General features: G+C 42.0%; 4 protein-coding genes, 1 long non-coding RNA gene and 1 pseudogene across 5 annotated transcripts; 5 read left to right on the top strand and 1 right to left on the bottom strand.

The window, feature by feature from the left end:
• On the bottom strand, positions 14,174-19,465 carry LOC8070491 (long-chain-alcohol oxidase FAO1). The gene is made up of 3 exons (XM_002464449.2): positions 18,894-19,465; positions 17,939-18,214; positions 14,174-16,155 (listed from the first exon to the last, which is right to left on the bottom strand). Exons 1-3 carry the CDS (start codon positions 19,209-19,211, stop codon positions 14,398-14,400), a joined length of 2,352 nt encoding a protein of 783 aa, XP_002464494.2. The 5' UTR covers positions 19,212-19,465; the 3' UTR covers positions 14,174-14,397.
• Positions 29,768-32,639, top strand: LOC8067430 (annotated as a pseudogene).
• On the top strand, positions 34,867-36,910 carry LOC8067429 (polyubiquitin). The gene is made up of 2 exons (XM_021450825.1): positions 34,867-34,905; positions 35,990-36,910. Exons 1-2 carry the CDS (start codon positions 34,867-34,869, stop codon positions 36,908-36,910), a joined length of 960 nt encoding a protein of 319 aa, XP_021306500.1.
• Positions 43,978-44,517, top strand: LOC8067428. Its single transcript, XR_002452337.1, has 3 exons — positions 43,978-44,002; positions 44,089-44,283; positions 44,376-44,517. It is a non-coding gene; the product is annotated as an uncharacterized LOC8067428 (long non-coding RNA).
• Positions 53,958-56,974, top strand: LOC8067427 (uncharacterized protein At1g03900). Its single transcript, XM_021451293.1, has 4 exons — positions 53,958-54,128; positions 54,211-54,752; positions 55,867-56,148; positions 56,548-56,974. The coding sequence occupies exons 2-4, from the start codon at positions 54,249-54,251 to the stop codon at positions 56,614-56,616; spliced, it is 855 nt and encodes a 284-aa protein (XP_021306968.1). The 5' UTR covers positions 53,958-54,128; positions 54,211-54,248; the 3' UTR covers positions 56,617-56,974.
• Positions 57,114-61,225, top strand: LOC8067426 (serine/threonine-protein kinase tricorner). The gene is made up of 13 exons (XM_021451292.1): positions 57,114-57,814; positions 58,239-58,413; positions 58,511-58,594; positions 58,680-58,921; positions 58,999-59,224; positions 59,363-59,442; positions 59,534-59,618; positions 59,780-59,911; positions 60,001-60,114; positions 60,206-60,253; positions 60,331-60,415; positions 60,592-60,645; positions 60,735-61,225. Exons 1-13 carry the CDS (start codon positions 57,612-57,614, stop codon positions 60,857-60,859), a joined length of 1,653 nt encoding a protein of 550 aa, XP_021306967.1. The 5' UTR covers positions 57,114-57,611; the 3' UTR covers positions 60,860-61,225.

Raw genomic sequence — 72,089 nt, 5'->3', positions numbered from 1 at the left:
CATCCTAAAAGTCAGTTTTAGAGTCTCCCCATTGTCACACCCTGGCTTTTAAAATAAGACCAGAGTCGTCATATGTGTGCCCAGGAAGTCCACACATACAACAAAGAATAGAAATATCATAAACAATGTTATATATAGCGAAAAACATATTTATAATAACACTTACAAAACATCAGAGTACGCGGAAACAGTAGCTAGAACTTCTTAGGCTCCATTCTTCTCAGGGACGGTTGACTGGGGGCTCCATACGCCAAGCACTTCTGATAAGCTTCTAGAAAACCCTATAGCATCTTTGTTCTTCTTCTGAGCAGCACTTTACTACACACTGGGGGTGTGGGGGGAGAATAGCAAGGGTGAGTTCATATCGAACTCAACAAGCACAGACGGAAAGTAATGACATGCAAGGCTTAACAAGGTAAAGCTGACTTGGTTTGACTGCGTTAGCATTTTAGTTGATCACTTTTAAATATGACTATTATTAGAACAACCTATTACTAATTATGAGTAGCATAAACCCAACCCTTAATTAGTGTAAGTAGTAATTAGCATCTTTTAAATGACTATCCTAATAATTATAGTAGTCCAGGGATTAACCCCAAGTATTAACACAGGACAGCAATCCTGCCAACACGGAATAGCCATTCCGCTAAAACACGAGGTAGCAACCTCGCCAAGTTCCATCTCCAAGTATCCAGTGAATCCATTTTGCTCATCAAGTGAGGGTCTGGGCCGCTCGTGACCGTGAGCACGGCTGATATATCAGTTTTACACTCTGCAGAGGTGTGCACGTTCACTCCAAGTCGTGATTCCCATTTGCCCGGGGTCATGACTCCCCAAAACACTGCCAAGGTGAGCAGGCAGGGTCTCACTACGAGACCTTTCACAGGGTCCAACTAATAGGATGCCACTCGCAAGTTTTCGCCGGGGCGCTCGACAGTCGATACCCATAGCCATGGCGTACCAATCAACCGACAACTTAATATTCATTACCCAAGTTACTTCCTCACGCCTACCCGGAAAGTAACACCCTACTAGTGGAGGTCCTGCTAATTAGTCAAGCCAGAGCCATATAGCTTGGAGCTGCACTGTATGTCCCAGGGGGCCGCTCCCTGACTAAGTCCTTACGGAGAGCAGAGACGGGTACGCCCGGCAAACCGGACCACCAACAGTACCCGCTCCCCCTGTCACCACCATCATCACGATGCTCGTAAGCATCCAACATCGCCATCACCGCAGTGACCAAAGATTCAGCACAGTTTAAGCATCAAGTTGAGTAGAGATTATTACTTGTTTAAGCATGTGTATAAGATGAGTAGAGCAGCTAAGCAAACCTAGTATAGCCTAGACTATCCATATACATAACCCCAGGTGAACAAGAAATGGTAAGTAAAGCTAGTTATGTCCTTAGGGTTTGCATTAATTGGACACATGCATGTAAAGTAAATGACATTAATGAGTAGGTTCAAAATGATCACACGGTGTCTGCACTTGCCTTTATTCCCAGTGTATATCTGCTCAGAATTCTTTGGCTTCTTTCTTCTGATCTCCAACTTCTGCTTCGACTGTCGGTCCTTAGCTCCTGGTCTTCACTGCTGACGAACCACGCTTCTTCTACTCATAGCAAACAAGCAACACAAACAGACAAACAAAAAATCACGACTAAGAACAAGCATCAATCAAAAGAAAAGCTTTAGAAAGAGCGCACTAAACGACACGGCTTGATGCTACGATCGAGACAACGCGAGAACGATTGAGAACGGAGTTATGATTAATTGGACACGACTTTCGAGGCTTGCAACATAACGGAGAAGATAAACTATACACCTATTGTATTTTATTTGATGAAACAAAATGATAGAAATTTCAGAAAACCATTCTAAAGTTGGATTAACCAATTTATATTAGATTATAAAAGCCAGAGTTAATCTTTAGTTATATTTTAATTGTAGATGGTTATATATCATTTAAGCCATTTACGCCTTTGTAATTTTAGAAAACATAAAGCAAGTAAGAGCAGCTAATCAAATCCTAACATGCGTCGCATTTATATTAAACAAGTTATAACTAATAAAGAACCATTTAAGTTGATATTAATAATGTTAATATTTATTTATTTATAAAAGATCTAAATTATAAACATAGGTTACTTTTAATCCAAAAAGACATTAAATAAATATTAAACAAATTAATTATATACTTTATGTCTAACTAAAAGAATTATAATTAATAAATATTTAAGTTAACTTCAATCAAGTTAATATTAGATTAAAAAAATAGCGAAGTGTAAACCTAAATTGTTTTTTTGGTTAATTAAAAATGACATTCCAAAAAATATTAATTAAACTAATTATATTTATAAACATGGGACATGGAAAACAGTATCGCTAATAAGTCATTTACGTTGCCATGGTCATAAAACAATAGAAAACATGATTATAACTCTATATTGCTTTTAATTATAAAATTAGGTGCATATATTAATTAATCTAATATTCGATTAAATATGGAAAAAAACATATGACATAATAAAGGTTAACACTACTGCGTAGAACGCGACGTTACGAAACTAACGCAACTGAAACGGAACAAAACGGAGTTAAAACGAATAAACTATTACTATTTTTATTCAGTGGCAAACTTGTAAATACCCTTTCTCCTACCTCTGTTCACGTTCGTCACGAACGCAACCACCAGGCTGAGTTGCTGCAAGGCGTAGGGAAGAGGAGAGGCTCCAGCAGGGGCCTAGGCGTCCGGTTGAGTGGCACGGGGCTGTGCAGCGCAAGGGCCACGCGGGCTGGGGCAGGGGAGGCTCGACGTCTACTACCATGGCTGAGCAGCGACAGACGGCGGCGGCGTTGCTGCTTGCAGCGTGACGCGTGGGACGAGTGGCGAGACGTGGGGCCATGGGCACAGGGCGGCTTCACGGGGCTAGCTGCAGGCGCAGGGTTGCCGGTGGTAGCGCACAAGGTTACGGTGGCCGGAAACGAAGAAGATGGTTGCGTCCATGGAGCTTTTCACCGGAAAAGAGAAAGAAGAGATTAGGGAAACGAACGGATACGGATTCACGAAAGGAACGGCGTGCCGGTGTAGAGAAGATCGAGGCGAACCTCAGGGTGGTGACGGTTTTCGCAGGGGACGACGGAGACGGCCGTAAAAGCTCGCCGAACTTTTACCGGAGAAGTTCGCCGGAAGTGAGATCTAAAACTTCGGCGATGGATCTACGGGGCTACGAATGGCGGCTCGAGAAAGCGATCGTACTTCTGGAATCAGCGCGTCGAGGGCTACGCCGGCATATATATAGGTCTAGGGTTTGGAAAAGTATTGGAATTTCTTAATTTCGGGATTTTAAATAAATCATTTTCAGTTCCAAAATAATTCCAGAAAAAGCTGAAATCATTTTAAATCTCTGAAAAATATTTTCAAAATTCTAAAAATTAAAAGAAAACTTTTAGAGATATATTGAGAGTTGATCAATCCAAATAAAGTTTTTTTTGTGTCTATGAAAAAGAATTTTAGAGCATATAAAAAATAGATTCTGTTCTAGGAAAAATGGGAAAAAGCTCGAAAAAGTCCAGAAAATTCTTGGAAAGGATCGGACGGCGTCTAAACGTATTTGTAAAATCTTAGCATGCACAAAAACAACAAACCCAAGTAAAGACTAGAGCACAAAGCACACAATAACAAAACAAAACACCCTTCACTTTTCTTTACAAAAATTTTAGAATTTCACATTTTTCTCATTTTATAATAAAAATAATTAATAAAAAAAATCTTGTAATATTTTAGAAAAATTTTAAATCCTTATTTAATTTAGTGTTTTCTAATAACAATCCAAAATTAAAAATTTTGGAGTGTTATAGATCTATCCTACTTAACATAAATCTCGTCCCGAGATTTAAAGAAACTAGAGAGAACGATAAAGTGGATCATCAAAGTTGTTTTGAGACATTCAAGACGTGATCAAAGGATTAAAGATAGACATAAAGGGTAAAGAGTACGGTAAAGATTGATGACAAAGAATGATAGACATATGAGATAGAAATTGATCTTTGGATCCTGTATTATGATAAAGTGCAAGGGCAAGAAGCCAATATTAACAAGAGATGATACATAGGAGATAAAGATAGATATTATAGTGCTCATAATTTCTTTGATTCAAGATTTATGAGATAGAAGATGAATGGATAAAGAATTAGCAAAACTTGACAAGGACTGAGATTTATTTAAGTCTTCACGTTTAATCATTTGTAGTCCTATGAGACGTAGGATCAAAGATCGCAGGTTGGCAAAAATGATAAGGGTTCGTCACAAGAATGATAAGGATCAATTTATAGTTCTCCACGTCTTTCTAATTAGAGATTTTCGAGAGTGATGATCGTAGCAGACGCTACCCCACTTAAACCAAGTGTTAGCTTATCTTCCAAAATCCTATATAAGAACAGTCGTTTGTCAATGTAGTCTTCAAAGTTTTCTTTCGGAGGTTACCAGTTTGACAACACGCTGCACATCTGGAGATTCCGAGGAATAGGGAGGGAATCAACATAATGATTGGAAAGGATAGATTAAGAATAACCTTAGTTATCTCAGTAAAAGTGTGAGACTTAAGCTAAAAGTCATTAAGGTTATCTAGTAGAAGGTTCTTGAACAGTATCCAGAAAAGCAACCCAAGGGGTCTGTTAAGATTGACCATATATCGGTATTGTTTTCATCTGACTTTCAGGTTCTGCATTTTATCACGTGATAGTCCATCAAGGAGTCTAGGGTGAAAAAAAATAAATCTTATCTTGAGATCTTGATTTCTTATGCCTTGCTTTAATAGGTCAACAGACATCACACTTTCTATGATACTTGGTGCTCCTTTTTTTGTCTCCATAGATGAATTCTAAGCAGATTTCTCATACCACTTGCAGTGTTGGGGAAAATAGAGAGAGAACAACACAAAGGTTGTCAACTCCTTCTGCATGGAATGTTTAAGATCGCTTCACAGGTAAGCACTACCACTCGATGTTGGGACAACACTAGGTGCTTTGCTTAAGATTCCTTCAGTAAACATCTTGTCAAACAACTCATAACTCGTATTAGGAGCTTAAGAATGATAAGGTCTGATGAAATAGATGTCTCACTTTACAAAGGAGATTACAAGCGTCTTGAATGAAAACCTCATTAGCTAAAAGGCACCGCTAACTCCATATATTGCCAGAAGTGTTGCATACTTCCTTGACTGGTTCAAATTGATATAGATCTCCTAATACAATCTACTCCACATGTGATGTTGAGAATACATTGCCTCTGTAAAGGTCCACATTTTTTTTCTATCTGCCTCATGATCGGTACAATCATTCCATTAGTCCTTTAAACCTTGGGGTGAGGTTGAGTGCCTTCATACACAAACCTGTCTCCTGATGGGGTGGTTAGGGATACTGAGTGTTGGGTACAATCAATCTTTCCATGACAAGCGGTTAACCATCCTCTTCCAAGAACGACATCAATCTCCATTGATTCCAAAACTACAAGATTCACCTCAAAATTTGCACCTTTTAGGTCAAGACTAACTGTTGGGCACATACGAGTTGCTTTTATCTTCCCTCTTGGTGATTTGACCAGTATGGGTTTCTTCATTTCCAACTTAAGCATCTTATGATCGGCAACACATTTATTTGAGATGAAAGAATGTGAAGAACTTGAGTCAAACAAAACAATGGCAGAAGTTGAGTTGACTAGAATTGATCCAAACACCACATTTTGTGCTTCGCGAGCAGTACGCAGATCCACATGGTTCAATCTACCATTAACATAGTCACGAACTGGGTACTTCTTTAGACAATGCTTCTTGTGATGTCCCTCTTTGTGACACTGGTAACAAGCATTGCTAACAGTTTTACCGTAGGTGCTATCCTGATGTTGAGCTCCTTGAATTGATGTGTCGGGAGTAAGTAAAGTGCTACTAACTTGTTGGTTCTGAGGGTTCACCTTTAATGGAGTCTCTTCACTTATTTGCTTCTTAGCTTGATTACTCTTTCGAGGCTGAAACTCTGTATAGGTGATGGTCCATCCATCTAGACATATCTTTGGCATAGCAAGAGTAGCTGAAGGGGCATCTAACTCTTCAAGATATGAATGTGTCTGATGAGAGTTTGGAGCTAAATCTAACTGTGATGTAGAACTCAAATTTGACTCGACACTTAACAGTGGCTCTAGGGAGATTGCCTTCCTTTTCTTGTTACCTTCAGTCTGTTGATCCTGGGGTACTTCTACCTTTCCTTCGCTTGACTTGTTTTGAAGACAGGGTAAACCATAATGTCTGCAGCAGTTACACGGCTCTTGAATCCCAAGTGCCTCATTAATACCATCTTTCTTAGCTTTCATGTTCTTCCAGGCTTCCACTACTTGTCGCTTCATTGCTTCTTCCTGAGTTTCAGTCATATTCTTCTCTAAATATATCTGAGAATCTTTTTGGGGTCCCACTGCACTTAGTACTTGATCCTGTGTAAACGAGGGCTTCTCCTTGTTTACCAGAGACAAGGGTAGCATGGTTGGGTCTTCCTGACATTTGATGTAAGCTTCTTCAATGTCACATTGGAGAAGTAGAGATTGTACTATCAAAAGTTTCTGGAGTCTAGTCATATGATCAGCTGCCATCTCTAGGATCTGAGTTTGCCAGGCTATCAGTTGTTCACTACTTAGTTGTGTTGTAGAAGGCATTTGTTGACTCTGATGACTGGTATTAATTCCTTTGACGTCATCACGGGTGTCGGCCATCTAACATTAGGCAACAGTAGAATGATCTAGAGTAGTATGGACAAAGAGCATGATATGAAGTGAGAGAAAATAGGTGGAGAGGATCAAGATTGACAATAGATAGATAGGATAAGAGAGATCACTACCCCACTTAACAAAGATCGAGCTAATCCCCAAACGACTTCTTCTAGACTCCTTCAAGACACTAGAACAGAGACAACACACAAAACATCAAACCAAACAAAACAAGCACACATCACATCAACGATACTATACGTACTTCTTCAATAGTGGTGGTCATCCTAAAAGGTAAGTCTGAGATGATAAAGGGCCATCGAATTTAGAAATAAAGCAAGGTTTTGTAAATTTTAGTAAAACAACTAAATAAGAGCCAAGGAGATAAATAGAAATAGCTCAAAGGAAGCTATTCAAGGAGGGGATACAACAAGACAAGGATGAAGAAATAGTCAGAATCAAAGAGCCAAGGGATGAGAAAATAGTTTTATATTAAAATAAGCTTTAGAAATCGACCAGTGCTATCTAGGCATACGTCCTACAGTCAACATTGCTCTGATACCATTCCTGTCACACCCTGGCTTTTAAAATAAGACCAGAGTCATCATATGTGTGCCCAGGAAGTCCACACATACAACAAAGAATAGAAATATCATAAACAATGTTATATATAGCGAAAAACATATTTATAATAACACTTACAAAACATCAGAGTACGCGGAAACAGTAGCTAGAACTTCTTAGGCTCCATTCTTCTCAGGGACGGTTGACTGGGGGCTCCATACGCCAAGCACTTCTGATAAGCTTCTAGAAAACCCTATAGCATCTTTGTTCTTCTTCTGAGCAGCACTTTACTACACACTGGGGGTGTGGGGGGAGAATAGCAAGGGTGAGTTCATATCGAACTCAACAAGCACAGATGGAAAGTAATGACATGCAAGGCTTAACAAGGTAAAGCTGACTTGGTTTGACTGCGTTAGCATTTTAGTTGATCACTTTTAAATATGACTATTATTAGAACAACCTATTACTAATTATGAGTAGCATAAACCCAACCCTTAATTAGTGTAAGTAGTAATTAGCATCTTTTAAATGACTATCCTAATAATTATAGTAGTCCAGGGATTAACCCCAAGTATTAACACAGGACAGCAATCCTGCCAACACGGAATAGTCATTCCGCTAAAACACGAGGTAGAAACCTCGCCAAGTTCCATCTCCAAGTATCCAGTGAATCCATTTTGCTCATCAAGTGAGGGTCTGGGCCGCTCGTGACCGTGAGCACGGCTGATATATCAGTTTTACACTCTGCAAAGGTGTGCACGTTCACTCCAAGTCGTGATTCCCATTTGCCCGGGGTCATGACTCCCCAAAACACTGCCAAGGTGAGCAGGCAGGGTCTCACTACGAGACCTTTCACAGGGTCTAACTAATAGGATGCCACTCACAAGTTTTCGCCGGGGCGCTCGACAGTCGATACCCATAGCCATGGCGTACCAATCAACCGACAACTTAATATTCATTACCCAAGTTACTTCCTCACGCCTACCCGGAAAGTAACACCCTACTAGTAGAGGTCCTGCTAATTAGTCAAGCCAGAGCCATATAGCTTGGAGCTGCACTGTATGTCCCAGGGGGCCGCTCCCTGACTAAGTCCTTACGGAGAGCAGAGACGGGTACGCCCGGCAAACCGGACCACCAACAGTACCCGCTCCCCCTGTCACCACCATCATCACGATGCTCGTAAGCATCCAACATCGCCATCACCGCAGTGACCAAAGATTCAGCACAGTTTAAGCATCAAGTTGAGTAGAGATTATTACTTGTTTAAGCATGTGTATAAGATGAGTAGAGCAGCTAAGCAAACCTAGTATAGCCTAGACTATCCATATACATAACCCCAGGTGAACAAGGAATGGTAAGTAAAGCTAGTTATGTCCTTAGGGTTTGCATTCATTGGACATATGCATGTAAAGTAAATGACATTAATGAGTAGGTTCAAAATGATCAAACGGTGTCTGCACTTGCCTTTATTCCTAGTGTATATCTGCTCAGAATTATTTGGCTTCTTTCTTCTGATCTCCAACTTCTGCTTCGACTGTCGGTCCTTAGCTCCTGGTCTTCACTGCTGACGAACCACGCTTCTTCTACTCATAGCAAACAAGCAACACAAACAGACAAACAAACAATCACGACTAAGAACAAGCATCAATCAAAAGAAAAGCTTTAGAAAGAGCGCACTAAACGACACGGCTTGATGCTACGATCGAGACAACGCGAGAACGATTGAGAACGGAGTTATGATTAATTGGACACGACTTTCGAGGCTTGCAACATAACGGAGAAGATAAACTATACACCTATTGTATTTTATTTGATGAAACAAAATGATAGAAATTTCAGAAAACCATTCTAAAGTTGGATTAACCAATTTATATTGGATTATAAAAGCCGGAGTTAATCTTTAGTTATATTTTAATTGTAGATGGTTATATATCATTTAAGCCATTTACGCCTTTGTAATTTTAGAAAACATAAAGCAAGTAAGAGCAGCTAATCAAATCCTAACATGCGTCGCATTTATATTAAACAAGTTATAACTAATAAAGAACCATTTAAGTTGATATTAATAATGTTAATATTTATTTATTTATAAAAGATCTAAATTATAAACATAGGTTACTTTTAATCCAAAAAGACATTAAATAAATATTAAACAAATTAATTATATACTTTATGTCTAACTAAAAGAATTATAATTAATAAATATTTAAGTTAACTTCAATCAAGTTAATATTAGATTAAAAAAATAGCGAAGTGTAAACCTAAATTGTTTTTTTGGTTAATTAAAAATGACATTCCAAAAAATATTAATTAAACTAATTATATTTATAAACATGGGACATGGAAAACAGTATCGCTAATAAGTCATTTACGTTGCCATGGTCATAAAACAATAGAAAACATGATTATAACTCTATATTGCTTTTAATTATAAAATTAGGTGCATATATTAATTAATCTAATATTCGATTAAATATGGAAAAAACATATGACATAATAAAGGTTAACACTACTGCGTAGAACGCGACGTTACGAAACTAACGCAACTGAAACGGAACAAAACGGAGTTAAAACGAATAAACTATTGCTATTTTTATTCAGTGGCAAACTTGTAAATACCCTTTCTCCTACCTCTGTTCATGTTCGTCACGAACGCAACCACCAGGCTGAGTTGCTGCAAGGCGCAGGGAAGAGGAGAGGCTCCAGCAGGGGTCTAGGCGTCCGGTTGAGTGGCACGGGGCTGTGCAGCGCAAGGGCCACGCGGGCTGGGGCAGGGGAGGCTCGACGTCTACTACCATGGCTGAGCAGCGACAGACGGCGGCGGCGTTGCTGCTTGCAGCGTGACGCGTGGGACGAGTGGCGAGACGTGGGGCCATGGGCACAGGGCGGCTTCACGGGGCTAGCTGCAGGCGCAGGGTTGCCGGTGGTAGCGCACAAGGTTACGGTGGCCGGAAACGAAGAAGATGGTTGCGTCCATGGAGCTTTTCACCGGAAAAGAGAAAGAAGAGATTAGGGAAACGAACGGATACGGATTCACGAAAGGAACGGCGTGCCGGTGTAGAGAAGATCGAGACGAACCTCAGGGTGGTGACGGTTTTCGCAGGGGACGACGGAGACGGCCGGAAAAGCTCGCCGAACTTTCACCGGAGAAGTTCGCCGGAAGTGAGATCCAAAACTTCGGCGATGGATCTGCGGGGCTACGAATGGCGGCTCGAGAAAGCGATCGTACTTCTGGAATCAGCGCGTCGAGGGCTACGCCGGCATATATATAGGTCTAGGGTTTGGAAAAGTTTTGGAATTTCTTAATTTCGGGATTTTAAATAAATCATTTTCAGTTCCAAAATAATTCCAGAAAAAGCTGAAATCATTTTAAATCTCTGAAAAATATTTTCAAAATTCTAAAAATTAAAAGAAAACTTTTAGAGATATATTGAGAGTTGATCAATCCAAATAAAGTTTTTTTTGTGTCTATGAAAAAGAATTTTAGAGCATATAAAAAATAGATTCTGTTCTAGGAAAAATGGGAAAAAGCTCGAAAAAGTCCAGAAAATTCTCGGAAAGGATCGGACGGCGTCTAAACGTATTTGTAAAATCTTAGCATGCACAAAAACAACAAACCTAAGTAAAGACTAGAGCACAAAGCACACAATAACAAAACAAAACACCCTTCACTTTTCTTTACAAAAATTTTAGAATTTCACATTTTTCTCATTTTATAATGAAAATAATTAATAAAAAATCTTGTAATATTTTAGAAAAATTTTAAATCCTTATTTAATTTAGTGTTTTCTAATAACAATCCAAAATTAAAAATTTTTGAGTGTTATACCCATCCTAGAGTTTAGAGACGGTTTTGTTAACATCATTAGCATCAATGTTTTTAGGGCTCACTTGGGAACTCCCCCACCTATTTTTTTGTATAAAAATGATTGTAACAGACTTATAGGTGCACAAGATGTGCAACAAAAAGGGGGAGCTTGCAAAGCTTAAAAAGAAAAAGGAAACAAACTCTAAGGCGGATTCTCTAGCTAGATGTTGATGCAACCTATAAGGTTGGGTTTTACCTTGATAGAAACCAAGCCAATTTCCTTTTTGAAGCCTTCTTTCCATTTGTCAAGGGAGCAAGCAGTGATAAAAATTTCCCTAAAGTAACTTGCATCGAAGGCTGTTCTGTCTTGTATAGTCATATCAAGGGGTGACATATCTAGATTTCATTGTATGTCGATTTAGTTCCAGCAATCAGTGTTGAAAGAGCATTAAAGAACAAGTGCAAACATGTTTATTCCACACCATCTACATATGGCACAATTATAGTCTTCTAAAAATGTTTTTCTTTTCAACAATTTCTTATGTTGAGCCGGTCTTTAAGAAGAAGCCAAAAGAAGAACTTATGCTTTCCTAAATTACTAGAAGATCAAAGTCATGGGAAAAGAGGAGATGCTTCCTAGGTACCTTAGAGGTACTTATAGGCTCTTTTGGAACTGAAACTTCTAGAATTTCAATTATTCATCCAATTATCCGCAATCCCTTGATTCCAAGTTCTATCATCAAGTAGCTGTTGAAGGGCTTCAAGTTCTTCAGAATCTTGAACTAATAGGGGTAATGTAAAGATATTATCAACATGGTCCATAAAGTAGCTGAGAGTACTTATCTGTTTCTTAGCAAAGGAAAATAGATGTTAAATTTTAATCTAAGAATTGGATCAGTCCAACTATCAGACCAGAATAAGGCAGAATTTCCTTGGTTGGCATTGCATTTATTTAGTCATGGAGCTAAACTTAGGATAGAGTTTGAGAACATCCTTCCACCAAAAGGATCCAACTTGACTTCTTAGTGGTGTGTTGGTGTTAAAATAAAGCTTTGACCAAGTTAGTCATACCCAAGAAATATCACCCTAGTTATACAACTTATCCATAGACTTCAACGGCTTTGTTCAAGGTCTTTAAGTTAATAATGCCAAGGCCACCTTTGGCTTTGGATTTGTACGCTAGTTACCAAGCTGCTAGACAAAATCATTCCTTCTTGATGTCCCCAAGCATCAATGTAGATAGGCCAAAACTGGATGGTTATACTAGAGTTACCAAACCAACAATCTTTCCCAAAATATATTTTCTACCATCTCCTACTATCCACTTGTAACCTAACTTAGCAGTAGATAACCCATTTCCAAAAAGGGGTCACTTTAGAATCACATCAGCCGAAAATATTCAGGTTAATGTCATATTCCTCATCAACTACTTTAACCCACAGAGAGTTATCGCTCAAGTGATTTCTAGCAACCTAGGAGGCGAGCAAGCACATATTGAGGCAACTAAGATTTGTTATGTTTACCCCTGATATTATTGATTTTAGACTATCAATTGCCAACTTGCTAAATGATATTTGTGACCATTGTATTAATTATTCCAGAAAAAGTGACTCATATGAGAGATGAGAGTTTATAGCTTATGTTGCCCACTTGGAAAACTTAATGGTGCACATCAAGTAAATCAGAATACTAGGCAGACAAGACTTGAGTAAGGATAGCTTCCCCATATAGAGGAGCCTATGCCTGCAACCATTAATTCTTTTAACTATCCTATCTATTATTGGTTGTATGTCCTCTCTTTTGAGCTTAGCAAAAATGAAGGAGGGCTTCTAGATATTTAAAAGGGAAGGCACGTCTTTTACAGAATTACAGTAGAAAAGCCTAGAGAAGCCATTTGCTTCCTCCACCTCAATATCAATAGTCAATGAGTCACATTTATCATAATTGATTCTCATGCTTAATAATCTTTCAACGGAAGCTAAGAGACACTTTAGATCCCTAGCCTTGACTATGTCATTTTCTAAGAAGAGTATAGTATCATCAGCATATTGCAAGGATACTATACCTCCTTGATAGACATTTAGCATAAAAATTAAGCCATTATTTGCTACATTGTTGAGGATTTTGGTAAAAGGGGTGCACGGGGACCCCTTGCCTAAGCCCCTCTGTAGGTTAAAAATAACAATTGTTTTCATCATTAACTCTAACACAAATAGAACCATCTTTAACTATCATCCTAATCTAGGACATGATTGTTTTCATCTTTAACACAAATTGATGCTTCAAAAAAATATTTATCTCAAAGAAAATGGGAAAAATATTCATAAAAATCTAGAAAATTCCCAAACTCTATAATTGATATATAAATGCCTACTGAAACTTTTTGCAACAAAAAAATATGCAACCAATATGAATACATAAATGCATTTAGCATTAATGTATGTCACATTCATGTTGGTTATATCTCTTATTTTTGTCATGCAAAGTGTTTAAAACATGTTTATACATTGATTAGAATGTTGAGAACTTTCTAGTTTTTTTGGATAATTTTTCCATCTAGATGTAAACCTATTTTTGAAGTTTTAAAGATGTTTTTACGAGCTCTAAATATTTTTATTTGGATTTTTTTCGTATCTTAACGTATATCTAGCATTTTTTTAGAATTTCTAAAGCTTAGAGACATTTTCTATTGTTGAAAAAACTGATCAAGTATTTATCAATTTTATTCACTAAAAAAACAAAAACGACTTCAAAATTATTCCAAACTAGGATAGAGAGGTAATTTACGGTTTTGAGAGTTCAAAGGTAATATGTTTAGTTTTGAGATTCAAGAAAAAAATAAATTACAGCAATAGTTGGACGAGACGGCCCATCCATGCGTTTTGCGACCTGGCCATCTGGGCATGTTCCCTGGCACGAGCGCGAGGATGCACGTGCGGCCGCCCAATTTGGGCCTACCCCATGGACGATGCAGTTGCCGGCCCAATTTATTAGAAGCTGATCAAACGGCGGCAGCAAGAAAGGTGATACACCTAAGTCACAAAAAAAAAGTGATACACCTTTTTTTCGAATTAGGTGATACACGTTACATTGGACAATCGTACGCATAATAATAGACAATCTTCACCAGGAAACAGGCTGTATTGTGATTCACGAACCATTTGCACAATGTACTAGTATATAGACGCTATCGCCACACTCGATTAACGAGAGAACGCATACATGTTGCACACAAGAATTAACTCATCGCCCGGCGCGTCTCGATCATAGGCCTACTGTCCCTTGCCCTGCGCCATGGTCTCGGCGATGCCCTTGGAGAGGCAGAAGGCGATGGACTGAATGGTGATCATGGGGTTGACGCCCACTGCCGTCGGCAGCAGGCTGCCGTCGCACACGTACAGCCCCTCCGCCTCCCAGCTCTCTCCGCGGCCATCCACGGCGCCGTCTTTAGGGCTGGACCCCATCCGGCAGCTGCCCATCTGGTGCGCCGAGCAATGGAGCGCCCACTTGTCGGTCCTCGAGTGCATGGGCCCCTTCTCGATGGTCACCTCGTCCAGGAACGCCTCGAGGTCCTCGTCGCGGAGGCCCTTGCACCGCAGCCGGAGCCCGTCACTGCGGTGGGTGCCGACCTCGACGGCCCCCGCCGCCACCAGGATGCGCAGCGTGCGGCGTAGGCCGTTGCGGAGCTCCTCGATGTCCTCCCGGCTCGGGGTGAAGCGCACGCGCCCTTCGCCGTCCACGTACCCGACGCCGCGGTCGCGCACCAGCGCAAAGGCGTGCGCTGTGCGGGAGTACCGGCGCATGCGCTCCTTCATGTCGCGGCCGGACTCCCACGGCACCATGGCGGCGAAGGCGCCCGGCCCCAGCGCCGGCGTCTCGATGATGGTGCGCTCCGTGACGCGGTGCATGCTGGTGATGATGCCGCCCTCGAAGCACTTGCCAGGGAGCGGGGGATCCTGCTTGTTCTCCGGGAAGTAACCCCACGCCATGGACACCGGGTGGAGGTGGAGGTTGCTGCCGATGTGCCGGTTCTTGAGCCCGCTGTTGCGCAGCAGCGGCGGCGTCATCAGCGCCCCGCACGCCGCGATCGAGACCTTGGCCTCGATGCGCAGCTTCTTGGTGACGCCGTTGCTCGCGCACGTCGCCACCAGGCCCACGCACTTCTTGCCCCGCCCGCTCACACCGCTGCGGTTCTTCTCGAAGACGAAGTGCTCAGCCTTGCAGCCGGTCAGGATGACCGCGCCGCGGGCGACGGCGTCCACGAGCCACGTCGTGTCGGTGCCGCGCTTGTCTCCAGTCGGGCAACCGAAGTTGCAGCTCCCGCAGAAGTGGCCATCCGACGAGTTGCGCGGCACGGCGTCGGCGCACAGCCCGAGAGCCTCACACCCGCGGCGGACCACCTTGTTCTGGAACCCCTCCTCCCGGCACCCGTCGGTCACGGCGAGCCGGGCGCACACCGCGTCCATGGCCTGCACGTACCCGGGGCTCGCGAACACCGGGAGCCCGTGCTCGCGCGCCCACTCCTGGGTCACCTCCTCCGGCGTGCGGATGCACGCCGACCAGTTCACCGCCGAGCCGCCGCCGACCGTGGCGCCCGTGAAGATCATCGTGGTCACGTTGGACGTGCAGAAGATGCCGCCCCGCTCGAAGAGGCGCTCCATGGACGGGCCCTCGATCGAGCTGTAGTCGTCGGCGGTAAAGTAGTCGCCTTTCTCGACGACCACCACCTTGTACCCCGCGGACGCGAGCACGGCCGCGGCCACGCCACCGCCACAGCCTGACCCTACGATGACGGCGTCGCATTGCACCGTATGGTGGTTCGCGTCTGACGCCGCCGGCTTCACCGTGAGGCCCCTCCCCACGAGCGATCTGAGCAGCGCGTTGTCGTTCAGCAGCCTGGTCTCCACGACGCCGACGTCGAGAGGCCGGGATGGCGACGGTGTCGCCTCTGTCCGAGTCACATCCTCTCGTGGCTCGTACACGCTGTATCCAATCGCTTTCCAGTAGGGATTCTCAGAGTTCTCGTTCACCTGCATGTTAAGAGGAGTTGAAGAACAGAAATTTTTGCGCTGACATGTTTATTTGCCTATATGATCTTTGGAGATGAAAAGTGATGATTGTGATAAACATGGTATGAACTAAAGGGGAAAAAACATTCCATAGCATCAATGGTTTGCCAGAAAATATAAGGCCACAAATTTCTTTTGTTTTGGTGTGCAACAAATGGATGAATTTTCGGCATGCTTGTGGCTATGGTTGCTGACCTTGATGATACACGTTCTATTGTTAAACAAGCTTCCTTGATTACATCAGTTCTCCAATCAAGTTAGTAATTGTTATAGCACTATCAACAAAGACATTTTTATGGTCCCTTCTCATGGACTGAGACGCCTTAAATTAGTACAGTACTAGACACTACTTGTGTGTTATACTATCTCCCATGACACTTGAAATTCAAAAACTTGCATGGCCAAGTACACTGATCCTGGATAGAATCGACTAGTGCCAAAACCAAGTTGCATTCAGATAAGCAGTCATTTTCAGTTTTCAGAACTGAATTAAGTGGTCCAAAGCAAGACTCTTTAGTTTGGTATTCATAAAAAAAAATTTAAATGCTGACAGTTGATCGGAGGATCGATTGGCCTGTCAAGAAAGTGAATATACTAGTTAGAATTGACAGGCGCCAAAACCAACTCGCATTCAGATAAGCACAGCGATTTTCAGTCTTCACAACTGAAATTGAGTGGACCGAACAAGATTTTATAGCTTGGTGTTCTGATGAAAATTTAAATGCTGACGGTTGATAGGAGGATCAGTTAGTCTTTCAAGAAACTGTATGTATGATGGTCCTGTACTACACATTCAAGAAACTGTATGTATGATGGTCCTGTACTACACATACAGTGGCTGGAATTGCAGCGGGTAACCAACCACCCGAGAAAACAAAATCGATCATAATCACGGGTTTCAATCAGGAAGCAAGATAAATATCCTAGCTTCAGAAATCAATAGACTTCCTGATTCGTGTAAGCGTGAAAGTATTTATTTATATTTTACCTTGGAGCGGCCCCTCTCGCAGAGACAAAGCTGTCCTATAATTAGGGCTTGTTTAGATGCAAAAAGTTTTTGGATTTTGACACTATAGCATTTTCGTTTTTATTTGACAAACATTGTCTAATTATGGAGTAACTAGGCTTCAAAGATTCGTCTCGTGATTTACAGGTAAACTGTGCAATTAGTTATTCCTTTTATCTATATTTACTACTTCATGTATGTGCCGCAAGATTCGATGTGACAGAGAATCTTGTAAAGTTTTGGGTTTTTGGGTGTATCTAAACAGGGCCTTATTATGTAGTTCTAAAGCATCCAACGAGCCTGAACAGATAACCTGAACGAGCAGCACTGCAGCAGCAAGCTACTACCGTATAAACGATTGTTTCAGATCTGTGCAGTGACACTTAATGCCATGTTCCTGATCCTCACGTTCTTGGTGTTCCCGTTTGCCGATCATACTAAAAGCGAATAACTCGGCATCGCCAGGGACCTGGGTGGCTGGACCATGATTCCTTATTGCTGTATATTCAGATTTTAGAGAACTGATGACTGCCAAGTTGGCCTAGTGTCATACTATTGCGTTCATATTTTCAGAATAGTGTGGAAAGTTGCTCGTTCCTAATTGAGGTTCCAGAACCTAATCTCCTAGTACGGAGTACTTACCAATTTTTACTAGTACTAGCTGCTAAATTTTTATTGCGGTCAACATGGCATGTGAGAGAAGACGCGGACGTGTAAGCAGAGTTTACGGGCGCGTACCATGGCGTAGAAGACGTAGTGGCAGAGGATCTTGACGATGGCGAAGGCGATCCGGAGCGGGAAGAGCCAGCGCACCCGGTTCCACCGCTGCAGCGCCGCCTCCCGGCGCTCCGGCGGCATGTCGGCGAACTTGCAGACGTAGGGGAAGCCGCCGGCGGCGAGGCACAGGCGGCCGCACAGCAGCAGCGTGCCCACCCGCGTGCTGAGCACCCACAGCATCACCCACGCCAGCGCCACCGCCTCGCGGATGCACCGCGTCACCATCAGCTCCGCGACCTTTTGTTTGTTTGTTTGGCGTAGCAATACGAAAAAAACAAACAAAAAAATGTCATATTATTGTGATTCATTTAGATATACTTGAAAACTTCTTTTTTTTTCCCTTCTTCCTATGTATAAATCATGCAGAAACCAGTGACGGAAGCTTTTAATCTAAACTGCCCTACGTCTTTGTCAAGTATAGTGAGTGATAGATACAGGTCATAGTACGAGGTGTAACGTAAGTCGATACCACAGTAGTTGTTGGCACTATTTCTAGGCAGGAATTGATCACTAGGTGCGGCGTAACTCTTGTCGAAAAAAGACAGCAGGTGCACCGCTACTTTCCCGTGCATCAGAGGGGATGTCTTGCCTATTTCAGTGCCAGAGACCGGGACATGTACCGGTACGCTGCGTGCAATATGCAGGGAACGGCAGAGCCTAGAGCATTTAGCCTCACCTAACTTTCAGAGCACCCAGATGAATATGTTTTTTTTTTTTGTTTTGTTTCTTGCATCACGTACACAGGGGAAAAAATCACTGAGATAATTAATTAATTTGACTAAGCACAAGAGGCAAGGAAAAAAAACTGGGAGATGGACGGAGAAGATCGATGCTAGCAGTAAACCAACCAAGAGGGAACAGTACGCATGCATGTGTGGTTGTTGAGTTTGATCGTGGGTTCGTTCGGTGTGGTCACCTCGTCGGGGATGGTGGAGTCGGCGGCGGAGGCGAGGTAGAAGCGCTCGAGGTCCTTGCCGCCGGGCGGGTCCCCGCGTCCGGCGTCGGCGTCCGCGGGCAGCGACGGGATGAGCGCGCCGCACATGGCGCGGAGCGCCTCCATCTGCGCCGGGTGCATCCCGTGCGTGTACCTCTCGCGCTTCCACCCACCGCGCAGGAGCGCGTGGCCCCTCGTCGTCCTCCTGCCACCACCACCACCGCCGCCGCCGCCGGACATCGCCGTCGCCTGGGCGGCAATCACCTTCTCCCTCTCCTCGCCGCCTTCTCGCACCGCCATTATATTGCGCGCGCGGCGAGGTGTGTGAGTGTGAAGGCACTACTACTAGCGCGGCAGGGTTCGTCTTCGGCTCGGGTAAGGCTGCTGCTGCTGCCTGCTGGCTTCTTGTGGCGGGCGACCCTGTGCTGTGATGAGCTGGGCTTGGCCCGCGTGTTTATATAGAACTCCGATCCATCGGCCTTTGGCTTGGCCGCTTGGGGGATCGGAGGAGGGAATAATTCAGGCAGGCAGCTAGCGAGAGAGAGAGAGAGGACGAAGAAGATAGGGACGTGCATCTTTCTCCGCATTCAATACGGCTCACCAACTAAAACCCGGAGGAGAGGGAGAAGAGGCCACGGACTCTCACGGACGCCGTCGCCGTGGTGTGTTTGCCCATGCGTATGCATGCGCGGCGCGATCGGCGGCTTGAGAATGTCTGACGAGATCTTTTTTTTTTCTATTTCCTTACCTTTTGTAACGACGAACTATACGAGAGTTTACCAAGGGCGAAGGAGATAGAGGCGGTGAGGCGCGTATTTTGATCAATGAAAATATCAAATAAATGATTTGACTCTCCAAATTTTTTACAATGACTTATAAATTAGAATGGAGAGAGTAATTGTTTAATTTGTCTTACTATATATTGTCATTTACTAAAGGATCAAATATTAACTTAGATGAAGTTAGTCTCGCAAAAGAAAATTAGATGAAGTTTGTATATTGATACAAGTTTCATTGTTATTACGGGTTGTATATAATTTAAATAATTGTTGATCGAAGTATGTACAAATCGGCTTCTCCTTATATAAAAATATGATTATCATTTCGAAACAGGGAGAGTAGGAGGGTGGTCGATCGAAGGCCAATATCATGAATTTCACATAAAAATATATTAATTGGATTATATTAGCCAATATGTTAGTGAATTGTAATAGAAAAATCATCTACAATAAATCAATTTTTAAACTTGTCTTAAGTCAAACTTTTTATGTTTGACCGAATTTATAGAATAAAAAGGAGAGTTATGACACAATAAACTATATTTTCATAATGTTTTATTTGGTGTGTACTTTTTTCTATGAGTTCAGTTAAATATAGAAAAGTTTAACTTAAAACGACTATATAAATTGATTTATTTAGGAAAAAAGTGGATAACACTTAATGATGTGCCAAAACTGTGTGCTACCTCAGATCAAGACTAGAATGGAGCTGGTATTATGTCTACTGTTCTGTCACAAAATAAACTGGAAGTGTAGGATCAGGAGGAGATACCAATACAGGATGGCAAATGACATAAACTACCTCAATGATCTGACGTACTGTCATCAGAAATCAGGACGTCTATGCGTGAGGAAGGGTATACAGACTTTTTTTTTTATTTTCTTTACTTGTGTTGTGGTTTGACTTTGTAAAAGAAAATTTTTGAATGTCACATCGGATATGTCAATATATTTAAAGTATTAAACATAGATTAATAAAAAAATAAATTGCATAACTCTCTTGAAAACCGCGAGACGAATTTATTAAGACTAATTAAGTCATCATTAACACATGTGGGTTACTGTAGTTGTTATGGCTAATCATAGACTAATTAGGTTTAAAAGATTCATCTCGTGATTTACAACTAAATTATGTAATTAGCTTTTCCATCTATATTTAATGCTTCATGTATGTATCAAAGATTCGATACGATGGGTAAAAAGTTTTTTAAGTAGCTAACTAAACGGGCCTTGTACGGTTCATGTAGTACATGATTCTTTAGGATTGGGCCCCACATGATCCGATGGCCCACCTAGTTATTATTGTTAGTACTAGTAGTACCAATATGTGTAGTTCTTCTCGGACAAAATTCAAATTCTACAGTTACTCTTTTTCGGTTTCGATAGTCTGGAGATGTGTGTCTAAGGGCCCGTTTAGATCATTTTTTTTAATTTGGATACTGTAGCATTTTCGTTTGTATTTGATAATTATTATTTAACTATAGATTAACTAGACCTAAAAGATTTTTGTCTTAAAAATTATAGGCGAATTATGCAGTTAGTTATTTTTTATCTATATTTAATGCTTCATGTATGCGTCCAAATATTCGATGTGACGGAAAATCTTGTAAACTTTTGAAAATTTGAAGGCATCTAAACAGGCCCTAAGGTTGAAAATAAGCTACCACATTGATTATACATACATTAAAATATATTTTGTCTCATAATATATTTTTATTTATAGATAATGTCAGTTAAGGTGTTAGTGTCCATTAGGGTGTTTTTTGTAGGGATTCTAGCTGGTCCGGACACAAACACTGTATAGGTAAGGAATCTATTTTCTCTCTCTTCTGCCTCTCTCACTGACCTGTGAGAGTGAGAGGAAAGAGAGAGTTTTGGCTCTAATGAACAGTACACTATAATGTTCTTGGCAGGTGGAGCTGGAGCCATCCGAATCCATACCAAACGGGGCAGTCCCGAAGTAACGCACTGTATCCTACTCCGTACTAGACACCACGTCGCTATTCCCCCTGGCAAAGCAATACACGCTCGCGTCGCTTGTTCAGAAACCAGAACGGTCCATCCAATAGCCGCTACACGGTGCATGATTCGAAGGAAGAGACGCTTCTATGGCGGAAGTACTACTGACTTGCAAGGCAAAGACGAAGATGGGTTACTAAGTCTCGTGGTTGAAGAGATACTGTTATACGCTTGCGTCGATGCCATTTACGATCCGTGTCAATGTGTAATGAACCCGCGCAAGACGCGAGACTTTTGGTAGAGTCGTCACGTTTAACGCGACAAAGCTACCCGACAATCGCCTTGCAAGCAGGCACTACAAGGAAGGAAGTGGGAGACTAAGAGCTCTATTCTCGTGAAACTGGTATCACATCTTTCTTTATAAATACAGTACCACGTTAGCATATTTAATGTTTATAAAATTTTAACAAAATTTTATTAAAACTTAGTAAGCTATAGATGAAAATCGAAATTCTAATTATCCAATCCACTGAAACGTCAATGTTAATACCCTAAGGGAAAATGTCGAGAGGAGATAAGAAGAAGAAATAGGAGGATAGTAAAAAAGAGAGAGAGAGAATGATATTTTGGTCTTTTAATTTTGTTCTTCTATCCACTATGAGGATTTGTTTGACAAACACTTTATTAAAACATCGAACTGTTCGTGAAGCTTAAAGCAAAAAAAAAAAAAAGAAAACTGATCGAAACGTGGCCTAAATGAATATATGTGAATACCTTTTTCACTATCCATGAAGAACAAAGTTTCCGATGCAAAAATTGATACCCATGACAATTACTAATGTAAATGATATTGATTTTAGTATTATAAAAGTATGCATCATATTACTAAAAGTTACCTATATAGCTAATGACATTATATTAATTTTCAATATTATCTGATGACATATAAAATGTCAGGTTTAATGATTGCTAGACGACAACTTTATTTATTTATTTATTTACGAGTGAATGAAATTATTTTCTATATATTTTAATTTATTTATACATATAAAAATATTTATTTATAGTTTTACTAAATATTAAAGGGTGTGTTTTTCTACTTCTGAGAATAATTATTTCCATCTTCAATAAACCATCTCAAATATTAAGATATTTATTAATGACTATATTACTTTCAGCAATTGTTGTATCTACTGTTATATACTCATATTTTAAGCCTCTATACATGTATGTTGATTTTATATTCTATTAGAGGAATCAATAAAGCAAATTGATACTTGTCTTCAAAATCAAGTAGATATCCAAATACGATTCTGAATCAAAATGCGTGTTACTCCCTCTATTATAAACTATAAAATATTTTAGGTTTCTAGTCCATAGTTATTGCTATGTATTTAGATATATACTATGTTTAAATTAGATATATAATAAAAAGCAATATAATTAAAAAACAAAATGTCTTACAATTTAGAATGGAGGATATTTAATATAGATTCATAATATAAATATTCATATATAAACTCGAATTAAAATGTGATACATAGTGCTATTTAGATTTGATTCCATTCATAATTGATCCGAATCCGTCCCTAAGGACCGTGGCAGCGGGTGCTGTGCGCCTGTGCCCGGTGTGAGGGCACGTATCCTCGACCATACGATTCACAGTGAGATTTATACCCAGCACTATGTACGGATTTTCTGTGCGATTCCTGTGGTTACATTTTAAACAATGATATCACTGGCGCGCGTGCATTGCGTCGGCGTTGAGTATACTGCCCGCCGCGTGGCCCGTCTGCGTCGGCGGTGACTGTGAGCACGGGCACGGCTCCTGACGCAGACGCAGGAGCGAGGTGCACGGGCACGGCGTGGCGAGATCGCATTCTGATCTGCAGGGGTCCCGGCGGCATAGCGCGGCCTGGAAGTGGCAACCGTTCCAGGGTACGCGTTGCCTTCAGGATTCTTGGCTTTCGAAGGGAGCTCCTCAAGCTGGCTTCCATCGATGCAACGGTTTCGGCTAGACAGGCCTTGGATCGAGCGCGCGCCGGCCTGTCTTCTTGGCTCGTTCTGTCATGGACTCGTGGTCGTGGGCCATGCATGGCCACACCAGTCCTGCATCGTTCTCGTGAAAAATACAAGTACAATACTGATCCCGTCAACGTCAGCAGATATTCACTATTTGGAGAGACCAAGGTCTTGTTTAGATGCGAAAACTTTTTAAATTTCGCTATTGTAATATTTTTGTTTGTTTGTGACAAATATTATCCTATCATGGACTAACTAGGATCAAAAGATTTATCTTGTGATTTACAGTTAAACTGTGTAATTAATTTTTATTTTCGCCTATATTTAATGCTTCATGCATGTGCCGCAAGATTCGATGTGAACTAAGAAGGCCCAAAATAACAAATGAAGAGGTGAAAAAAAAATCACCATTTGATCGATGACATTTATTAATCTCACTATTTGATTTCTGTTAATTTTTTGCCAATTCGATGGCAGGACTACAAACAAAATTGTTTCTCTAGTTTTATGGGATTATGTATTGCTTAGTTTTTATGTGAAATGTACAATTATGTTTTCACATAACTAAGAAATAATTTTCTAAAAAGGAAAGAAAATGTTTGATTGTTTGAAAAACAATTTTCTGTATCTCAAATAATAAAAAAAAAGAGTTACGTCAAGAAAATAGAGGAAACATATATTCACTGCCACATAAATTATTTGCTCATGTAATCACGTGGAAAAGTGTGTAGCAACTCTTGCAAGCTACAACGACACTTTTTCCCTCTCTTATTTTTTCTCCTACATGACTTCTTGTAGAGAGCGCTAAATATACCATTGCAAGTGCGGAAAAGTGCCCTAATAAGAGTTAATAGATGAGTTTGAGTTTGGAAAGAAAAAGCATCTATCCGTTTGAAACACTAGCAGAACGTCTTACAATTTAGAATGAAGAGGGTAAGCAATTGTTTTCTCTTGTCTAGAAAGTAGAAAGACATCCATCCGTTTTTGTTTTGTTTACGGATTATATGGCATTGCAGACGTACCGCACCGACCGTGCTTGCATCAGTTCATGAATCACGACCGGCAGGAGTTGCTAACTTGCTATCTGGCCGTGGCCGTCCAAGGCACGAATTTTCGGGAGATATTTAATTTGGAGGAAATGGTTTTCTTTTTCAGGATAATAGTGTTAGAGTTATGACAACGTTGTTCAGCTAAAGAGGTGTCGTAGCTCATTTATTTATGGTTAAAAGAACGCGTTAATAGTCCTTCGTAAAACCCTCAGTTAAGTCTAGATAAAGCATAGATTTAACAATAATAAAGCTAAATAAATCTATAACTAAGTTATACGTGATTTAATGAGTATGAAGTTTTTACTATAGTTTAAGCATACAATAATGAGCTCACCATAAAAATTTTACCACAATTGGACCATAGAACTACATATATGAATTATTTAAATTAATTACCAAAAAACATACATTTTAAAGCTATAGAAAAAAAACTTTATACTAAAATATACCATATTATATATTCACGGTGTAGAAAAAAACTTTATACTAAAATATACCATAAATCTACTCATCAGGAGTTCAACAAAATTGAATTTTTTATTTTATGATTTTTCTATGATTTATTATATTTTTTCAAAGATTCAGTAAAAATAAATAAAAAAAGAGAAAAAGACAAAACCACCATCTAAAACCACTCTGGGGGGTTATTTGACCGGTTTTGAAAGGTCAAAGGCTAGAATGTCCAGTTTTATAGTTTGAGAGGTGAAGTATTTCAGCCTAGATAGTTTGGGGGTTATGTAGACTTTTTCCAAATATTAATCCGGGTATAATCAAAGAAGTATCTTGTGCCAGTTTGTGGGTACCGTATTCTGGTGCTCGTAGTTATTGTACTTTTTAATGCTACGTATTTTCTGTATTTGGGGAAGTCAGGTTCGAGAAAACCGGGCTCTCTGTAACTCTTGTAGTCTTGTGTACGCAAGGCTTTATGTACCTACCCACACACACACGAACACAAAGAAAGATGGTTTGAGGAAGGAAAACTATACACAGGCCTTGTTTAGTTTCCAAAAAATTTTGCAAAATTTTTCAGATTCCCTGTCACATCGAATCTTTAGAGTTATGCATGAAGTATTAAATATAGACGCAAATAAAAACTAATTACATAGTTTGGTCGAAATTGACGAGACGAATCTTTTGAGCCTAGTTAGGTCATGATTGGACAATATTTGTAAAATACAAACGAAATTGATACTATTTATATTTTGCCAAAAATTTTGGAAGCCACAGATTCTAGAAGCCAGCGTTTCCGCTCATCAGCAAGGAATCTACAGTGCCACTGGGGCACTCGGAGGGAGCATCCGCGGTACATACTCGCCTTCAGTTTTGAATGAAGGGCTCTTAGATGGCTGAGATCTGACCCTGCAGTTTTTTGGTCCTACATAAGCCTTGTTTAGTTCCCAACAAATTTTAGAAAATTTTTTATATTCTTCGTTGTATCGAATCTTGCGGCATATGCATAAAACATTAAATATAAATAAAAAAATCTAACTGCATAATTTATCTGTAATTTGCGAGACGAATTTTTTGAGTCTTGTTAGTCTATGATTGAATAATATTTGTTAAATAGAAACAAAAGTGTGTTATAGTGTATATTTTACAAAAAAAATTACAAAATGGACAATGTAACACTTTCATTTGTATTTGACAAATATTGTCTAATCATAGACTAACTAGGCTCAAAAAATTCGTCTCGTAAATTACAGGAGCGCAATTAGTTTTTGTTTTCGTCTATATTTAATGCTCCATGCATGTGCCGAAAGATTTGGTATGACGAAAAATCTGAAAAATTTTATAATTTTTTTTTAAACTAAACAAGGCCTAAACAAGGCCATACGGAAATGAAGTTTTTGCCAAACAAAACCCATCTCCCGGTTGCAAACAGAGCGGGACATTATAATTACCGCCTGGCTCATCATCAGTCGTGGCCTCACCGTAACCGTACGAGCACGAAGAATTGGCTGCGACCTTGTATAAATACTGTTTTCTAATTTATTGTAAAAGAAAAATATTATTAAATATTTGATAGATCCGGCAAGCCAAGCCAAGCCACCGGCATGTCCGTTTCCTCTGCTTCCCAACCCAAGAGAGCTCGATGAGATCGACAGGGCTGGTAGGTAGGCGCATGCGGCATGATCACGATCGGTCCCGTCCTTGGAATGGAAATAAATGCTTGGGTTTGGAGTTAATCCCGTACGTACTCGCGTCCATCTGGATCGCGGTCACTGTGCCGAGGCATGTTCTGAACCTGCCGCTGCGTTAATCCGCTGCTTCCAGTCGTGGAGTGGCCTTGCTGAAAATCAGACAAATCTCATCGACCCGCCAATTGGGTTCCCCTGATGCGTGCGTTTCCCTGCTCCGCCACTGATAGTCCGATGGTCGGGGCCGTTCAGGTCGGGTGGTGATCGAATGGCGACTGGCGACAGCGTCGTTCCTCATCACCCTGTTCAACGGTTTGACGAAACCGGCTGTCGGACCATAACCAACCCAGGCAAACCCAGTATCACGGTTATAGTACGGTCCGACCCATAACCCATCTACCCAGAAAAAGATTTCCAGAGCTTTATCCGGTCACGGTTAGAAACCAGCGAGACTCATGGGAACCAAGAATAGCCGACGCCTACCGCGCCCTGGCCGCCTGGACTGGAACCTGACGTGGCTCATGCAGCGCCGCCACTAGTCAGCGCGCTTGTGCCGCTCCATGCGCGCCACGCCCTCGCAGCCGACTACGTATGCGTATCTCTGCGCCGAAGTGGGAGCGCCGCCATGTCGAGCCCCTCCATGAAGCGGCCCAGGAAGAAAGGTCCATTCGTTGCGGGCGGCGTCCTGCTCCACGAGGACGAACGCCATGGGCGATAGCTTGCGGATGGTCTGAACTCTGAAGCACCGAATTGAGGGCCCGTGGCTTGCCTTCACCACGCAGGAGACAGGACAACTACAGGATGCTGCGTGATCACGGATGCTGCTGGTGGCCACGGCATCGTCGACGGCGATGTGCAAGCCCTCAAGGTTGTGGTCGACGACGTCCCAACTGCTACGCGAGTGCCGCGGCGGGCGTGGCAGCGGCAACCGGCAGCAGCGGACGCGAACGCCAGCGGCGGAGGCGGGCACGAGCGGCGGTGCCCGGTAAGCTCAGGCGTCAGGCTGCGTGGGTGTGCTCTATCTTCAGATCAATTTAGAAGCTTCAGAATGCATACGTCTGAATCGTTTAATGCAAAGCAAAACAAAGCAATACAGCCGGTGGATTAGACCGATACACACGCCTCTTCATCGGAGTTTCAGCTATCAACCCGTGTTAACCATTATAACCAACCCAACCCAATAAACTAATTAAAACCACATAATCCGGTGGAAACCAATCCAGACCGCACCGGCAGATTTTTTTGAGTTGGTTTGCTTCCAAACCAGAAACCGGCAAACCCAGCCCATGAACAGGGTGAAACTTCCTCAACTCCGACAGGCGCATGCAACTCTTTCCAGAGTGACCGCTACTGCGCTAGCGGCAATGCAACGCAACGCTGGTCGTTGTCGTTGCAGCCGAAAAAGAAACCGATCGACAACGGCGCTGATGGTTGAATCCAGCGACGTCGATCTTCATGCTTGTTATTGCTATTGCTAATGCTAAGAGCAAGTATTATAGTGAGCTGTAAGCTGGCTAAATGCTGAGGTGGAGGAGAGAAGGGAGGAGAGAGAGGAGAAGCTGGCTGTAACCTTACCGCCAGCTTAGTCATAGGAACCAAGAAACTTTGTGAGAGAGACAAGTAGACCATATATTAATAATGAATAGCTTATTATTGTATGGGTGGGCTGTAAAAAGGCTGTAAAAAACCTTACCGACAGCCAGTAGGCTGCGCGGGGACGGATCTGTGGCAGAGGGGCGCTTGCATTGATTTCCCCCGCCCAACCGACGAACTGCATCTGCATGCATGCGCGTGTGTTTGAATTCCGATGCTCGTTTCGTTTTCGGAGGCACACGCCGCACACATGCATGAAAAATCAAGCCGGCCTGCTGAGTGACTGACAGACTGACGTTGTACACGCCCCCATGGCGCCCATGGTTTTTGCCGATGCGAACAGAGACATCAGAGCACACGCTCGATCAACCACGGGCGTTGAAGAATACTAGGGGCGGTGAATACTAGTTTCAATCGAAAATTGGACTGCCCATGGTTTCCAAGCGAATTGAAGGCCCGGCGCAGACCTTTTCAGAGAGTAGCTCGGCGCTCTACCCGCCTTTGCATGTCTGCAACGCCCAGTTCGGTGATGAAAGCAAGCAAAGCTCCTCAGAAAAAAATCCGGCACATGCATGCATGGTTGCCCGCCCCTGGTCCATCCGTCCATGAGTACAGAGGACGGTACAATTGCGAGACCTGTGTGCGTTCCTCGTGGGGCTATAGCCTAGCCGGCTTGCAAAACCGTGGGTCGTCGGTTCGGGCGCTATACATGGCGGGCGGTCCGGTCCGGCGATCTCTAGCCATTCCGGTTCCGGATGCATGCGCTGGGACCACGGCGTCCGCGCCACGGACGGCAGCCATTTGATGCGCCAACCGACTGCATCTGCATGCGGTACTGTACTGCTGCCATGGTAGTAGGAAGGGTCCATCCATGGTGTTGGCCGTTGGGGAAGACGAAGGCGATTGGCTACCAACCATGTCGCGAGCCCAAACAAGAAGGAAAAAAATGTTCCCTTCTGCCTGTTGCATCTCTCTCAGATTCCCTCGCGCCATCTTTACGTACAGTATCATTATGTTGTTGTTATTACTCGACCAGTATAGTATAGAGAGAGTAACTTTTGATTAGAGAGGATCAGGAATGCAAGTTCCGCCCCATCTTGGCCCATTCCAACGCTCGGCCTGCCTGGCACTAGAATGGGCCAAGCAGGAGGTTCGGGCGCTTGGCCCAGCCCGATACGTGAAATGAGAACAGCCCATCCGTGGCAGCAGCGGGCGCTACTGTGGTAACGTTTCTCATAAAATCTGCTAAAAAAAAGTAATAACTTTTTGACATAAAAATTTAAAAGAAATAAAAATGGGACTGTCAGAGCGGAAAAAAGGCGATGAAAAGGGGTAAAGCCTAGAAGGAAGAACGAGGAAGCCTTCCGCCGCCTCGGCTCCTTCCTCTGCAAGTACCCTGCTACCACGCCAGCCGCTTGCCCACGAGCTTGCGCGGCGACTGCGGCGGCGGTGGACGGAGCGGGCCGCCATGGACTCTCGCTATGGCCAGCCGCCCCACTACAAGGTTCGCTCCGCTTCCTCTCTTGGGGCTCGCTCGGCTCACCGTAGCGTTAGTTAGGCCGTCTGTTCGCGGCGGAACGGAATGCGGGTTGCGGGCCGCCGGCCGGGAGGCGGAGCCGGAGGTCGTCGTCACCTCGAGGATCCGAGAGCGGGGCGCGTGCGTGGTGGTCCGATCGATCGCTTCTACCGTGACGAGGGTGTTGGGTTTATTTTAGCCTTTTAGGCCGTGCTGTAGCACTTTTGTTTATTTTGTGGTAATTATTATCTAACCATAGACTAACTAGTGCTCAAAAGATTCGTCTCGTAAATTTCGACCAAACTATAGAATTAGTTTTTATTTTTGTCTATATTTAATACTCTATACATATGTCTAAAGATTCGATGCGACGGAGAATCTTGAAAAATTTTGGGTTTTGTGGTGAAAGTAAACAAGGCCTTATTTAGGGCCGTATCCATGTACTCTCTCCCTCTAACAATATTTGTATTTCTAAATAAATTTATTAAAAAACTAGACTTAAAGATCTTTCCAATGATACTAATTATGTATTATAAATATTAATATTTGTTACTATATATTTAGTTAAAGTTATTTTGGCACCTAGGGAGTAGGCGCTTTTCGATACAGTTTTGGTAGCAGCTTGATACTTCCTGTAACAAAGTAGTAGCTCTGACGCAGATTTTTGTGCGTCAATGTTCTTGGCGTGCTTTGCATATTGACCTTGTTTTGTGAGAGAATTATGCTCTTAATCTGGTTCCCAGGTTTTGGTACATTTTTTTTGTCAGGACTAAACACAAAGGTCTTTTGGCTTTGTATATAAAAAAACATAGGGTATGTATCTAGATATTCTTTTCTAGAGAAAACTGTCCGAATAATGTGAAAACTAATAGATGATGAGGTGAGCCTTCATCAGTTGTTGAGCTCATAAGCTGGAGTGCTGGACCACAGTTACATGGTGGTCAGTGATCTTCATCTGAACCAGGTTGTCTGACGCTGCAACTGGCGCACTGCTTGTTTTGTTATGCTGTGTGCAAGAACTAAACTTCTGGAGACCCTTCAATCAAAGTTGGAACTGTAGTCGGTGCTCCACCTGGCTCCTGTGCAGTAGCATCAACTTTTACCATTTCTTGGAAGTCATTTAGCCCTAAGGTTTCATCAGCATTCTTAACAGTAATTGCTATAGTATCAAAAGGGATTGAGGTGTGAATTGCTTGGGAACTAACTATTGCTATATGTTGTGAAGCAAAGTACTCCTAGATAAGACCAATAGTGATTGAGGTTTACATGTGGTGTTTAGTGATTACTGTATCTGTTTTTATTATTTTCTTATGTGTTATACACACTGGCTTTATTCTTGCTCTCATGTTCTTTTACTGCAAGATTTGACACATTATATTTTTGATTGATGAAAGATAAATGATTACTTAGTATCTTGTGGTTCCACTGTCCTTGCAGATCTATGTTAAGATGATGAAAACTGTGCCACTTGATGTGAAGTCCACTGATACCATAGATCAGATCAAGTCTCAGATCAGTGCTTTAGAGGGGATTGACAGTAGCCAGCAAGCGCTCTTTTTTGCTGGAAATCAGTTGGAGAAGGACAACAGACTTGCTGATTACAATATCATGGCAAACTCTTGTGTCGACCTTTATGTAACTGATGGGATGCAGATCTCTGTCAGTATCCCCTCTGTTGGGAAGACCATCAAGCTCAATTTGAAGAAATCCCAGAGTGTTGCTGATGTCAAGGCGGTGATCGAACAGAAGGGGGGAATTCCTCTGGATGAACAAATCCTGATGTATGGATGCCAAAAGCTTGAGGACAACAAGTTGTTGAGTCAGTGTGGTTTGAGCAATGGCCACACCCTGCATGTTTTGGTCTGCCCCACTGACAAGCTGCGTATCTCTGTGGATGTTGATGGTGAAAGAACTATCAATGTCGATGTCAAAAGCTGGTATACTGTTGCTGATGTCAAGTTGATGATCGAAACCTTAGAGGGTTTACCTGCAAGCACACAGATACTCATGCGCACTCAACCTGGTGGTGCTAACACCCAGTACTCAAAGACATTGAAACACTGCAGAATCAACACATCAAGAACAATGACATTGTCACTCTATATCTTAAAGTCAACTTCTTCATCAAGACATATGAAGGTAGGACACTAGTGATGTCAATGTGGACTTGTGACACGGCAGAGGAAGTCATGAAGGTGATTGAAGAAAAGCTGGAGGTCAACACAGGTGTCTACTACCTGCACTACAGGGGGCGTGTTCTGTCTCGTGGGGATACTCTTCGGAAGCACAAGATTGGCAACAATTCCACGATCGATGTCCGCCTTCGGAATTCACATGTACCGCAGTGAAACAAAAGGAAGCCCTAGGGTCTTTTGGGTGTTAGGCCAAGGGGCAAAACTTTAAAAGTTTCTTAGCCCCAAAGAGAACTATAACTTTGCCATTTTGTGGTCTAGAATACACTGCGGTTAGTGAATGTTTGTGGCTCTTGACTGGGTTAGGTCTTGTATTTGCCTGTCTGGTGGTTACACTCGCGTAGCCTCTGAAGCATGTATTGCCTGTCTAGTGGTTGTACTTGTGTAGCCTCTCAGGAACGGTGGCTGGTGACTGGTGGTGGAGAAGATACAATTCTGTTATGGTTCTAATTCTATTCACTGTCGTTTCTAATTGTAGCATGTGATGTGATCCTAAAACCCAGAATGCTCTCTCTGCCGTTGCCGTGCGCTCTTGCTCGAGCGCTTGATAATGCCAAGCATAGCTGAAGTTTGATAAATGCGCAAATTGAGCCAGGATTTGTACAACAAGGTTCCACCATTACCCTACTATTATCTCCGCACAAAGAAAAGGGAGGTACCAAGTACAGTCTAGTTCGGTGCATGCACAAAAACAAACTTCACGTTACACGAGCTACCGCAGCTCTCTGTCAAAACTTGAATGGAATGCGAAAGTAATCATTGTTCATTGCATTTATCGTTGGTGTTTACTCCATCCGTCCCTGAAAGCTGTAATTTCTAGAGTTGTCCTAAGTCAAACTTTTACAACTTTGACCAAACTTATAGAAAAAAATACTAAGATTTATAGTACCAAATTAATACCATTAAATTTATTATAGAATATATTTTCGTAAGATACTTATTTTATGTCATAGATATTGATACTCTTTTCTATAAAGTTGGTCAAAGTTAGAAAAGTTTGACTGACACGGATTCTAGGAGTTGAAGCTTTCGGGGACGGAGGGAGTACTATGTAGCGTACTTCCTTCGGTTTTCTAAAAGTCATTTCGGCATGATTTCACATACCAAGAAGTGGTTAATTAGAGATGCATTTTCTAATTTCCCATACTAAATGGAGACAAGGGACACTCACTACCAAAATGGTGGAGTTTTCCTAGTGTTTTTAGTTAGTAATAAAACACTACCACTAGTCAAACACTAGAGAATCCTCACTAGGAGACATTTAGTAGGAAAAATTTATACTAAATTTTAAATGCTAAAACACTAGGAGAACCCCACATTACTAGGAGAAATTGAAAAATCTGGCTGTGACTCCTCATCAATAACGTCTCTTTGCTTGATTGGTCACTATTATCCCTATAGTACTTATGTTGTGGCCAGGGTTTGACTTCTGGTGGGTCTAAGGCATGGAGTTTTCATATTCTAATTTTGATCTTATGTACACATTAATATGACAAAGAAAACACATACTGATCGGTGATTATTCCTTTTTTTTTTAGGAAAACTGGAGGGACTCACGTCCACTTTAAACTACCCTTCATTAACAGGAGTATTTGCACACTAATCGGTGACTAGGGATCTATTTACTTAGAAAAGTATTACAAAAGTGACTAGGGATCTATTTACTTAGAAAAGTATTACAAACAGTGTATTAAGTTTTATCTCCATAAAACTGATTTCACCCTACAGAACTTTCATCGTTTCTCTCTTTTTTATACTACGCCATGTCTAATCTAATTATTAAATGCTCATAAAATTCTCATGAAACTTCGACGTGGACTAGGCTAAATATATTTTGCATTGGCCAGATTTTATCGTGGCTTGGATGGGTCTTTCTTTTGTGCTTTGGCTGCATGTCCGGACTCGTATGCTGTGCGACGGTCTTTTGTCGATGCCACGATGGTCACTAGTATCGAGGTTGAGATAGTTTGACTACATGCTATGCAAAAATTACATTTTTCGAACTACGACCGGAGAGATTAGGCCAGATTCAGTGGTGGTTTTATCAGAATGTCATGCACATTTATTAGAGCGTCATGTCAGCAAAAAAACTGTACTTTTTTCATGAAACGAAGATGAGAGAGAAGGAAGTAGTTTCACCATGGTGAAACTCCACGGGCGTTGTTTCCCACGTGGTGAAACGAGATGAAATCTCCACTGAGGGCCAAATCGTTTCACCATCTTGCATGTGATCCAATCATTTTGCAGCAATTAAATGTTTTGCTTAGCTTTGTAAACGACAAAGTGAAATGCTCCATTGCTGGGGTTATTTCACAGATGATTTCATTTCAATTTCGATGACGTGTTGATATGTGAAACCGTACAGCGACACTGTCCATTGAGACTGTGCGAGCTTTAAAATTTAAATTTCGGGCTCAAATTGGCCTACGACGAGAAAACCAAGCGTTGCTGAATGCTGATCTCATCCCGCCGCCAGCGTGGCCGCATGCCCGCATCGATCACCCCGCCCGGCGTTAGTTCGTTACCGTTACCGAGGAGGCACAGCCGCAGTGGGAACTGGGATGCCGGAGAGTTGGCGGCTGGCTGCTGCTTAAAATCCGCACCAGCGCTCTGCTCAGCTCTCATGCGCAGCTCGAAACCCAGACCCCCAGCGGAGCGGAGAGCAGCGCGGCGGCATTGTGGCTAGAGGCGAGCGAAGTGGCTCGCCATGGACTCCCGCCATCAGCAGCAGTCAGAACATTACAAGGTTCGACCCTCTGCTCCTCTCTCCCTTCCTCTTCGCGCCATTTCATGAGTACTTGCCCGATGGTTCGGTCCCAAGATGATGAGGCTGGGGTTTGTGGTTTATGGGTTTTGTCAGTGTCTTGTTTTTGTACCAGTGCTTCTCTTCATCGCGGGCTCTGGAGTAAAAATTGAAAGTATAGAAAACAAAGTAGGCTATTATATGTGTCTTTTTCCCTAGAACGCGAGCGTATCGTATTCAGAATTCAGAGTTTATTTGATGGCTCATGGGTTGCCTGAAGTCTGTTAAGTAGACTGTTCTCTGTGCTTTGTTTCTGCGTAGTTAGCAGGCTGGACTCTGAGACAGAATGTCAGCTGCGACTGCGATAGGCTTGAAGTAGATCCTGTCCTTTTCTTATCCTTGCTGTTAACTCTTGTATTTCCTCGTGCCATTTTTTTTATGGCTCATTAGTTGCGTATAAAAATTATAGTCATGTTTCATCTTCTCACCATGCTTCATCTGAACTGGATCATCAGAGGCTGTGGTGGGTTACTCTCTCTCTCTCTCTCTCTCTCTCTCTCGTGGGCTACTTTATTTCGCTGCAGTATGTGTGGTAAATAACCTGCGTGCTGTGAGAAATGCGATTGATGGCTAATTCTGCATTTTTGCTTCCTGCAAGTTGGAGGTCTAGCCAGTACTTTATAGTGTGTACCTTGTTCCTATGTATAAGTATCAAGTTTCACCGGTTCTTGGAATGCCTTTAGCCCTCTTGTGTCCTCGGCATTTCTTAGCAATAATTTCCTTGGCATCCTGGGGCACTATGTGCCCAGCTAAAATTAAACTAATAAATAACTGTCTTGATCAATGTACAGTATCAATGTCACTTAAAAAAAGTTGAGTAGATAGGATCACAACGTTTGGTTGAAGTTTAGATGTGATGCTTCGAACTTGTTTTTACTGTTCTATTTACTAGTTGCATTCTTATTATAATGTTCCTTTCTTTCAAAATTTGATGCACTTTTTTTGAAACGAAAACTCTGATGCACTTGTACTTATGCAATATTGATGGTTGCTTAGCGATTTGGTGGATCAATTTTCCTCTTTGCAGATCTATGTCAAGATGACGAAAACGCTGGCACTTGACGTGAACTCCACTGATACTGTTGATCAGATCAAATCTAAGATTGGTTCCATTGAGGGGATTGACAAAAGCCAGCAAGCCCTCTTTTTTGCTGGAAATCATCTGGAGAATGACAACAGAATTGCCGATTACGACATCACGACAAACTCTTGTGTTGACCTTTATGTAACTGATGGGATGCAAATCTCTGTCAGTATCCCCTCTGTTGGGAAGACCATCAAGCTCAATGTGACAAATTCCCAGAGTGTTGCTGATGTCAAGGCAGTGATCGAACAGAAGGGTGGAGTTCCTCTGGGTGAACAAATCCTGATGTGTGCAGGTCGACAACTTGAGGACCACCAAATGTTGAGTCAGTGTGGTTTGAGCAATGGCCAGGCACTTCATGTTCTTGTTTGCCCAACTGGCAATCTGCGAGTGCTTGTTGATATTGGAGGTAGAAAAACTATAAATCTTGATGTCAAATGCTGGTACACTGTTGCTGATGTCAAGCTGCTGATTGAGACTTTGGAGGGGTCACCTGCATGCACACAGGTACTTAGCACTGAAATTGGTGGTGATACTATAGTGCTTAAAGACACTGACACGCTCCACAGTCAGCATGTCAAAAACAACGACATCCTCACATTACATATGGATCGAACTGTCCAGTTCTTCGTCAGGACATTGGAAGGGAAGACATTAACTATGATGCAGAACTTGTCTGACACGACAAAGGATATCATGAAGAAAATTGAAGAAAGGCTGCCGATTAAGCCTGGTATCTACCGTTTATGTTACAGGGGGCATGCTATGTCTCTTGAGGATCCTCTTCTGAAGTATAAGGTCGAGAGCGATACCACTATCCATATCTGTCTCATTGGAGAAGTGAAAGGAAAGCAAAAGGGGTGATAGGGATAGTACTAGCTTGATACTCCGTACGATTTATTTAGTGGCTAGACGAGTTTTCTGCCTTGGATTGGTTATTGTGTCTTTTGAACAAGTTTTTGAAGTAGTATTATCAGGCGCAGTTCATAGAGACAGTGCTACTGCTATATCTCTCTCGCTACTGCTGTACTAGTAGCTAGTGAACTCAAAGGTTCCAGACTAATCACTAATGCGTAGAACATGACAATCATGGATAGTTGTGAAATCAAAGGTCTGAACTTTGTAGGGGTCATGAGCCATGTCTTGTCTTACTGTTTCTCGTGCACTGTCATCACCTGCAATGCTCTTGCTACTAGTACTTGCTTATGTGGCCATTCAGTTGGTCTGCTAGCACTTCCAAATTACTATATGTCACTTTAGGTTTTTCTTAAGCAAGTTTTCTCTTTCACTTTTTTAATATAACCTTGTCAAAGTTAGAGAACTGATTTAGGACAAACTTAAAAGTGACCAATAATTTGAAATAGGAGCATTAGTCAAGTGATTTAACATAATACTTTTCCTCCTTTGAAGAAAAAAAAGTTTTGAAATTAGTAAAATGAATACAAGGAACCGCTAACCTTGAGATGATTCAGGCCATGTTTTTGTTTCTATGCCTATATATCGGCATTTCAGCATTAATTACACTTGCGGCATGCCCATGTGTCTGTTTCATTTCCGACTGATTTGTTCGGGTGAAGTCCTACTGATCGTTCGCAGAAAATAGCTGAACGGTCTCGTGAAAACTGAAAAGAGATCCACTTTCTGAATAAACTTGTGAAGCCTTCGGTATTTCACGCGACACACAGACCTTTGCCAACGCGTCGTCAGTTGTCACTTGTCAGTAACGCAAAGACTAAAAAAAGGGTTTGGACACTGGCATTTGGTCAAAAGTTGCAGGCAAATAATCCTGCGCGCGACGAGTCTACCAAGTAAGGCCTTGTTTAGTTCGTAAAAATTTTTAAGATTTCCCGTCATATCGAATCTTTGGTCGCATGTATGGAGTATTAAATATATATGAAAATAAAAACTAATTGAACAGTTTACCTGTAATTTGTGATATAAATCTTTTGAGCCTAGTTACTCCGTGATTAGACAATGTTTGTCAAATAAAAACGAAAGTACTACAGTAGACAAAAACCACAAATTTTGCAGACTAAACAAGACCTAAGCCCGTGCAGTAGGCGCTAACGTCCGAGATTCGGCCTAGGGCAAGTACGCTCTCCATGACCATGACGCGAGAGGTGATGCGTGTGGACTGGTGGCCTCTGGCAAGATCGGTGAAGGACGCGAGATGAAAATTTGGCATCTGGAAAGGCTTTGGGTTTTGGATGCTGTATTTATTCATGTGTGCTATCGTCTATGCTTTTGGGTTTTGCATGCATGTCCTCTTCCTCGGAGTTGAACCGGCTTCGTCGTCCAAATGCCATATCTATATATGACAGAACATTATCCACTACTAGCTAGGGACAAAGTACATGGCTGATCATGATCAAACACACGCCAACAATGACATCTTCTAAGGATGCAGGCGGGGCCGCAAGCTTTCCTTGAGGTGATCGTGGATGCCGCTAACCCACAAGCGATTTCCTGTTCACCGCTGGTGACTCATCAGGCGGCTAGGCCCGCAAAGACCGCCAAGTACCCGCAAAAAGCCAATCACTGTGCGTGAGAACAGAGGCAGCTCGTTCGGCTTCCGTTGGGCAAGCAACGAGGCCCTAGCTGGCTGCCGGATGTGTAGCTTTTCTGCTGGGCGAACGCCAGAACGGATGTCATCGTCGAACATGGCTGGTCGTGCACACTGGCGCTGCTTCTACAGGGCTGGCCAGAGCGACCCTTCCAAGGGCTGGTTCTTCTCGCGCATATTGTCACCAGGCCGTCGATCGAATGCCTTTTGGCTTCTTCTGTTCTTCATCGTATCATCATCCTGCAGCATTTCACAGGCGTAGGCCTTGTTTAGTTTCGAAAAGTGAAAAGTTTTCGGTAATATAGCACTTTCGTTTGTTTGTGATAAATATTATCTAATCATGGACTAACTAGGATTAAAAGATTCGTCTCGTGATTTACAGCTAAACTGTATAATTAGTTTTTGTTTTTGTCTATATTTAATGTTTCATGCATGTGCCATAAGGTTCGATGTGACGGATAATCTTGAAAACTTTCCAAAAATTTTGCAAAATATAAATAGTACCACTTTCGTTTGTATTTGACAAATATTATCCAATCATGTACTAACTAGACTCAAAAGATTCGTCTCGTCAATTTCGACCAAACTGTGCAATTAGTTTTTATTTTCGTCTATATTTAATACTTCATGCATGCGTCTAAAGATTTGATGTGACGGGTAATCTGAAAAATTTTGCAAAATATTTTGGGAACTAAACAAGGCCCTAGATGTGAATTTTTTTTTGGATTTTGCTACTGTAGCATTTTCGTTTGTTTGTGGTAAATATTGTTCAATCATAGACTAACTAAGGTCAAAAGATTTGTCTCACGATTTACAGTTAAACTGTGTGATTAGTTTTTATTTTCGTCTACATTTAATGCTTTATGCATGTGTCGTAAGATTTGATTTGATAATGAATCTTAAAAAAAATTTGGATTTCGTCGTGTGACGGTGGCGGCGACGACGCGGCGTGCATGATCGACGCGTGCATGGTCACCGTCGCCGCCTAGCCTAGGGATTACTTGTACTGTTTATTTGCGGAATGATTCCTTGTTAGTTGTTACACAGAGTGACAGAGGCGGCTAGCACTAGCAGTAGTGCTGACGGCTTCGTGGTGATCTCGACCGGGACGAATTTTTTTTTATTTTTAGCCCATTTTTAAAACAAATTTCAAAAATATGCCGCTTCCTAAAAAAAATTTCAAATCTAGGCCGTTTGGCCCCGCCACCATGCATGGCGGGGCAAAACCACTGCACCCCGCCATGCATGGTGGCGAGGTTGAAGCGCCACGTGGCGGCCACCTGCGAGGCCATGCTTACGTGGACCCCGCCACGGTCCATGGCGGGTTTGGGTACCCCGCCGTTGATCATGGCGGGTTTGGCTTCCCCGCCGCGCATCATGGCGGGGTTGGGCCTGACAAAACGGCCCGCCCCGCCCCTTCAGTCCACACGCCGTGCCCTACCCTTCCCCGCAGCCGCAGCGTCGCACCGCCGCCGCGCCGCGACCGCCGCGCCCGCGTCCGCCTGCTCGCCGCGCCCAGCGCCAGCCTAGGCCCGCCCCGCGCCCCGCCTGCGTCCCGCGCCCCGCGCCCGCCGCACGCCGCGGCCCGCGGCCGCCGCACCCCGCGGCCCGCGCCCCGCGTCCCCGGCGCTCGCCGGTGCCGTGCGTGGTCGGGGCCGCCTGCCTCGGCTCCCTCCGGCCTCGGCCCGTGCTCGGCCCGTGCCCGTGCGGTGCCCCCTACCTCGGCCGCTCCAAGCCGACGTGAAGGTATTTTTTTCTAAATTTTTTATTTAATTTGTTAATTAGTTTTGTTAGTTTATATTAGTAGAGATAATAATTTAGTTAGTAATTAAGTTTGTTAGTTAGTTTTGTTAGTAATTAGTTAGTTAGTTAATATTAGTAGAGGTATTAATTTACTTATGTAAGTTATTTAGTTAGTTATGTTAGTAATTCGTTCATTATTTAGTTAGTTAGTTAATATTAGTATAGGTAATAATTCACTTATGTAAGTTATTTAGTTAGTTATGTTAGTAATTTTTTCATTATTTATTTAGTTAGTTAATATTAGTAGAGGTAATAATTTACTTATGTAAGTTATTTAGTTAGTTATGATAGTAATTTGTTCATTAGTTAGTTAGTTAGTTAATATTAGTATAGGTAATAATTCACTTATGTAAGTTATTTAGTTAGTTATGTTAGTAATTTGTTCATTAGTTAGTTAGTTAGTAATGTAGTAATTAGTACTATCGTATTGGTTAGTACTACCATAATTCTTAGTTGTTGATCGGATGTCAAATCGTTTTGTAGATGGATTACGGTGTAAGAGTTTTTTACGGAGGAAGTGTTAGGAGAGAGGATTGTCAGTTTGAGGATATGTCTGAGGATTTGGAATGGTTTGATGGTCCCCCTAGTTTTAGTGATCTATGTGAGCGTTTGAGTTTGAAGTTTGGCGATGCTTTCACACTAAAGGGTAGGTTTGATGTTGGAAAGAATAGGGCACACTATGTGATGATGGACTTGTGCAACCAAGCTGAGTGGTTCCGATACAATAGGGTCATCCAAGGTTCGAATGTAGGCATGGCTGAGTTGGTGTTGGAGACTGTTGAGAATGAGGAGCCGTCCTTCGACGACGGTGGTGATTGTGGTGTGCAGGTCCAACAAACTATGGAGAGTATGGACTTGGATGGTAATTGGACGCAGGAGCGGGTTCAATCTCCTCCAGTTGGTCAAATAAGAAATGATTTTGATGTAGATGAGTTTGAACAAGAGGAGAATGAGGCGGCAGAGGATGAAATGATTGGTGATGATGTTTGCTCTGATTCTGAGGAATCAGAAAATGAGGAAGTAGGTTCACCTGGCATGTGTGCACCGGTTCGTGGCATGCCCTCAGGAGTTCCGCTTGAGGTACTTCATGCAACGCAGACTCAGGGCAATTTAGCCACAGGGTATCCAGGTGATGGAGAGGAATATGAAGGATGGGGTCGGGTTAGAGAGGCGGAACCTTACGTTGCACCACCCTCTTATACATCGGCAGAGCTTACACAGCTGAGGGAGGCTGGCTTGCCCTTTACCGGTGTTCCAAATTATATGGATGTCAGCATGTCGCATATGGCGGTTTGTGACACGGGTTTGCAGATTTGTAAGGAATCATTGTACAACCATGAAAATGTAATACTCAAGAAGGGAATGCTTTTCAATACGATGTCTGAGATGAAGTTGTTCCTTCAGGACTATGCTGTGTATCATCATAGGCCGTACACGGTTCGGCATTTCGACAAGGAGGTAAAATTTCAAATAGTATGCAAGGCAGGGTTCCCGTGCACGTGGAAGTTGAATGCACGGAAACGGTCCAGTGATGGGAAGTGGAAGCTAACTTCAGTGGAGCAGCCGCACAGATGCCAGACTAACAAGGGCAAACGGTACCATCCCCAGTTGATGGCTCGGTACCTTGCTCGCCGTATATTGGGTCTTGTAGATGCGGACAACGACGTATCGGTGTCTTTCTTGCAGGAGACCATAGACACTTTTGTTGGGTATGAGGTAACATATGGAAAGGCATGGCGGGCAAAGCAAATTGCCCTGGCAATTCGGTGGGGTAGTTGGGAGGAAGCCTATAACAGGGTTCCACGCATTTTGTGTGCAATGCAACATTTCAACCCTGGCATGAGATGGTTTGTATACACAGGAGGGTTTTATCTTCAGAACCCGTTGAGGCATATTCTGTACCGTGTGTTCTGGTATTTTGATCAGTGTAAGCATGCATTTCAGTATTGTCGGCCAGTTGTTCTAGTTGATGGCACGTTCCTCACCGGCAAATACAGAGGTACATTGATGATGGCTGCTGCTGTAGACCCTGAGAATCAAATTGTGCCACTGGCTTTTGCTTTGGCAGAGGGGGAGAACAATGATTCGTGGTCATGGTTCATGCGTCTGCTCCGTCTTCACGTCCTTGGTCCTTCTCGCACCATTTGTTTGATATCGGACCGTCACATTGGAATTCTTAATGCTGCCGGTGAACACATTGATGGGCACCCACCCCTAGTGCACCGTTGGTGCATGAGGCATTTTGCCGCTAATTTCTGGCGCCGTCAACGGAAGAAGGAGGTGGCAGATAAGTTAAAGGAACTTTGTAATAAACGTACGGAACATGAGTTTAAGGAGACAATGGCGGAACTACAGAAGATGATGAACCGAGCGGGCAAGGCATGGTTAGATCAGCAGATGGAAAATAAAGCGAAGTGGGCATTAGCATATGATGAGGGTGGGTTTCGGTATGGCATAATGACAACAAACTCCTCTGAGTCTTTCAATCGTGTGTTCAAAGGCGTTCGATCTCTACCAGTGTCCGGTATAGTTGAGTTCTCTTTTAAGAAGTGCAATGAATATTTTGTTACGCGGTATGGCCTAGCCCTGAGAAATGAAGAGGAGCTTGGAAGATGGGGGAAGGCTACACACGAATATTTGCAGGAGGCTGAGGAGTTGTCCAAGCAACAGGTTGGCGAGGCCTATGGACGAGAAAGACTTGTTTATAGCGTACGAGCTAGAGGGGGCACAAACCTTGGCGGCGAACGATTTGGTGGGCGAACGTACCGTGTGGATCTTCAAAAAGTAGAATGCAGTTGCAACATACCTCAGATCATGCATGCCCCTTGCTCACACATGATTACGTCTTGTCGGCTTAGATGTTTTGACCATACAGATGAACCATACATGTCACCCTTGTATCTCCGTGCCAACACCCAAAATGTTTGGGAGAAGAGCTTCGAGCCGTACCTTGACGAGTCGCAGTGGCCTCCATATTATGGTGAGGACTACGTGCCTTATCCGGACCTAAGAAAGGTAGGGAAGGGAAGGAGGAAGAAGAAGCGACTGAAAGGCGATATGGACAATATGAAAGGTTATGGCGATGACATGTATGGTGGTGGTGACTTCAACGAAGAACGTGCGCAGAACCTATGCAGCATTTGCAAGAAACCTGGTCATAACGCTAGATTTCATAGGAGGGGTAGACAAGAGGTTGTTTATTAATCTTTGTGCTTATCAAAATTCTTAGTAAACATGCATTTATGTTATTCGTCATCAAATTTACTTGCTTTGTCTTATTACTAATGTTATTAATTGTACTAATGTTGTTTCTTTCATTTTTGAAACAGGCGGGCTACGATGGCGGCGCGGGCACCTCATCCCCGCTTTAGCCTCATTGAGGCGGACTACGACAAGGACCACCGGGCCAAGGCCTTGTCGGAGCAGCAGAGGCCGTTGTGTGTGCTTTGTGGTCGCACGCACCACGTACACAGCTGGAACGAGCGATACGCGCCGTACATTCGTCGTGCAAGCTTTCTTGAGATCGTCCAGGTCTACAACAGTGGACTTCCCACTCTAGACCCTACAGTTCTTACTGCTTTTGTTGATAGGTAACATAGCATTTTACATTACTTTAATTTGTTTGTTAAATATGTGCCTTCAAATAATTGATATACACAACATTATAACGATGCAGGTGGAGACCAGAGACGCACACCTTCCACACACCTTGTGGAGAAATGACTATCACATTGCAGGATGTGAAGATGATATTGTGTTTGAGTTTGTCTGGTCATCCGGTGACTGGGGTCGTCGATGAGTCTACTTGGCTAGACTTGGTACAGGAGTTTTGTGGTAGGCGGCCATCAGATGCTGAAGTTAAAGGCACCAAGTAAGTTCATATTTGAGTCCCATTGAAATTACTAATACAACCATTTTAGATAAATCTATATTTATACAATATTTGTTTACTTGTAATTGCAGGAAGACCTCAGGAGTGTCGACGTCTTGGATTACGCAGAACTTTGGTGCAGGACCACCGCCTGATGCTCCAGATCATGAGGTGGAGATGTATGCAAAGGTGTGGTTGTGGCACTTCTTGGGGGGTTTCTTGTTCCCTGATTCCTCAGGAGACAACATCAGCTGGATTTTCCTGAGGATCCTTATGCAGCCACTGGACAACATTGCCGGCTACAGTTGGGGTAGCGCGGTGCTTGCATGGACATACCGTCAGCTTTGCCAGGCCTGTCGTCGCCAGTCATCGAATGGAAACCTAGGTGGTTGCTCATATCTACTTCAGGTTTGGATTTGGGAGCGTTTTCCAGTTGGAAGGCCCACTAAACCTCCGGGTTTGCCTGTAAGTGCATTTGCTATTTCGATTTCTTCATAACACTTAAGCCATTTATGACATTATGTTTGTGTTAATTGCAGGTATGGGTGCATGAAGATGTTGGACCCACCGCCCTTTTTCTCTGGTCAGATGCTAAGGTAGTCAGGGGCGAAGCAGATAGGAGGTACAGGCAGTACACTGACGAGCTAGACGTGTTGACACACAACTACATAAGTTCAATTCACTTTTAGTACTAAATGCACTATTAATGCGTTTTATTTTGAAATACTAAAAATAAGTTTACAAATTTTGCAGGTCACATGGTCACCGTGGTCTCGGTGGGAGCTAGAGGGGTACCTTAGTCCACGCTACGACGAGGAGGATAGAGATTGGCTTTACGATGGCCCACTGATCTTCTTCCACGTGGTCGAGATGCACTACCCTTGCAGGGTTTACAGACAGTTTGGGAGGCTGCAGGGGATTCCACCACTGTATTCCACAAACGCTGAGCTGCATAGGTATGATGGCACTTTGTTTGTTTCCATTAAGTGGCTCATTGCTAATGCAATATATTTTTGCAGGATTGATCGCAGGTTTCGGTCCACGCAAAAGGATTGGGCGGTCAGGCACGATGCACATTTGCAGACTTGGTATCACAGGCAGGTTCCCCTCGTCAACTCACTACCACCGCACGACCCGGCCAGATGGATGGAGTACCTACAGTGGCTGCACCGGAGTACGAGGACTCATATCATGGTCCCGTACACCAACACCCCTGCAGATGAGGGTGGTGAGGATGACATCGCCGATGCGCTCGACGAGGTGCAAAGGGTTGACAAACAGGTTCTTAGGGCCCCCTTAAATAGATATGTGGTAAGTACCTTGGACTTTCATGTATTATTTGATGTTTATGGCACAACAGTTGTCCAAATGATCGAGTTAATGTTGTGTGTGATGTTGTAGTCACAACAGTTGTCTAACTACTCCGAGGAAGCTAGCAGGCAACTGTTCCGGAGTAGAGACGACAAGAGCAACCCTCTTCGCAGCTTTGTCAAGGTACTTTCGAAAAAATATTTCATTATTACAAAACAATTACAACTGAATAATGCATGTTGTCATTTTATCCTGCAGAAAATCAAAAAGGGCTGCAAGAAGTTAGCGGCTAAGCTGAGCTGTGCAGACACGACATATGCGCCTCCGTTGCACCCCATGTTGTCTAGGAGCCAGACGGCCTCGATGTCCACCAGAGCTACTTCGGCTAGGGCCGCTTCCTCCTCTGTACGTACTCCGCAGTACACAGGGAAGGGTCCAGCGGACGTGGACGATGAGGACGAGGCCCTTCAGTACTCCACAACTAGTGGCGACGACGACGACGAGTTACAGTGGGAGTTCACCGGTCACGAGGAGATGGGTACCTCACAGCTAGGCGGTGCTCCTATTGGTACACAGGGGGTGGAGTACACACAGGAGGAGTACACACAGGGGGTGGAGTACACACAGGAGGAGTACACACACGTCGAGCACCAGGTGCCTATGCTGTGCTTTTACTTTTCTATATTTGCATGATTCAAAAATTAAAATTGCTCATTAGGGTGCTTGTTTGCAGGGTACTTCGTCCACACAGGAGATGGAGCGTGTCCATAGGCGGCAGCGCGAGAGGCAGCGGCGAGACCGCACGGACGTGGGGTGGACAAGCAACGTGGTGCCTACCAATCCTAGGAGGCGACGGAAGCCGCGAAACCGCTACACCTCTGGCGATGATTAGATTAGACATGTTTAGCAGTTGGGACTTGTCATGTAGTACCTGTGACATATTGTTATTTCCAGCACGTTGGTACCTGTGACATATTTCTAGATAATTGATGTGCCTTTTTTTAAGAATTAGTGTGAATTAATTTAGTTGTTCGGATTTGTCATGTAGTGACATATCTCTGTCTTGCCAAACCAGCTGCGAACCCGAACAATCGGTTAACAAAATACCAAACAACGGCAGTGCAGCAAAGGTTCTGGCCAATTTTTGGCTACCCCGCCATGGCTGGGTAGCCAAAAAATTGCCAGACCCCCATGTACCTTTCATAGCACTACTCAAAGTGACTTCCTCTATTTCTTTTTAAATATGACACAAAAAACTAGCTAGTAAACATGCAAGAAACAAAACTTTTAAATGTTATATTAGTTAAACATGTTACAAAATCTTTTTCAATTGTTATGTTAGTTAAACATTCTGACAGCTGTGGACTTTGGCGAGGAGCGATCAAATTGAAATACGTCGGAATACAAATTATTACATGACAAGTTTCAAAGTACAAAAGTCTCATCCCTAAGCCACTCACATACATTACCACATCAATCAAACTGCGTGCACCACTGCGTAAGCAACTCGTCCTCGGACTCCCAATCATCCACTACAACCTCCTTACCCATGCTCGCCTCCGCTGCCTTGCCCTCACTAGCCTGTCTCTCGTAGTAAGCTGCCTCTGCCTCTTCTGCCGCCTGAGAGTATAACTGCCCCTCTTCCTCGGTCATGTCTGTTGGCCACCATGAGTCATAGACCGATGTCTTCTGGTTGTGGTATGCAGCCTCACCCTCCTCTAAGGCACCGACAGGCATCGGTCCTGACGCCTCACCCTCCTCTGCAAGACGAAGTAGGTCGCCTATCCTTCCCATTTCGTAATCATGCTCGTCCTGAGGGTACCCCAATTCCTCAGCAAGACGAATGAGGTCGCCTATCCTTCCGGTGTCGTCGTCTTCCTCCGCCTCGTCCTCCTCTTCGACCACAATCGGACGGCTAGCGGTGCCACCAACTGCAGCCTCCCGCCCTAATATCATATTCTCCGCGTACTTAGCACGACCCACATCTGCTTGCCAGTTTCCGGTGCATCCAATCTCTGTAAGTACAAAATTTAAAGAATTAATAACATATTCATTTCAGAGAAACTAACAGTTTCACTTTCAAAAATTAAATGACTCACTAGCACATAATGAGGCAATAGTATCGTTCAAGCATTGCATCTCAGCTCTCTCAGCCTCCTCCGCAGCCTTCCTTGCATCCTCTTCAGCCTTCCTTGCATGGTACTCCTCTATCTCCTTTTCCCTCTCCTCGGACCACTTCTTCCATGCAATACTCGTAGGGTTACGAACACGCAACTCCTGGGCGAATGCAAGCATTTTCTTCTTATGGTCCTTCACAAAATCAGTGACGTAGTTTGCAGGATAACCTCTCGTCTTGCGAACTGCTACTCTTGCCTTATACTCATCTTTGAACTTAAACACATCATCAGATGATTCCCATTTGCATTTCTGAGTGCTCTGTTACGGGAAATATATGAATACAAAGTTAGCGTACAAAAACAAATATATGAGTATACTAGTACTAAATGTGCACAGTCCTAGCAAACCTCATCATAGTCGATCATGTGGCCACAGAAGTGGCCAATCCCAAGACCTGAAGGAACTAGGCCGTAGCTAGCTTCAACACCACATTTGCACATCACGGGAGGCGCAATAGACCTCCGCTTCTTCTTCCACTCTGGAACCTCCTCCTGCTTCTCAGGCTCTGGCCAATGGCTCTTTGGACCATAGATCCACTCCGCGAAACGACACTTTCGAAAACCACGATCCTACAAAAAGAACACATTAGAACACACATATATCAACTGAAATTTTAAGATTGAATCAAAACTTACTTCACGCCGCAGAGGACAAACGAACTCTAGTTCATTCCGTGGATTTATCACGGCTTGTTCTCCGCAATGACACTTTGGAGGATCCTCGAGCCGCCGTGCAGAGGCGACGGCCTTCTCTTCCTCCGTCATAGGAGGAGGGTTAGGGGGGGCGGAACCCAGCGAGTAAACAACTCACGTTTGCAATGATCAACGCCGGGGTAGAAAAGCAGAATTCTTGGGTCAAACTTGTCCGGCCCGTCGATCCATTGGAAGAAAAAGCACCGGAAGTAGGGCTACAAAAGAGTTTCAATTGTCTCATTGGGAACAAAAAGATAAAAAAACCAATAAGAAAAACAAAGGGCACAGTGACTTACGCTATAACTATAACAAGTATAGAAGCAACGTGCCGCAGTATCCGGATGTCTCGACTGGCTCACGTGTGCCGGATGTCCACAATCACAATTTGGAATAGGTTCCTCGGGAGGCACGGGGGCATCCTTGCAAGACACATCGGGGTACAACTCTCTAGGACGACCCTTTTTTCGCCAAATAGACTCACGATACGAGTCCTCCATCTAAAAACGCGAAAATAATTCAACACAACTCACATAACTAAACAAAGTAACGTAACAAGAGATTTACTAAACATATTAAAAATAACCAAATGAACTTATCTAAACTATGAAAACGTAAAGGTTGTAAGAAATTTACCTTATCCAAACGAGGGGTGGCTGGGAAAACAACCGTGAAGAACGACGAGGCAAGGAATACGCAGCGGAGAGGGGCGCCGAGGAGGGGCAATGGAGGTGAAGGACGACGCGGAGGGGCACCGGAGAAGAGCGGAGCTCGGGTGTGAGAGAGGGAGAGAAAGAGAGACACTCGGGGTGAGAGAGGGAGACAAATGAGAAGAGATGGCCGTTCGGCCGACTAAGTAGGGCGCGGGTGCACCCCGCCATGATGCGCGGCGGGGTTGCAACCCGCCATGATCGGTGGCGGGGTCCCCGTACCCCGCCATGGCCGGTGGCGGGGTCCACGTCAGCCGGCCCCGCCCACCCGGGCGCCACGTGGCACTTCAACCCTGCCACCATGCATGGCGGGGTGCAGTGTTTTTGTCCCGCCATGCATGGTGGCGGGGCCAAACGGCCTAGTTTTGAAAATTTTTTCGAAACCGTGTCAAAATTGAAAATTGTTTCATTTTTGGGCTAAAAATAAAAAAAAATCACCGGGACGCGGTAGCTGGTGCGGCAAGTCCTATGCGGCGTTCCCCGTTGGGGTGCCGTGCCCCACTAATGCGGTAGTTTGCGGGATTTTCGCAGATCCACTACGTTGATCAGTGGACACAGCAGTCCACGATCTTTCAAGGGCAGTTAGGACACTCACAATGTAAGACTCTATCATAAAATCTAATATAATTAATTATATATTATTTATAGTATTTTGCTAATGTGGCAGCATATTTATTGAAGAAAGAGGTAGAAAAAATAAGACTCCAAGTTTTATTTAGACTCTAAGTCCACATTGTTTGAGATAATTAATAACTTTAGACTCCATGATAGAGTCTGCATTGTGAGTGCCCTAAGTCTAAAGTTATTTATTACCACGAACAATGTGTACTTGGAGTCTAAATAAGACTTGGAGTCTTATTTTTTCTACCTATTTCTTCAATAAATATGCTGCCACATCAGCAAAATACCATAAATAATATGTAATTAAGTGTCTTAGACTCTGTGATAGAGTCTTGCATTGTGAGTTCCCTTAGGCCACATGAATTTCATGGGGATAAAATTCCTCTTTCATCTAATGAAACTCCTTCATTTAATGACCCTGCCAAGTCAGCAATTTTTCTTATGTAGCACCCTATTTATTGTGCATGACACTCTCATGAAACATACATTGAGACTAGCCTTATAATGCTATAATGCAGACTTTATCATACTCCATCTGTCTCTGGAAACTTTAACTCCTAGAATTCATATCAGTCAAACTTGTTTAATTTTGACCAACTTTATAGAAAAGAGCATCAATATCTATAACATAAAAAAGTATCTTATGAACATATATTCAATGATAAATCTAATGGTATTAATTTGGTACTATAAATCTTAGTATTTTTTTATAAATTTGGTCAAAGTTTTAAAAGTTTGACTTAGGACCAATGTTTTCTGATCGGCTTATCGTTTCTATCGGTCTGGTACCGATCAAGACGATTAATCGACGATCAGGACGATTAATCGACCTCTGATCGAACTAATCGTCCATATAATCGTCTAGCATATAGTAGCACTATATATCATATATGTATATAGTTGTAGACTTGCAGTTGTAGTAGGGAAGAGGGAGGAGGAAGCAGCAGGCAGCGGGGGACTGCTTGGATTGGAACTGGAAGGGAGGGAGGAGACTCAGCAGCTCAGCAGATGCACGAGCAGCAAGCTCAGCAGCTAAAGGCTGGAGTTGGGAGTGTAGGACTGAGGAGAGAGTGGGGGTGAGGTATATAAGAGAAACCCTAATGAGCTTAGCCCAAATAAATGTAGCCCAGGCCAAAAGCAGCAAATCTGCCAATTAGCTCTGATCGGTCAAGAGATCTGATCAGACGATTAATCGCGATTAATCGACGATTAATCGGACGATCAGGTTTCTGATCGCTCTGATCGAATCAAAGGTCCTGATTGAGTGCTAAGTACCGATAAGGACGATTAATCGCGATTAATCGTGATTAATCGGACGATCAGAAAACATTGCTTAGGACAACTCTAGAAGTTGCAGCTTTCAGAGACAGAGGAAGTAGAATCTAAAGTTATTTATTACCTCGAACAATATGGACTTAGAGTCTAAATAAAACTTGGAGTCTTACTTTTTCTATCTCTTTCTTCAATAAATATGTTGCCACATCAACAAAATACCATAAATAATATGTAATTAATTGTCTTGGACTCTGTGATAGAGTTTTGCATTGTGAGTACCCCGCATCAAATTTGCGTTTAGACTGCACTGTTTAGAGATAATAATTTTGTAGGGCGGGCCGGCGGGTTATGTTAATAAGCCGCCCTGCTTGCATTCCTATAATCTCAATAACATTTGGTTTCACGATACTATAACATTAGTTTTATTATTTTTACATATACTAGCAAAACTATATTTTTCATTACTATTCACCGCCAGAAATCTTATCTTTATCGAGTGCTAAATTATTTGCCAACTAAAATATTTCGGGCACTCGCAAGGCTCTTTGCTGAGTTAAAAAAACACTCAACAAACTTTGTTGAGTATTTTTTTTGCACTCGGCAAATAACTGCTTTACCGATTTTTGCACTTGGCAAAGAGCTGCTTCAAAGTACATTTTAAAACAGTAAATTAATTCAAATAAAAAAGTTTTTTACTACAAAGTTGTATAACTATAACTTTTGTTTTGGCCATTTTTCATTCAACAAAGCGATGTTTACAAAATTTACATCTCTCATAAGTTTTATAAAACTACAAGAGAGATATATAAAATTTGTGAACAATGTTAGAACCACCATATTGGATGAGATCAAAATAAACTTTGCAGATCCTGAGAAGTTATAGAATTTTTTAGTTCGCAACTTTTTTTATTTGAGTTCATCTTGTCATGCAAAACTACACTTGAATTTCAACAATTTAAAATTCAAATTTTTTAAATGACCTCGGATGAAAAATAACTAAAATAAAAATTATAGTAGATCTCAAAAAGTTATGAAACTTTGTAGTTCATTTTTATCGAGTGTGGCACTCGACAAAGCTTTTGCTAGGTGCATTTGGGGCTTTGCCGAGTGTCTTCGGCACTGAGCAAACCAGACAAATTTGGTAGTGATTATTTTATCCAACAACACAAGATTAAGGAAAGTAGGTGTCCCTTCACTTTGATCTACTAACGAGAAAATCAACAAAGTTTCCAAAACCAAAGTCAAAGGTGCAAGTGAAATCTCAACAACATAAGGAGGTGGGTTGAAGGTACATGTGTGTGTGCCCATTATATTATGATCTTGGTAGGCAAATAAAGGAATGTTGTAATAATTTGTTGACAAACTTGACGGTCTATTTAAATATCTTGTATAACTTCATGTTAAAGGTTTGTTTTCCTATTGAATTCAAGATAAATACATACTACTCTCTCCAGTCCATTTTATCTGGCGCACACGCATATCAAGATTCAAACTTTAAAAACTTTGACCATTAATTAGACTAATAATTATTAACTATTATAAGACAAGCTTTATATAATCAGATTTGTAAGGAATTATACTATCCAATGGTTATAAGTTTATAAGCATAAATAATATAATATAAAGTAAATGAATGGTCAAAATGCAATCTAGGAGACCGTGTCATTCTAATGTGCGCCAGATAAAATGGACCGGAGGGATATATATATATATATATATATATCAATAAAATAAATATATGCAGCTCCAACCTAGCAAATTAATTGTTACTGGTTGATGAAAGCTTACTAAAACTATCATATTTGAAGGAAATCTCTACAAATTATTATGGATATATATTCTCTAAAAAATGATTTTTGGACTTGTATGAATAAATCATTTCTCTATGCATTAAAGGGGATTGAGAGGACTAAACCAATTTCTCTCTCAAACCCCTTGAAGAAATAGATGCATCTAAACTAGTTCTAGTTGTTATATCTCTCCCTTATGTTGGGATACTCCAACTCAATTGGTTGGTGTGGTGTATACATGGCCATGTAGCCCGCGGCTCAGTGGCCCGACCCATGGCCTGGCCCGATGGCCACTAGGCCCAGACCGCCAAGGCCCGAGGAACCACGTCGTGCCTAGACAGGCACCTAGGTACATGGCAAGGTACGGGCATGGTCCATTCCAATGGTCAGTCCAGTAGCAGTCTAAATGAACTGTTAGTGTAGTTGTGATATATATATATATATATATATATATATATATATAACATTTGGTGAAAATATTGATGAAAATGAGTTGTTATCGACTTGATAGGTCGTGAGGCGGCACGACACGACATGCTGGACGGGCCGGCATGACACGAAAACTGACCCATGGGTTGTGCCTTGGGCCAAAGGCTAAGCACGAAGCTAGTAGAGGCATGACCCGATAGACTCGACGATCCATAACAGCCCGACGACCTGTGACACAACACGACTCGACATCGGGCTGTGTCGGCCCAGCACGGCTCGTTGGATATATATAGTCTCGTGTGATCTTGGTCATAAAAAAAGAACTCTGCTACGAGATGCACAAATGCCATGTTTGTAAGGCCTCTCCTAGGTAAAAAGTTTGTGGGTACTGTAACACTTTCGTTTGTATTTGGTAATTATTGACTAACCATGGACTTGTTAGGATCAAAAGATTCGTTTCTCAAATTACAACAAATTGTGAAATGAGTTATTTTTTATCTATATTTAATGCTCCATGTATGTGCCATAAGATTTGTTATGACGAAAAATCTTAAAAAGTTTTTGGATTTCAGTATAAATAAACAAGGCCTAAATAAAAAACCGCATGCAAAAGAAAAAAAAACTTGTAGCAAAAATCAACCCAAGAGGAAGGACCAAATCGTAAAACGTGACATTCTGATTTGTGCATTCCTCCTCCCCCCACCTTCCACCCTTCGATCCCACGTCTTCTCCTCAACCTTTTTTCTCCTCTCCTCGAGAACCCCAATCCAAACCTCCCAACCGCCAAAAATCCTACGAAAATATAGCACAGAAATATCATCTTGGCTCAGATCGTGCTCGAGGTGATCCAGATCTCTACTGGTTCATTTCCCTCTTGTCGTGACCTGATCCCGTTACCCATTACCTGTTCTTGGATTGCATCAGTGAGGAAGCCGTGAGTTTTGAGGGGACAACGCGGGATCATGGCGTCGTCACTGGCCGAGGAGGAGGAGGCCTTCGAGCACACGCTGCTGGTGGTGCGCGAGGTGTCAGTGTACAAGATCCCGCCCCGCACCACCAGCGGCGGCTACAAGTGCGGCGAGTGGCTGCAGTCGGACAAGATCTGGTCGGGCCGCCTCCGCGTGGTGTCCTGCGGTGACCGCTGCGAGATCCGGCTCGAGGACCCGGCCACGGGGGAGCTCTTCGCCGCCTGCTTTGTGCTGCCGGGGCAGCGGGAGAGCGCCGTCGAGACCGTGCTCGACTCCTCCCGCTACTTCGTGCTCCGCATCGAGGACGGCAGGGGGAAGCACGCCTTCGTCGGGCTCGGCTTTAACGAGCGCAACGAGGCGTTCGACTTTAACGTCGCCCTCTCCGACCACGAGAAGTACGTCAAGAGGGAGCAGGAGAAGGAGACCGCCGGCGCTGGCGGCGAGGAGACTGGCGGTGGCGAGATTGATATACATCCGGCCGTCAATCGCCGACTCAAGGTGAGCTGAAAGCACTTGTTCTCTCTCTCTCTCTCTCTCTCTCTCTCTCTCTCTCTCTCTCTCTCTCTCTCTCTCTCTTTTATTGTTTGACTAATTCCTTTTGTTATTGCTTCCTCTGAATGGTAGAATGTTCTGTACTTTAGAGAATGAGCTAGGAAGTTTTGTTGTTTATCTTTGTTAAAACTAGCAATCTATGCAAGTAGACTAGTAGAAAATGATAATGTGTAGCTGGCCACGATCAGCTAACTTCGTGAACTGACTCAAAAGGAATTATAGAGAAATTGCCTGATAATCCAATATGCCATTTGCTGAAATAGTTTTTCTGATTTGCATAACAAATAGACCAAGGCTGGTTTTCAAATCATGTAAAAAGTGATACTACCATACGTGTTGCATAACCATGTATCAAGAATTCTAAAGCTGATCACCGATTCAGAACACAAGCTTGTAGCTTACTGACTTGTTCTTAGCAGATTAGGCATCAAGATGACTAGATGATACTGACGTCCAAGCAAAATAACAAATTTTAGTCAGTTGATTGGGCTTATAGATGACCTTGTTCTGTATTTCTGCTATTGGTTTGTCTGAACTCTGAAGTAACACAATCAATTCATAGAAATATATCAAGCTTTCTCACAAATAATACTCTCTTAGACTTTTATCCAGGCAGTCAATTTGTTCCCATAACAATTTTCAGATAGGTGGATTTTTTTTTTAATCACTGGAACCAAATAATGAGCCTATTATTTCTGCAACTTTTGTTGGACCTGTTTGGTGTGACATGATTCATACAAATTGGTCCAGAAGGATCCTCAATTTGTTGAAAAGAAAAGAGTTATGACTTCTCAGCCTTCTGCATATGTGAACAAAGCCCATGTTATGTACGTTACGAGTTACTAGTTAATCAATCTGCCAATGTTGTGTGGTCATGCTCAACAAGAAAGTGAATATTGCACCTTTTGTAAATTTGTAGTTTGTGCTGTAAATTTCTCACATAGCATCATACTGGTTTACACAGGAGCACTGTCGTGTCCATGTCTTGTATCTGTCAGTGTGTTCATGTACATTATCTCTGGTACTTGCATGAACTTCAATGGTGTTCATTTTGTTTTAGGAGGGTGAAACCATTAGGATAACTGTAAAAAACAAGCCATCAACTGGAAGTGGTATGCTTTCAGCTGCTGGTTTATCTGGAGGGACCACAGCAAAACCGAAGACAAGCATGCTTCTTGCACCACCTCCAGGTGCAGCTGGGAAGCTTCGATCTCCTCTTCCGCCTCCACCTAACGACCCTGCAGCTGCAAGGATGAATTCTGGACATACTGCAGGAATCAGGGCTCCAAAAGAACCCACGAAGAGAAATAATGATCCTTTTTCAGATCTTTCTGCTATAAAGGTGAGGCTTTCTATTTGGTGCCTTACAATTTAGAGTATTGCTGTCTAGAATGGAGCACTACTAACATCACATGGAGCTGTCCCATGCACATACTAGCCAATTTCGTAAACTGATAATAAGACAAGATTTAAGCTACACTACGCATGTTAAAGCAATCCTCTGTGCTTAAACAAGTAAAAAAGAAGCTGTTCATTTGGATCTGGTCAATCTTGTCACCTCTATTCTAGGTGCCCCTAGTCAAATGAAACTAATAAGTCTATAACAAATAAAAAGAATGTCTGATATTCTTCATTCAGTTGGATAAGTATACATAAAAACTTAGAATGGCCATCTAAATTAAATTTTGGAGGCCTTTGTTTTATGGTTATTTTATTTACTCACCATGTATTTGATACGCAGCAAAATCTACCTTCATCGGCTGAACCCGGACAAACAAAGAGCACAGGAGCTGGATGGGCAGCATTCTAATGATGGATGCATGATCTATTGTTTGTTTATCTGAAGAAGGGGAATGGGTAGCTGAAGTACTGAACAAGACTTTGATCTGGCCTGCGAAATTGAATGGTTAAAAATGACTGATCAGCGTTCCAGTTCCAGTTGTCAACCGAGAAATAAAACATTTTCCAGAGTTGTGTTACCCATCTCGCCACATGAATGGATGTTCAGAATATCTGGATATAGATACAGCTCCCTTCTTGATTATCTTATTCGTGCTATGTTTCACAAACCAATACCAGAATCATACTGACCTCGATGTGTATGTTCCGGCGAAAGATTGAAAATACTGTTACAAGTGCGGCAAAAGAATGTTTGCAGTATTCAGTCAGTTTTCTCAAGTTTCAATTTATCGTTAGGCATACGTCATTCCATTCAAAGTATAGCTGCCGTGACAACTACTACTTGTTGATTGCAGTTTCAGATTAAGACGTGTTCGTCAGACTAATCATGCCGTCCTGGGTTCTGATCCAAATCATTCTAGAATTTCCACGAACTATGCCCTAATAACTCCCAAAAGAATTTGGAAATACTAGCCATTCCTATGATAAAGCGATTACCAATTATAGCCTAGCCTCACAGGTTTTGAAATTTGCTGGTCTCTTATGTCTCAACCAAAACCACTCGTTCTACGGAGCATTTTTAGCATATCCCTGTTTGTAGCCATTGACCCCGCTTCTCTTCCACCACCTTTCTCGAGTTGCCTAAAAATTTAATGACTATATTTCGCCGCTCTATGCCTGAATTCCAGATCGAAATTTCCCCTTTACTTTGGAGCACCGCACAACAAAATTCTAATGATCTCTTTTATTTCTTGGGCTGTTCACTTGTAGATAGATCACACTAAATTTGTACTTCAATTTAAGATTGCTTTCCGGATGCAGTTTCTATATGGACAATTGTGTATAGGCTTATAGAATTAGTTGGGATCGTGGTGCCGCAATTGTTTCCCTCTTCTCTTGCCCGTAATGGATTCAGCGAGGAGCTGGTTCACCAAGCTCCAAACGCGGGAGAAATCCATTGGAAAGAAGAAGGAATTGCCTCCCAATGGCAAGGAATCCGGCGATGATGCGCCATCGAGTGCAACCAAGCAGAGGGTTGCGGCGGCCAAGCAGTACATTGAGAAACACTACAAGGAGCAAATGAAGCAAGTGCAGGACAGGAAAGAAAGGTAAGGATCCGTGCAGTTATTCATTCGCCTGTGCAATGTAGTTTGATCTGTTAATTTATTTCTGCGCCCATAATCAATGTAGCTCTGTCTCCTGGGGCAATGTGATTTTGACTGTCAATGAGTACATTCTAATTTGTTTCTGCACTCATATATGCAGCGGGTGCACTTGAATCAATTGTCACACCACCTCCAGAATGACTAACAAACATAAACTGTTCCAAAGATAACCTTGACAAGAGTTTCTAGAATCGTTTGTTGTTAAATTCCATCCTGAAAGAATAATGCATGATGTGTATTAGGGTAATTGTCTTTCCACAAGCTGCTTCGTGTGATGAAATTGATATGTTCGATATGATTATATATCTTTCCCAAAAGAATTTATCACTACCGATGATTTCTCATCTTTTGCATTGTTGTCATGTAGACGGTGTAGTCTAGAAAAGAAATTAGCAGACGCTGATGTGTCCGAAGAGGAGGTTCACAACATCCTGAAGCAGTTTGAGAAGAAAGAGACGGAGTACATGCGCTTGCAAAGGCATAAAATGAGCGTCGAGGATTTTGACTTGCTAACGATGATAGGCAAGGGAGCATTTGGTGAGGTAAAGCTACATTACATGCGAATAATCGATCATTCTGTATCCAATTCTCTCTATTTTTATAAAATCGTTTTTGCTTGGCACAATGGTTTTCTTCTAGGTCAGAGTCTGCAGAGAGAAGACCACAGGAAATGTCTATGCGATGAAGAAGCTTAAAAAGTCTGAAATGCTTCGTCGAGGTCAGGTAGAGCTATTTCTATCAAAGGTCTGAATTCATCTTTGTATCCACTGTTCCTTTTTCTGACTGCTTTGTTTGGTTTGTTTCACAGGTTGAGCATGTTAGAGCTGAAAGGAATCTTCTTGCAGAAGTGGATCACCACTGCATTGTCAAACTATATTGCTCATTCCAGGACAGTGAGTACCTGTACCTGATCATGGAATACCTCCCAGGAGGCGACATGATGACGCTTCTCATGAGGAAAGACACATTGACTGAAGATGAGGCCAGGTTCTACGTTGGTGAGACGGTTCTTGCGATTGAAGCGATCCACAGGCACAACTACATCCACAGGTATGCAGAGAGTGCGATCGTGTTCAGTACCGCTGCTGATGTGTTGTTTATGATGAGTTCAGTACCTGAACCTGCAGAGATATCAAGCCTGATAACCTGCTACTGGATAAGTATGGTCACTTGAGATTGTCAGATTTTGGATTGTGTAAGCCGTTAGACTATTCCAACTTCCCAGACCTGAACGAAAAGGACGTTACGCCTACGAAATCATCGTCGGTGCATGGGGATGGGAAGCAGCAGTCGATGCCAAAGCGCTCACAGCAAGAACAGTTGGAGCACTGGCAGAAGAATAGAAGAACTTTGGTCAGTAACTAACACAATGCCATCATCGGTTGTGACTCCATTATGTTTTACAATTTATATGTCATAATCTATTTGGTAATACCTTCTTTATAACTTGTACTTCCAAGTTTTGACAAGTGATTAGTTAAATGATTGCAGGCTTACTCAACTGTTGGAACACCAGACTACATCGCTCCAGAAGTTCTTCTGAAGAAGGGCTATGGGATGGAATGTGATTGGTAAGCAATAAGCATCTCTTCCAGTACTGCTTGCACCATTGATCTTATTATTGAGTTTGAGTTTAAATAAAAACAAATTTCATGTTTCCAGGTGGTCCCTTGGTGCGATTATGTACGAAATGCTAGTGGGTTATCCTCCATTTTATTCAGATGAGCCTATGACAACCTGTAGAAAGGTAACACATTTTAAGCTTTTAGCATGGATACCTTCAGGGTCTTTCCGAGTTTCCGGTGATTGGAGCATGCTCATCTTCCAATTCAACTGTTTCTAGGTTCAGTCGTCTCTATTTTATTCCAGTGTCCTTTATTTAGATCATGCCTATATGTGCAAAAACAGATAGTAAATTGGAGAACACATTTGAAATTTCCTGAAGAAGCGAGGCTAACAGCAGATGCGAAAGATCTCATAAGTAAACTACTTTGTAATGTCGACCAACGCCTCGGGACAAAAGGCGCAGAAGAAATAAAGGTTGTTATGTGTTTGTTAAGTATGGCAACACACCCCCAAACAGATGCTACTGAACTTTTGCTCATAGTACTTTGTATGTGTAACATTAGGGGCACCCCTGGTTCAGTGGATTAGAATGGGATAAGCTATATGAAATAGAAGCTGCGTATCTGCCTCAAGTCACAGACGAGTTGGACACTCAGAACTTTGAGAAATTTGAAGAGGTAACTGTTGTTGTTTATAAAGAAACGTGCTTTTTGGTTCTCACTCACCGGAATTATTAGATTTGAATATATTTGTGTGGTGTTTTCGCAGTCCTCAGATAGTGTTCAGTGTTCAGCAAAGACGGGCCCTTGGAGAAAGGTAATTATACCTTAACATAATTTAAATTGCTGCACTGCATCTTTAAATTTTATTTTCGTTTATGTGTTTTCCTCCAGATGCTTTCTTCAAAGGATCTGAATTTTGTGGGTTACACCTACAAGAACTTTGAACTTGTGAACGATCACGATGTCCCCGGCATGGGTACAGTACTTATTTCCAGCTTCAGTTCTGTGCATATGAGTAGTACTATAAATGAATTTAGGTGACAAGCCACACAAAAAAAGTTGGAGGATCTGGCAGGATAACCAAGTCTTCATTCATTCAGACCATGCAGTTATTGTGTTTTTCAACTGATACACCTTGCGCCTCCTGCACAGCTGAGCTGAAGAAGAAGGAGAAGGCAAAGCGACCAAGCGTCAAATATCTCTTCGGTATACATATGAGCCCATGCATGCATCCGCTGAAATCCTTTATCATTTTATATATATATATATATGGTTACATTGAGTTGTACACGCAGATTCACCTCAAGGAGAGGGAGAGGAGGCGCATCAGCCTGAAGACGAAACAGCCTCCGCCGAAGGAAGCGCCCGGAAACCAGCAGAGCCTGAACTGACCAGAAGCCTCAGCTCGCCATCCACATGAAACTAACGCCGCTTCTCCAACAACGCCTATCATGACATGTCTGTCACCAGACACCAGTTGGTGAGAGCGAGAGCTAGGCGTCGTCGTTCGTGCACAGTGCACACAAGTGAGACGACGGAAGCCCCCATGCAGGCATGCATGGCCGTGAGTGCTTCGATTCGTCGGTAGAGTTCGCCGGTGGTTACCTACCTTACCTGCCAAGAAGAAAGAAACTAAAGGGGAAGCGTGGTGTATGTATTCTTTGTTCATTCACGAGCGACTAGCTAGCGATCGTGCTGGAAATAATTGTGTCCGTGGAAGAATGTGCTATATCAATGTACGCACTGATATTAATTGACGAAACGGAACTCGCAAGTCGCAAGTGCATTTTTACCTTCAGCCGGCGTACGGTGAAACTCGTCCGTTTCGCTGGCTGACTGCCACCTCCGTTCCCCGGCTGCTCCTTCCGGGTGTTCGGAGGCACCGGCAAACGCCTGGAGCCAGTGGCGGAGCCATGATTTTACGGCTGGGTATGATTTTACGGCTGGGTATTCCACATATAAAAAATTTTCAATACATATGTGCAATAGTAATTAGAGATAAAATTAATACAAAATTGATTCTGATGCACACCTTAAGTAGTACATATAATTTTTTTAAAATATATGCTAGATAAAATATTTGTTTATCTTGGTAACAAGGCACTAGGCAAAGTGAGCCTAGTATCGCCTCTGGTAATAATCAAAGTATATATAAATTCTTTATCTATGTTACAAGAACACAATACAACATTTCTTTAAAAAAATCAGAACGCAACAAAAAAAAGAAAAACAAAACCTTCAATATATATATATATATATATATATATATATATATATATATATATATATATATATATATATATATATATATACACCCTAGGTGTAGAATACTATTCTACACCAAAGTGTTATACTGAACAAATTTCAGTATTGTTTCAGTACCCGTGTTTCGGTATTATTCAGTATTTCGCGGTCCTGGATGTACGACTGGATGATACTGAACGTTGTTGAGTATTGCTCAGTATTTTTTCTGCTCAATTTTGACTTGCGGTGTAGAATAGTATTCTACACCTAGGGTGTAGAATAGCACTTATATATACACCTAGGGTGTAAAATAGTATGAGAAAGACCATATATGAGAAAGGCGTTGAGGGGGAGCCATATATGAGAAAGCCTACAAAGACCATTGAACCGCCGCCGCAACCGCTTCAGGAATGCTGTCGGTGGGGTTTCTTTCTATGAGTTCATGGGCTGCCGCTACTAGTTGTTCTACTATAGGTTTAGAGCAACTTCAAGAGTTTAACTATTCTTGTTGTTTATGTTATTTCAAAACTTGTATAGCAAAAAGTAGACTCTAACTAATATGCTATCTAATTTTCTAGAATAGGAAGTTGGCTTTTCCTTGATTTTCGGTGGTTATATATAGAATTTGTAAAATAACAAGATTGTTGTAGATCTCTTCTTTTTTTAGAAATTTCTATTCGACAAAATAGCCAAACAATAGAATTTTACAATTAATTTTAGCCAAACTATTGGAGTTGCTCTTATGGGCTACATATTTGCAACATTCAACAAACTAACATATATGCTGATTATATATATATATATATATATATATATATATATATATATATATATATATATATATATATATATATATATATATATATATATATATATATTTGTGTTTGTCATAAAAATTATGGGTATTCCATGAATATAGAGGCATACCCCTGGCGCCGCCCATGCCTGGGAGCGCGCCGGAGCCCGGCCAGCTCGTGGAACCCAACCCCGGCCGGTACGGTCGTCAGCGCCGAGGGCGTGGACAACCGTGCCGTGTCTGCCGCGGACCGCCGGAATCCACGCGCCGGCGCGACAAGGTGGGAGTCCCCTTTACCACACCGCCGGACCGCGCGCACCTTTGGACGCGGACAGGGACAGGAGCCACCGTCCAACGATTCCCGCGCATGGTTCCCTTCCTGCGTGACGGGTTCCAGCCTTCTAGGTAGGTATGTCTTCTTTCTATTTTTCTTTTGTTTTTCTTTTTGTTTTATTTTCTTTCCTTCTTATTTTTTTCTTTTTAGTTTTCTTTTCTTTTCCTCTTCCACTCGTTGTTATTTAATTTTCTTTTTTCTCTTTTTATTTTCTTTGTATATTTTTTATTTAATTTGTTTTCTTTTTTTTTCTTATTTCCTATATATTAGTTTCTCTTTTTTGTTTTATAATCTTTTTTCTTTTCCTATCTTTTTTTCTTTTCCTATTCTTTTTATCTTTATGTTTCTTTTTTTTCTTAATGTTTTCTATATATATTTTCTTTCTCCTTGTTTTGTTTACCCTAGTTAATTGTTTTGTTTTTCATATTTACTTTTTCATTTTTTTTATTTTCATGACATGCTATGTTTACTTTTTAGTTTCTTTTTTTTCTTCTTTCTGCTCGCACATGTAATGTTCTATTTTTTATATTTTCTTTTTTTCTTTTCTAATTATGTTTTTATTCAATTCATGTTTTCCTTTTTTTGTCTTTTCTTTTTCCTTTTTGTGGTTCATTTATTTTTTTTGTTTTTTGTTTTATTTTTTATGTGTTTATTGTTATTATTATATTTTTATATCTTCTACCTTTTTTATTTCTTATTTCTTTTATTTTTTTATATTATCTTTTACGATGTTCTATATTGTTTTTCATGTTCACGTAGTGATGTTTTTTTATGTTTATGTCTTACGCATGCGATGTTCTGTGATGTTTTTTTTGGTTCACGTGATATACATGTAATGTTCTAAATATATGATGTTATCATATTATACATGTGATGTTTTATATTAGTTTTTGTGATGTTCACACAATGTATTGTAATGTTCTATGATATATTTAGTGATGTTTATAAGTAATATATATGTGATGTTCTATAATATATTTAATGGTGTTCTATGATGTATTTAGTGATGTTCACATAATATATACGATGTTCTATAATGTATTTAGTGATGTTCACTTAGTACACATATGATGTTCTATGATTATTCAATAACGTTCACGTAATATATATGTGATGTTCTAAATAGATTTAATAGTGTTCTATGGTGTATTTAATAATGTTCACTTACTACACAAGTGATGTTCCGTAGTATATTTCACGATGTTCTTTCAATTTTTCTTTTACATGTTTTATTTTATTTTTCTTATGTTTTTCTCTAGATCTTATTATTTATACATACGCCATTTATTTATTTATTTATTTATTTATTTATTTATTTATTTGTATGTATATCATATTACAAATTTCACAAATCTAAAACTAGAACACTATTCTTTTAAACTGAGATTTTTTTATGAAGATGAAACATTATTATTCAATTTTTCTGTTACATGTTTTATTTTATTTTTCTTATGTTTTGCTCTAGATCTTATTATTTATACATACGCCATTTATTTATTTATTTATTTATTTATTTATTTTTATGTATATCATATTACAAATTTCACAAATCTAAAACTAGAACACTATTCTTTTAAACTGAGATTTTTTTATGAAGATGAAACATTATTATGTGAACCTAAAATATTGTCTTTACTCAATAAAAGAAAATGTTCTATCTTTATAAAATAAATGTTCGTTAATTAAATTTTATCTAAATATATCCATGTGAGATCTTGTTTTGAAGTATTTGCTCCGAGAAATCTAATGGTGTAATCAGAATTTTATTTTAATATTTGGTTCATGAGTAATGACTTTTTTTGAATTCGTTAAAATTTATTAGCACACATAGGTGAGTAGGTCTCATACGATGGGAAAGTCATCTGCCTGCGCGTTTGAGTGGAGGTTACGTAAGTTACATATGTGGGCGCGAAAAATAAGCGGGAAAAAGTATCGGCACGAAGTTATGGTCCAATGGACGGACGGGAAGAGCCCCGGCACTATAGATTTTCAAATGGGCCAAGCACGATGGGCCGGCACTGGCACGGTCCGAAAAAAGCACGACACTAACACGGCACGGGCACGAAGTTTATAGTGCCAGTGCCAGCACGGGCACGACGTAGTGCCGTGCCTGGGCCGAAGGTCTGGCCCGACAGCACGGCACGGGCACGACACGATTAATAGGCCGGCACGATAGTGGCCCGATTATTTTTATTCGTTAGATTAATTTCTACTATTTCTTGCTGTTGGATTGACTTAGAACATTTCTAAGCTAGGTATAAAAGCAACTTTCTCTTATTCTTTTCACCCAGCCGTCGTTCTTTTTCCTCCCTGCTCCTCCCGTCCTGAACTCCCGATGCCGACTTCACGAGTGTCGACGCAGTCCACAGAAGCCTCTCGGAGGCTCGAATCCAAGGCCACTCTCCTCCCCCACTCATCTTCTTCTCAAGGCGAAGCCACGACGGCGGCGCTGCAGCGACGATGACAACGCGAGGAGTGGCTCGGCGGCGTGGAGACGACGAGGTGCGACTGAGGCGGCTGCGCATCCTCGTGCATGCGCGCGCGATGCAGGTCCATGGCTAAGGCGGTGGCGCGCCTCCATCAGCGTCTGCAGGCGGTGGCGGCACGACGGACCTGGGAGGCCCGACGGGCCTTCGGCACGACACGGCACGACCAAGTCTCCATAGGGCCGTGCCTGGGCCTATTTGGCACGGCGGCCCTATTTGGCACGGCACGGCTGGCACGACGGCCCGACAAGGCACGACACGATAGGGCCGGGCCGAATAGTGCCTAGGCCAGGTTAGGGCCGTGCCGCCCGTTTGGAAATCTATACCCGGCACTCGCGCATCTGCCGATCTGCGTGCAGCACAAGTGCGCTGTGCAGTGCGTGTGTCCACCGGTCCTGCGTTTGGAGATAAGGCCTTGTTAGTTCATTCAAAAATTAAAAACTTTTTAATATTTTCGTTAAATCGAATCTTGCCGCATATACATGAAGCACTAAATCTATACCTATAATACTAAAGAGGCAAAATTTCAGCCTCTTTTTTGGTCTGGATTTTTTTCGTCTGTCTATTTATTGGCTCAACGCCGTGTTCACTCAAGAGTTCATATGACCGACGCTCAGGAGTTCATATGACTGACGCTGTCTGAATATAAGCAGTCATCACTTCGCGAGCGGCTGGGCTATGTGGCCTTGTGGGCAGAATATACGGACCATATCAGAGGCATCGATTTGGTACAGCCCATTACAGATTTTGTTTGTGAATTTCGAGCCGAATCAGCCCATTACAGATTTTGTTTGTGAATTTCGAACCGAATCGTGTCCTGGCCTTTTTATGCTTCACCCTTTTTTATTCTTTTGCAACAAAAGAAAAAGTGTGTATATATATATACCCAATAATAATAATAATAATAATAATAATAATAATAATAATAATAATAATAATCTATACCTAATAATAAATTATGAAAATTTCAATTCACCACAAAATTCTGTTCACCAATATATCTGTATAGAACTATGATTCTTTATAATAATTTATATCTATATCTATATCTATATCTATATCTATAACTAATAATAAATTATAAAAATTTTAATTCACCACAAAATTCTGTTCACCAATATATCCGTATAGAATTATGATTCTTTATCTAATATTTAATTATAAAAATTTCACACCTGGTCTTAACGTAGAAGTCCTTTTTCAATTTAAAAGTCCGAATAAATTTCCTTTTACTAAACTCAGATCTGATGTATTATTTTTTCAAAGGCGAAGTCCAAGCCGACATATTCCAATTATTATATGCAAACCAATTAAATGATACGCAGATTCCTCTTGAACTCTTCATGTTTTTCCTCTTTAAATACCGTAATGCACGTGTACAGCGGTATTTCACCGGCCGACCTGGCTTCGACTTGCCTACTCTTCTTCTCTTTATAGGACACCCACATACGTGCCATATTCGAACTCAACTGAACACGCTTTGCCAAACTCTAACACAACGTGTCTTCCATTTTAGCTTCAAACAAATCTCATGTACTAGCTGGTCTATATATATCTATATCTATCCATAATATATAATTATGAAAATTTTAGTCTCCCCACTTTATTTCTGTCCGCCAGCATCAACTCAAGAATAATCGGCCTGTTGCTTCAACGTTGTGGAAGAGGAAAAAAAGAATATAAACTTTCTAGGGTTTTCAATGCAAAATCTTCTAACTATTGGTAATACACATCAGAGCACGTTGAGAATAGCGAAAGTACAGGGACCTAGATGCAAAGTGTTCGTTACTTTTATTCTTTAAATCGGCTAAAAATTGATAAATGCGTAGTAATTCATAGAAAAATCAAAAAATTATAGAACAAATTGTGTTCAGCTCCACATATGTAGATCCATGCAGTAAACAAAAAATATCACAAATTGTAGTATATTTTTTGGGTGGAGATGCTTGCCTATGTTTTTTAGTGTAAAATTAAAAATGTAGTTAGCTTGCTCTAATTATTATGAAAATTTTATGGTGGCCTATTTAATGTGATGCTTGATTTGTGGTAAAAGTTTTAGCATCATTCATGCTTATCTCACTAATTTACTAATTTACCTAGATTTATGCTTGCTAAATAGTTTACAATCAATTTAAGTATGTAAAAAAATGCTTCCACTACCTTTGCACGATGTGTTGTATGTCATATGAACACTTCATAAGCCCATGTGTTCACAACTACATACATTTAACTTATATATCATATTTTATAGGAATCATAATCTAAATAAAAAATAAAGCTAGCGACAAACTTCTCATGTTTTAGGCGGTGTTTAGAACCGCTCTGCTCCATGTTTTTCAGCTCCGCTCCATGTTTTTTCAGCCAAACAATTTTAGCTCCATGCACTCAGTTCGAGAAAAAATGGTGGAGTTGTGAGAGCACCTAAAGAGATACTCCACGAACTCCAGTTTTTTATAGAGCTGCTCCATGGTGGAGTTTGTGGAGCAGAGTTTGTAGAGTAGTACCAAACACCCCCTTAATATAATACTAAGGTATATTAAGAGGTAATATTAGAGTAAAATAAGGTTTGACTAATTTCTATTTTTGTTATTAAATAAATATGTTTCCAAGCTACATATTATTGTAAATATTAACTATCTAATACCATAGATGTCATGGTAAACAATAAAATAAATTATGAACTTTAAATTTTATAAAAATAATAAATAAAAATAGATATGTAATTCACTTTCTATGGTCATTTAATGTTTTTCTCCCGTTGCAACGCACGGGCATATTTGCTAGTATAGATAAAAAATAAAAACTATACACAGCACGAGATAAATCTTTTAAATCTTGTTACTCCATGATTGAATAATATCTGTCAAATAAAAACGAAAGTGCTACAGTCCCAAAAACCAAAAAATTATCAAAACTAAACAGGGCCTAATATTTTCCATACTCAGCGCGCGCCGGCTGATTGTTGTGTGGGCCGTGCCCGTACGTGCGTGCGTGCATCTACCCCGCCCCGATCACGTACCGCCGGACACACTGCCGCTCGTCGTGCCGCCTCGAGCGTTGAACCACCCAACTAGCACCTGAAGTTTCAGCCCTTGATCCACATGATCTACATCCATCGTGTCAACATCCCTGCGCCGTGGCCGAGCCGAGCTTCAGGTCGATAAAATAAAATCTCTAGCATCTTGTTGTAACTGAGTGTTTGTAGCTCCAAGAATCTATATTTTCTATCTATAAAGAGTCAAAATTTCAGTTTGCCAAATACTTTCTTCTGCCCCTAATCCTGTCCGGTTACGATCACCTCCTGTCCGTGTTCGGTTACGATCGCCTCCTCCCTCCAACGTTTCTAGAAGCGAAAAACAAAATAAAAAACATTCTAGAGTTTCTAATGCAAAATCTCATATTACTTACAATCGTTACGATGGAAGAGAGAAAAAATAAAAAATTTCTAAGATTCCCAATGTAAAATCTCCAATTTACTTTTCTTTTATTTTTTAAATCGGCTGAAAATTAATAAATACATAGTAGTTCATAGAAAAATCTAAAAATTATAAAACAAATTTTGTTCAGCTCCACATATGTAGATCCATGCAGTAAACAAAAAATATCACAAATTTTAGTACACTTTTTTTTGGAAATGCTTGCCTATGCTTTTTACTGTAAAATTAAAATTGTAGTTATCTTGCTTCAATTATTATAAAAATTTAATGGTAGCCTATTTAATGTGATGCTTGATTCATATTTCATAGCAATCCTAATCTAAATTAAAAAATAATGCCAGCATCAAACTTCTCATGTTTTAATATAATACTGAGGCATATTAAGAGGTAATATTAGAGTGAGATAAGATTTAACTATTTTCTATTTTTATTATTAAATAAATATGTCTTTAAGCTCCCATCTCCGTCCCCGGCCCCCACTCCTCCCATGGCTCCGCTCCCCGTCCCCGTCCACCCGCCAATCGCTCCCATCTCCGTCCCGCCGCCGCCACTTCCTCCGTCGGGGGTGGAGGCGAGGCCGACTACGAGGTCTCCAACGACCACCGTGCCGCGTGGGAGCGTCACGAGCAATCGGTGCAGGAGCTCCTCTAGCAGCGCCGCGCCTACGCCATGGCCGTGCGGGCCTGCCTCTGCCGCCTCGGCGAGCGTGAAATGGAGCGCCACGACCGCCTCCGAGCCCTCATGGTCCGGCTCGAGGCCGATGGCCAGGTCGACCGTCTCCTCCGCGTGCAGGAGGACGACCACGCTGCATGCACCGGCAAGGAGGAGCAGATCCAGTACCCCTTCTTCACCAAGGGCACGCAGGAGCTTCTCAAGGCGCGTGTCGACATTGCACAGTACTCGCTGCCCCGTGCCAAGGCCAGTATTGAGATGGCCAAGCGCTGCCACGAGGATTCCGATGAAGACCTATAGGTGGAGGCCGAACTCGTCGTGAAGCAAGCTGGGGAGTTTGTCCTGGAGTGTAGCGAGATTGGAGATGATCGCCCTCTCATCGGCTGTTCCTTCTCTTGTGATGCATCAATGCTGGCCATAAGGTACTTCCTCTTAATCATACGGAATTACATATGCTTTGTTCATGTATGTCTCAAACAAATGCTGTGATGAAAGGATGTTGAGAACTGTTACCTATTAGTTGTATTATTATGTGGCGGTTGTGGCTGTGGGCTTTTGTCACTAACTGCGCCGCTGGTTTTGCTTTGGATTGCACTAAGCGACAATAAAAGTGGACTGATCTGACGTGCTGTTTGATGGATTTGTTCCCTCATGTGATGCTTTTATGCTTTCTTTACGTAATATTCTTCCCCTTTTAATTTCTATACATATTTGTATATCATTTTTTACTCTTTTTTCTCCACTGTATATGAAGATTTCTGATTTTTTTTATGGGATGTGATTTTTTTCTATTTCTTCTCAAGGTGATTTCCGATATTAGTTTGGTAGTTTTGTTTGTTTTGGTGGGGTTATATTTATTTGATTCAAGGTTGGACTAAACTCATTTAAATTTTACAAAAAGTGTACAATTATCAAATAATAAATTCTATACCCCGTTGCAACGCACGGGCATGTTTTGCTAGTTCTTATAAATCTAAAACTAGAGATATACCAAGAGGATTTACATGAATTATTTATTTATAGTTAAAAATAAATACAATACTTAAATCACTCTATTTGATCAGTCTACATACAAACCACATATTCAATCTAGATCTTGGAGCAGGGATTCACGTTTGGATTTTTTTAAAAAAACTTTTTCATCACATCTTAGCCTTTGCACAACTGCTCTCTCTCTCTCTCTCTCTCTCTCTCTCTCTCTCTCTCTCTCTCTCTCTCTCTCTCCAGTTGTCTGGTGACTACCCTCTCCTCCCCTTACTTTGATAGCATGTCGTTACCTAATCTTAGTGCACCACATGTGACATAACCTTTAAGTTCAACCACACACACTTCTGAAAGCTCTAGTTCGGTTTTGGTGATTTGATGAAACATATTGCTCTAAGTGTTCATGAGATATGAAAGCACACTCCAAGCGGTGAGCAACACAGGTGATGATCATGATGGTGACGGTGGAACCAAAATGATCATGTGCTCGGGCTTGGAAAAGAAAGAGAAAAACAAAATGCTCAAGGCAAAGGTATAATTGGTTAGTAGCTTTTTTGGTTTGCACTCAAAACACCATAGAGGATGTGAGTGGTTTAGGATTGATAGCCGTACTATTAAGCAAAATTCGTATTGAAATGTGGTTGTCAAAGTGCCACTAGATGCTCTAACTCATTACATATGCATTAGGATCTAGTGAATGCGCTAACTCCTTTGAGAAAATATTTATAAAAATGCTAACACACTTGCACATAATGGTTTACGCTTGGTAGTGTTGGCACATTTACAAAGGGGTGGAGTTTGAGAGGTAGAGAAGGGTTTGGGATCCTCTCTCCCTCCTGCGGAGCTTGCGAGGTAGGATTCGGCGCCTTTATAAAAATAGAATGCATATTTTCTATTGCGTCGGAGCCTGAGTTGAAGAGGAGGCGAAGTCAAACCGTGTTTCTCGCTGAGGAACACTCGTCGGACGTTGAGGTCGATAGCGTCGAACACAGGACCTGCGTCCGACGCGTGTTGACAGTTATGCGCACTTCTGTGCAGTGTGTTAGCGCGTTCGACGGTTTTGCGCCGGACGCTGGCCAAGCACTGTTTAAGCATCTGGTGAGCAGTGACGTCAGTAGGGTCGCGAGTGAAGTTTCAGGCAGTGTGCATCAGACGCTAAGGCGCTTCTTATGGCATACCATCAGAGTGTCTGACGCATCTGATGCGTTCTCGAGGGTTTCTGGACCTCTTTGAGTAGCGTCCGGTATGAGGCTCAGCGTCCGTTGGATTTCGTCGAAGCGTCTGACGCCCTCTTTAACTACAGTGTCGACTGATTTTATGACCGTTAGAGATCGACATGCGAGATTCAAAAGCAGGACACGTGGCTGCCATCTGAGCGTCAGACATTGGGTGTCAGCGTGTGACGACTAACCATCTGCATGTCCGACGCCCCTGCTTTCTGTGCAGTGAGAGAGCCAATGACTCTATTTGTTTGGGGTGTCTATAAATAGTTGTTGGCCAGCTTGGACTCACTTTCTTGGCCATTTTCATTGACATAGCAACCTTGTGAGCCTAGCCAACTTTGGGGCGAAGGGCTCAGTAGGACAAGGTAGAGCGCTTGTCATACCTTGGCTCTGCCGCACAACCCCACCCTGAATCGCCTCAGGCAGCCATGGATGCAAAGTCGCTGCTTTGCTGGTGTTGAAGATGAACACAAC

Source organism: Sorghum bicolor, chromosome 1 (assembly GCF_000003195.3).
Source record: "Sorghum bicolor cultivar BTx623 chromosome 1, Sorghum_bicolor_NCBIv3, whole genome shotgun sequence".
In the NCBI taxonomy this organism is placed as follows: Eukaryota; Viridiplantae; Streptophyta; class Magnoliopsida; order Poales; family Poaceae; genus Sorghum; species Sorghum bicolor.
This window is presented reverse-complemented; position numbering and strand designations above follow the sequence as displayed.

Coding starts and splice junctions, on each gene's coding strand:
- LOC8070491 (XM_002464449.2), bottom strand. CDS start 19,211: ATGGCGGTGCGAGAAGGCGGCGAGGAGAGGGAGAAGGTGATTGCCGCC. Junction 18,215..18,893: donor ACTCCACCATCCCCGACGAG/GTGACCACACCG, acceptor AACAAACAAAAG/GTCGCGGAGCTGATGGTGAC. Junction 16,156..17,938: donor ACTACGTCTTCTACGCCATG/GTACGCGCCCGT, acceptor CTTAACATGCAG/GTGAACGAGAACTCTGAGAA.
- LOC8067429 (XM_021450825.1), top strand. CDS start 34,867: ATGGACTCCCGCCATCAGCAGCAGTCAGAACATTACAAG. Junction 34,906..35,989: donor AGCAGTCAGAACATTACAAG/GTTCGACCCTCT, acceptor TCCTCTTTGCAG/ATCTATGTCAAGATGACGAA.
- LOC8067427 (XM_021451293.1), top strand. CDS start 54,249: ATGGCGTCGTCACTGGCCGAGGAGGAGGAGGCCTTCGAGCACACGCTG. Junction 54,753..55,866: donor CCGTCAATCGCCGACTCAAG/GTGAGCTGAAAG, acceptor ATTTTGTTTTAG/GAGGGTGAAACCATTAGGAT. Junction 56,149..56,547: donor CAGATCTTTCTGCTATAAAG/GTGAGGCTTTCT, acceptor TTTGATACGCAG/CAAAATCTACCTTCATCGGC.
- LOC8067426 (XM_021451292.1), top strand. CDS start 57,612: ATGGATTCAGCGAGGAGCTGGTTCACCAAGCTCCAAACGCGGGAGAAA. Junction 58,922..58,998: donor AGGCACAACTACATCCACAG/GTATGCAGAGAG, acceptor CTGAACCTGCAG/AGATATCAAGCCTGATAACC. Junction 60,254..60,330: donor AGACGGGCCCTTGGAGAAAG/GTAATTATACCT, acceptor GTTTTCCTCCAG/ATGCTTTCTTCAAAGGATCT.